This window comes from Eptesicus fuscus, chromosome 20, assembly GCF_027574615.1.
Source record: "Eptesicus fuscus isolate TK198812 chromosome 20, DD_ASM_mEF_20220401, whole genome shotgun sequence".
In the NCBI taxonomy this organism is placed as follows: Eukaryota; Metazoa; Chordata; class Mammalia; order Chiroptera; family Vespertilionidae; genus Eptesicus; species Eptesicus fuscus.
In genome coordinates, this window is record NC_072492.1 from 50,973,466 (window position 1) to 51,031,303 (window position 57,838).

Genomic DNA, 57,838 nt, shown 5'->3' on the forward strand with positions numbered 1-57,838 from the left:
CCGCAGACTATGGACCCACACGGCGGCCGCCGGCTCGGCGCACGGCCGCCCGCCGAGGAGCCCAGCCCGCCGGCCTGCTGACCGGCCCCGCCGCCGCCGCCGGTGACCCGAACGCCGCCTCCTGCGCGCCGCCCGCGCGCCGCCCGCGCACCGAGTCGCCCCCGGGCCCCGGCCGCGCTGCTCCCGGGAGGCGGCGGCGGGCCGGGGCCGGGGCCCGGCATGGATGGCCGCGACTTCGCGCCGCCGCCGCATCTGCTGTCGGAGCGCGGGAGCCTGGGCCACCGCAGCGCCGCGGCCGCCGCGCGCCTCGCCCCGGCCGGGCCCGCCGCGCAGCCCGCCGCGCACTTCCCGCCCGGAAAGTACTTCCCGTCGCCGCTGCCCATGGCCTCGCACACAGGTCAGTGCCGCCGGCGCGCGGAGAGGGCCCGCGGGGGGCACGGCCGGGGCGAAGGGCGCCCGCCCCTCTCTCCCGAGCCTCCGCCGAGGACCTTCGCTTTCACTTCCCGGCTCCGGCCACGGTGGCTGCCCGGGCGCGGAGCGAAGTCTCCGGCCCCCGCGGCCGTGGAGACGGATCCTCGCGGGTCAGCGTGGCCTTCCCGGGCGTCCTCTCCGCGGGGCCGCCCCGGGCAGCCTGGCCTCCTGCGCCTCCCCCACCCTCTCCGCAGAACGAAAGCCCGCGGAAACCTCCCTCACAGCCCGGGACCTCCCGGGCCGGACCACGAGGCGCTTTTCGCGGGAACCGAACGGCTGTTGTGACTGGGGCGGGGGAAGGGGGGCCGGGGCGGGGGGGGGGGGGCGCGGGGCGCGCGGCGGCCTCGGGTTAGGCGGTGGCGCGGGGCGCGCGCTCCTGGGGCCGAGGTGTGAGCCGAGCGCGCCCCGGTTCTATATAAAGCCGGGGAGTGTCGGGGCGAGAAGGGGCTGCAGGGATGCTTTTGCTTTAACAAGTGCCTCCGGGTCCTCCCGCTCCAGCCGGCGGCTCCGCGGGGGAGGCGCGGCGCGGCCGCCGGGATTTCGGTGCAGGCGAGTTCCGAGGCGCTTTGCTCCAAGAGGAGAGAGGAGGGAGCGGGCGCCCCTCGCGCAGGAGGGAACCCCTCCCGCGGGGCCGGGCCGGGCCGGAGCTGACCCGGGCCTCCGGAGCGGTCCCTCCCTGGGGGTGGGGAGTGGATTTCCCGGCGGAGCTCGGGGGTCCCGGAGGCCCCCGGCCGGCCCGAGTTGGCAGTGAGCGCCTGGGGACGCCGTGGTCACCCTGGAAGGCTGGCTTGGTTTTGGTGACAGTTTGTTGTAAACATCAGCGACGTTGGCCTCTTCGGGTTGTTGTTAATTTGGCAGGAACAGTCCTTCTTGCTAGCTTGATGAACTGTGAATACTAATAAAATTATATCAGCCTTAATGGGATTACAATTAGTGTGTGGATTAAAACGGAGAGCGGCGGCGGCGGCGAGAAGGAACCGCCAACAGGGAGAAAAACGTCCATTTCCTAAAAAGAGAAAAAGACGGGCCGTGGCTTCATGACCGGCGGCGGGCTGTCAGCATCGACAGCGTGAGGAGGTTCAAAAAGTTCGGGGGGAGCCGAGGGCCGGCCTCCGGGCTCGGGGAACCAGCGACAGGCGGAGGCCCGGCCCCGGATCCTGCCAGCGAGCCTCCGGCCCCGATGCCCTTTCTTCTGTCTCGCTCTTCCCCCTCCGGCTCCCTTCCTTTTCCTCCCCTGGATGTGTAACTCGAAAGGGAGAAAGCGCTCGCCTGCGCCACTGGTGATTGAAAACCTCTGCCCGGCTGCCTCTGTGGTGGGGCAGACTCTCCTGCCCCTGCCCCTGCCCCTGCCCAGAGATGCTGCTCGCCCTGCCGGCCCAGACCCCGCTGGGGTCCGAGGGGGGGGGGCTCACGTGGCTGCAGGGACAGTGGCCAGCTTCCCCCTCAGCCCCTTCTGCTGGAGGCAGGCATGGAGGCTGAGCCTGCAGGTTGGGGGATGGGGAGGCAATGACTGCCTCTCCCCCTCCCCCTACCCCCCTAGCCCTGCCCTCTAGCCTGGCAGGGACCAGCACCTTGAAAACAAGGGTCCGAAAAGCCCTCAGCACGTAGGCTTTCTGGGTAGTGCACGGGCAAGCCAGGGCCATCCCCTGGGGTGGCGTGGCGTGGCGTGGCGTGGCGTGGCGTGGCTGGATTCCCCTCCCTATTCCCAGCCCCTGCCGCCTGGCCCGGTCCTGCTTGGCCGCCATTTCTCCTTGGGGGCCCTTGTCTGCACGTGCAGGCACCACTGAGTCAGGGGGGAATGTGGTCGTGCGGCCCAAACCATTGTCTCGCTCGTGGCACGTTGGACCACGTGGTCCTTGGAGCCTAGGCCGTGGAGGGTTTGGAGAAACGGGGTGGGTGCTGGCCTGGTCTGTGTCCCTGACCTTACGGCCTTCCCCGTAGGCAGGGTGCTCCAGAGGGCGCTGGAGGTCCCCAGGTCACCCTGGGGGGGAGGGCCACGTGGCCCCTGCTCTGGGAGGCCGGTCCCACCCCCCGGGGACCGAAGAGTCCTATTGTGCTCGGCGACAGACAGCCAGCCCGTGTGTGCCGGGACGGGTCTCCACCGAGGAGCATCTGCCGCTGAAAAGGCCTTTCGAACCCCGTGAAAGCGGAAGGTTGTGTCGGCTTCTGAAATTGAGCGACATCGTTGTTTTAAAAAAAGAATTTTACCCTCAGCCCCTTGGCGATGGTCCGTATTTATCTGTGAGCTGGTGTAGAGAGAAGCAAGTATCACTAAGTTAAAAGTGAGGTTTTTTTTTACATCTCGTGTCCGGATTTCCAAATGGCCAGTGAGGGTCCTTCCTGCCCCTCTCGGTGGCCGGTGGCCGTGGCCGCTGCCCCTCCCTCCGCCGGCCGCTCCCTGCCCGGATCGCTCCGAGCTTCCTCCCCTTTGCTGGGCCGGAGCTGGGGAGTGGGCTGCAGCCGGGAGACAGAGCCCCGGCTTCCGAGGACCCCTCCTCCCGCGGGGCCTGGGCTGGGCCGAGGGTCTCCCCCCGCCCGCCGCCGCTCCGCTCTCCCTGGTCCCACCCGGTGCTCTCAGCACGGCAGCCTGAGGGACCCGGCGGCCGTGGGGCTCGTGTCTCTAAAAATGAAAGTGCCCGTGGCTTTCTCATCGGACGCAGGGCTTTGCGGGGAAGAGCTGTTCAGTCGCCGCGTCGCCAAGAGGTGCGATTCAAGTGCTTGGAGCCCCGTTTCCAGCGCCGTGTCGGCGTCTGCGTCAGATACAGATGGTCTGGAGGCAAAGCTGTGAAACCTAAGGGGGAAGGAGCATCCGCGAGGCCCCAGCCCCGGGTTCCATCCGCGCTGCTGCCTGGAGCGGTGGGGGATCACCAAGCCTCTCGCTGGGTCCTGGGGGGAGCGGCAGCCTGGCCTGGGGAGAAGCCGCACCCCCTCTCCCCGGGGTCCGCTCCCACCCCCCACCCTCCTCTGCGCTCCGAGGGGGCCAGCCTTGGAGAATCGCCGCGTCTCCCGGAGAGGAAGGCGCCGGGAGGTGGGGGGCCATCCAGCAGGACGCTGGAGTCTGGCTGAAGGTGGGTCCTCCCCGTCTCTCCTGCCCCCTTTGGGGTGTGAATGGCCGGGCCTGAAGCCAGGCGCCCTGGGCCGGGGTGTCGGCGTAAACAGGGGGCTCGTCCCCCCGAGGGTGACTGCAGGCTTCCCGCTCAGAAGGAAAAACGCGGCGGAGGGGAAAAAAGACCATTTCCTGGTGTGAAGAGACCCTATCAAAGGGTTCCCCTCCCCCCTTCGGTATTTTTTGTGAAGGAAAAAGGTACATTTTCGTAAATACCTCATTAGCTCGGCGAGTGTTTCTGCCACAGTTACCCACGCTAAGAGGTGTGAAAAGAGTGACTTTCCCAAGACCCGGCCCGTCCTGCTCGTAAGTGACAGAACCAGACTTCAAAGCGGCCGCGCGCCCCGCGCCCCGCGCCCCGCGCCCCGCCCGGGAATCCGGCGCGGCTCCCGGACCTGCCAGGCTGCGGCTGGCTCGCCCGCCCGCCCCCCCAAAGCCACTTTGGGAATGTGGGGTGTTTCTCCTCCGTGGGGCGTGTGCTGCCCCCATGTCTGATGGTCCCTTTAAGGGTTTTCCTATAGGAACATCCAGGTCACGTGAGGAACAAGGCTCCTTCGCGGCGAGGCAGGGAGTGGCCGGGCCGCGCTCGCTCCTCGCCCCTGGAAGCACCGCACCCCCACGGGCTCCCGGTTATTCTTAGAAATCTCCCGCTCCGGCTGCGAGACAGGGTTCAGCAGCCGCACAGACAGGACACAACACATAGGAGGCTGTTAGCATAACATGGATGAGGCTAAAAATACCCCTCAGAAACACACATAAAACAGCCAAACCCAACGACAGAACGAGCTAAAAATATTCCGGGCTTTGGCAAAGCGCGCCGAGTTAAATAAATTATACAAGAGCCATTCATGGGAGCGAGCTGACTTTCTCTCTTACGGGAACTTGGTTCAAGCTAATAAAAATAATAATTTACTAGCCACTGAGCTTTGCATGCGTTTAAATTTAATTGGTGGGGCTTCTGGCATTTGTCACTTCTTGGCAATTAGTGGGCTTGCCCTGGCCTGGGGCGGGGTGGGGAGGTGGCACCTGAGCTGTGGGCCCCTAGAAGCAGGGACCGTGTACCCACCCCCCCCCCGCACCCCGGGTTCCAGGGCCTAGGTGCCAGGGCAGGGTGCCCAGGAGGCGGAGGAGGAGAGAGGCTGGGCAAGGACGGGCAAGGCGCGGCGATGTTAATTTGATAAATGATGCTACACCTTTAAGAGTGTGTTTGAACCATCAAGATACACTCCAGCAAGTTGATAGGATGTTCACTGTCAACTTACATATGTCATCGGAGCGGGCTGTGAGCAGCCGTCACGTGCGGGCCGGTGTGCGCGGCCTCGCTGGGCCCCGGGTCGAACCTCTGTCCCCGGCGGGTGCTTCTCTGCCCTGGTGTCTGGGGGCAGCAGGTCGAGGAGGACGAGGAGGACGGGGCTCAGGGCACTGTGTTTCCTGCATCTTTCCTCTCGGGGAGTCCCCGGGTCTCCCCACCAAAATAAGAGCGCCGGATGGCCGGCTCAGAAAAACCGCTGGCGCTCGGAGGCTGCAGCCCGGTGCTGGCCGGCTGGGTCCTCTGGGGCGGCACATGCCCAAGTCCGGCCACTCCCCAGGAACGGCCCGCTTCCTCCCTGGGACTGGGGGCAGGGTGAGCGGCCCCGGCTGCTCCTACAAAGGCCCGGGAAATCCCTGCAGGCCCTCCCAACTCCCAAAGGACTACACTTCCCAGAATGCCCCTGGTCCACCTCCAGAGTCTGAGCCTGGGAATTCCCAAGCCCAGATAGAGGTCAGCCAGTGCCACTGGGAATGAGTGCTTTGGGGGGGGGGGGGGGGCGGGGGGAGACCCTCTCCCTCCTGGAAGAGGCCCCGAGCCCCGCCTGGCTTCCTCCCTACCATACATATCTGAATAGAGGCCCCAGCAGATGGGAGCTGCCCCCCACAAAAAAAAACACACCCCCTGTGTGGCAGCTGCCCTGGTTGCTGTGGCCAGGGTCCCAGGGGTTCCCCGCCAGACCCCTGACCTCAGCCCACTGCAGTGCCTGCCCTCCTGCGGCGGCACCTCCTCAGGGGCTGCCACCCTGTCATGGAGCCGGCCTGGGGGAGGCGGGGACTCTGCCTGGGTGGCAGGACCCGTGTCTGCCCAGGGAGTCCCACGAGAAAGTCCGGCTCGGCCTTGGGGTGCCCCTGCGCAGCCTCACACCCTCGGGGGGCAGTGGCTCCCTCTTGGTGGATGCGTGGTGACCAGCAGTGCCCGTCCTGGTGCCTCGGGCCCCAAAAGACCCGACACCTCAGGACAGGGCCCCTCTGCAGGCAGCCGGGCTCACCCCCTCCCGCCGCCGCCGCCGCATCCTGCCCGTGGGGGCCGCCGCGTGGAGGGCCCTCCTGGGAGCCTCGGTCGTGCTGCCTCCGCCGCGCTGTCACCTCAGGGCTCCTGGGTGCGGGGCGCCCCCCCCCCCGGCTCCCTGGTCTCCCCGGCCCCCGGCCCCCGGGGCTGCCCTGCTCCCACCGGGCACCGTGTTACGAGTAAACAGCAGGCCCAGGCAGCCGCCGTGTCCGGGAGAGGCCGCAGCCGGCTGCCGCGGAAGGTCCGGGCCGGGGAGCCGGCGGCGTGGGGCGGCTCTGGCTCGGGGCTGCCCGCTGACGGTTTTATGGCTAATACACCGTTCAGATCACACGGCCTGTTTGTCAGCGGCCGCCCTGTTGGTTGTGATGTATAACGTTACCGCCTCCCCGGCCCCAGCAGCTGCCTCTGAGGGTGGGGATGGGTGCGGCCGGGCGTGGGCCCGGGTCGGGGTGTGGGCTCCGGGTCGGGGTGTGGGCCCGGCCCGACAGTGGGGTCAGCTGGTTTGCGGCGGGTGGGCCGGTGGGGAGCCCGGCCGCGGCCTCGAAGCCGCCACCGCTGTCCGGACACGCAGGTTGCAGAGGGGACCCGCCGGGGAGCCCTGTGCTGTTTTGTTTTCATCCTGACGGGGGGGGGGGGGGCTGTGGGGGAGGAGAGGGACAAACAGGTGGGTTGGGTTCCCTGCCCCCAGCCCCCCCAGTCCCCCCAACAAAGGGTCCAGTGTCTTTAGATGCAAAGACCTTGGGTGCTGGGAAGGGGCCGTGTGTGCGCCGGGAGCCAGAGCCACGGGGAGGCAGCCCCTCCGGGTGTAGGTCTTGGTTTTCCACCGGAAGTTTCCGGAAATGGTGGCGAGGGGACAGTGGAGGACTGGTGTGTGCTGCCCCAGAGGCCTCCCAGCTGCTGTCCCCCCCGGAGGCCGGGCTCGGGGCTCCCACTGCCTGTCCTGCAGGGGCTCCCTCTCCTGGGACCTCCACAGGCAGCGGGGGGGGGGGGGGGGGGGGGGGAGAAGGAAGGTTGGGGAGGGCCGGGCCGGGCCGGGATGCGGCGCGGTGGGCAGAGGTCCGCCCTGCAGCCTCGCCTCCAGGGCCAGAGGCCGTGCACCCTCCACCCGCTCGCTCACCCGGCCTTGGAGCCCCTGCAGCCACTGGCCGCCTGCTGGAGTGGAGCCCCAGGTCCCAGGGACCCTCGGGGCCCAGCCAGGGTCCCTGCTCTGTCCCTTAGGGGCTCTGGGACTGGCTCTCTGGGTCTCGGCTCCCATCTCTAAAGGGCCACGCTCAGGCCCTGCTGCAGGGGCTGCGGGGACCCCGTGCAGCCTTCTGGGCGGTGCCGCCCCCACGTCCCCAGGCAGCGTGTCCCGCTGCACGGGGGCCAGGCTGTGCCCGGGGCCTGTGTGTGTGTGTGGGGGGGGAGGGGTGTGGGCTGCGCCTCAGGGGTCACGGTCCCTCGGCCCCTCTCTGCTTTCTGTCTTGGGGTCCTAAGGTCGAGGGTGACCACAGAATTAGGAGCCGGGGCCCGGCTCCTGCCCCCTGGCCCACTGTCTCTCCCCGCCTGTGGGGCTGGGCTTCCGGGGGCCTTAGGCATGAGGTGGGGGTTCAGCAGGGGTGTCTAGGGATTCTGGGGGGTTGACACCATGGGGATGGGTGGGACCAGCCCTGCCCGGAGGCTCTGGGGACCTGGGGGAGTCTCCCCGTCAGAGGCAGGACCCGAACACAGAGCCGCACGGCTGCTCCCGCCCGAGGTGGGGAGGCTCCTGGTCCCCCCGATCCTCACACGGGCGCCACTGAGTCCTGGCGGGGGGGGCGCCGAAATGCACAGGGACCAGGGTGCCCCCCCCCAGAGGGGGCTCTGCCAGCCGCCCCTTCACCTTCAGGTCACCTCCGAGTGGGAGCACCCAGCTCTGAGCCCAGTGCCCGGGGTCTCCCTCCGCCCTCTGCAGGGCTCACCCCTCTCCTCAGCCCAGCCCACCCCCGCGGCGTGCCCTACAGAACCCTCCCTGCTCCCCCTTCCATACCCCAAACCCTGATCCCAGGCAGGCACCAGCACCCAGGCCTGCGGTCAGTGCAGCCAATGAGAGTGAGGATCAGAGAGGACGGCGGGCAGGGGAGATCCTGGGAGAAGGCGGGGGGGGGGTCACTGTGACACCCCCATGCTGGCTCTGCCCTCTGCCCTCTGCCCTCTGCCCTCTGCCACGCAGATCCCGACGGAGCGGGGGCAGCAGGGACTGCGAGGCCAGCGCTGGCCTCCCTCCCCTCCCCCCACCCGCAGCCCTGGAGTGCGCTGTCTGCTGACCTGGCCCCCCCCCCCCCCCCCGGTCTGCTGGGAGGCCTGCGTGGGGTGCGGCGGCCACAGCTGTGTGTCCTCTGCAGGCGGCTCAGATTTCAGGGCCTGCCGCCCGCCCGCCCCGGGGGCCGCACCGGCCCCAGAGCTGTGGGACTCCTGGGCCCTCCCCGCCTGCGTGGCTCACCGAGGTCCTTCCCGCTGGCCCCGGCCCCGCCCCGGCCTCCCAGCCGTCACTCCTCTCCCCGCACAGCTCACGCCCTGCCCTGCCCTGCCCTGCCCCTCGGGGTGGGTGCTTGGCACTCAGGGTGGCACGGGCCCCGTCACTCCCCATGGGGCCTGGCAGGGGGTGGAGCCAGAACCCGGGTGTGGACGAGGTCAAGGCAAGACCTGGGCTCCTGCTGCGTCCTGGCCTCGGCGGGAGGGTGATGCGGACCCAGTGCCCTGGCCTGTGGCAGGGCCCTCTGTGGCCTCCGCGGGATGGAGGAGCCGGACTCCAGCGGCCCCCGTGGGGCACCTCCCCTGTCCCGTGGCCTGCCACGTGCCACGGCCACGGCCGCCCGGACCGCGGGTCACCCAGGGCAGTCTGCCTGAAGCGGCCCCTTTCGGAGACTTTCTGCCTCCCTTTGGGTCTCCTAAAAATAAGCCGTTAATTTACTTTAAATTAATATTAAAATTAAACCCAAATTAAATGGAATGCGTCTGTACGCCGACTCTGACAGCCCTCACGTGTGAGGGTGCGGGAGAACCAGAAAGGCTCGGGAGGGGCACGTGAGGCCCTCGGCCGTGGGAGCCGGGGCCGCCGGGTGAGTGGACAGCCCTTAGGATCCAGCCGACGGCGCGGGCAGAGCGCAGGGACCGCACGCCCGCTGGCCCCGCAGTGGTCACGGCTGAGGCGGCCGGCTGGCAGGGGAAGCTGGTTTCGGGGCGTGGGGAGCGGGGTGCACTGTGTCCGGCCGCTCCAGGCGGAGGACTGCGCGCTCACGCCCGGTACCTGACTCGTCTGCAAAAGCAGCTCTGCTCCCTGCCTTGCTGACGCCCCCCTGGCCCTCCCTTTACCTTCTGGAAGGTTCCTCGTCTGCTCTGGGCTCCATGTCAGTGCTGCATACCCCTCCCCCGCCCTTCGGTGTGCGCCCGTGAGCTCGTGCTGCGTGACAGATCGTCCAAGCTCAGCCGCGGGGCGGGCGGGCGGGCGTTTATTACCTCCGTTTCCCTGGGCGGGAGTCGGGGTCACGGTGTCCCTGGGGCCGCCCGCCCCTCAGGCTGGCTGCAGGGGACCCCCTCCAAGCTCTCTCTCGACCCCCGGCCTCGCTGGCTAGAGACAAAGGCTGTCCCCCTCAAAGCCTGGCCGCCCTCTGCTGGGGGGGCCCTGGGCCTGCCCCCCGCCCAGCCGGGACTGGGCCGCTGGGGGGCGGTCACCTCACACCTGCGGATGTCCACTCGGGTGTGCCCCCAGCGGCCAGGGAGTGGGCCCCAAAGCGCGAGGCCAGGGGGCCACCGAGATCCAAGGGCCACGGGCTCCGGCTGCGCCAGGCGAGGGCGGCGGCCCGCGCGGCGGACACTCAGCGCCCGTGTGTCTGGTGAGCGAGCCGGTTAGAGTTTCCGTCTCTGGACGGCGCTCAGGCTCCGCCCGCGGCTTGGGTGTCAGGGATGTCGGTGCCGTCCGGCTGGAGCGCCCTCTCCTCTGTTCCCTCGCCAGCCGCCTGTCCGGCGAGGTCAGCAGGTGCCGGCCGCACCTGGGCTTCCCTGGCGCCTGGCTCACGCCGGTCCTGCGGCCCCTGGGAGCCTGCGGGCCCTGGTCCCCGGGGAGGGGGCCGTGGGGCGTGGCCCTGGGCCTGGCCCCCAAACCAAGGGGCCGGCGGGTCACGGCACATCTTCCCGTCTCTAGGCGCCCCGAGGCCGAGTGTGGGTGCCCCCAAGTGCCCCGCACAGAGCACCCCCGCCTTCAGCAGTAGGGGAGGATGCTCCCCGAGCTGGGGCGCGTAGAGGGCTGAGGCTGACTGCCCGTCCCCCCCCCCGCCCCTCCCGCCCTCAGGAAGGTGTGAGAACAGGAGCGGCATGGGGGGCCCTGCCCCCTCCGAGTGCTCCCCCCACGTCTGGCCCAGGGCCTCTGAGTCACTCCCTTAGGCCTGAGCCAGAGTCCGAGGAGGCCCCCCCGGGAGCCGCCCGCCCGCCCGCCGCCGCGGCCGAGTTTACCGTCTTCACAAGCACCAGGCCCAGGCCGAGCTCCTTCTCTTCTGTTAGTTCCGGGCCGTCCCGTCACTGCCTCCCGGTTCCAGGGTCGGTGGCTCAGCAACCACAGGGTTTTCCTATTATGGCCTGAGAGGCGCTGCCCTGGGCCAGCCAGGGCTTCTGGAAAGTTCTCCGGGCTGGCCGGGAGGCGCTTCCGGTGAGACTTGCTCATGTTTCTGGGCGGACATCCCCACGCCACCCCCAGGCTGGGCTGGCGGGCTCACCCACCACCGCCCCCACGTCAGGTTCCGATCCCGCCTCCCCCTCTTCCCCTGCCGTCCTCCCCCCGGGCCGGTCCCAGTCCCCTCCTGTCCAGCCACCCTCACGGAGCCGCGGGCCGCAGGGGCTCGGCGCACCCTGGAGGGCGGGTCCCCTTCCACATGGGGGAGCCTGGATGTGCCACCCTTAGAGGGGCAGGCAGGCCCCGGGACAGCCCAGGCCGGAGCCTCTCCCGGGCTCAGAGCCGCCTGTGCACTCGTACCTGAGGGCACACTCAGACCCGCGTCCCAGACGTGTGTGCGTGTCGACCTGCGTGCAAGCCCAGGGACACCCACATCCGTGCACGCACCCCGGGCACACCCGTGAGCGCCCACACAGCCCCTCAGTGCCTGCGCCCCATGCACCTGCCAGCGCACACACACCCCGACACCCTCGCCGCGTGGCTCCAGCCCCGGGGGGACCTCCTGGGCGGTGTCTGGGCACTGAGCCCGCAGACATGCTCACCCCCAGGGGCTGCAGCCGCTCTGGGTCTCCCGGTGGGGCTCTCAGAGCGGCCCCTCCCTCCAGGGCTCGGTCCCAAACCCTCCTGGGCAGGCAGACAGCTGGGGGCCCACCTGCCTCCGGGCGGGCTGGCCCGAGGCCTGTCGCCTTCATCCACGCCGGGCGTCGGCCCGGACGCTTTCTCCCTGCCCGTCGTGCAGGTGGGGACGCGGGCCAGGTCACCGCTGGGCTCAGTCCTGCCTCCTCCCCCCTCAGCTCCCTGGGGCCTGGCTCAGGGGCCACCTGCCCCTCCCGCGTCTCAGCTGCCCCTCGTGTTCTGGGGGAGACCCAGGGCTGGCTCGGGGGCCGCAGGTGTCCCCAGGCCCAGGCAGGCTGTGCAGGGGCTGTGGGAGTGGGGAGCCTGAGCAGGTGTGAGCGGGAGGTGGGAGCCGGCACGGCGGCCGCAGCCGCCAGACACCGAGGCGGAGCGGGCCAGCAGCCCGTCCGGGGCTCCGGGAAGCAGCGAGCGGCGGAGCGCGGCTGGAAGGGGCTGCCTCTCCTGGTGGCCGCCCGCCGTCTCCGAGAGGCCTTTTTCCAACCCTTTCCCAGTGTCCAGGACAGGAGGGCGCCGGCCGGGGGCTCCCTGCAGCCTGAGCACTGCTCGCTCTGCTGCCGCTCCCCGTCTGTCCGTCCCTCCGTCTGTCCATCCCCCCGTCTGTCCTCCCCCCGTCTGTCCGTCCCTCCGTCAGTCCGTCCCTCCGTCTGTCCGTCCCTCCGTCTGTCCGTCCCTCCGTCTGTCCGTCCCCCCGTCTGTCCGTCCCCCCGTCTGTCCGTCCCTCCGTCAGTCCGTCCCTCCGTCTGTCCGTCCCCCCGTCTGTCCGTCCCCGCGTCTGTCCGTCCCCCCGTCTGTCCATCCCCCCGTCTGTCCTCCCCCTGTCTGTCCGTCCCTCCGTCTGTCCTCCCCCCCGTCTGTCCGTCCCTCCGTCTGTCTGTCCCCCCGTCTGTCCGTCCCTCCGTCTGTCTGTCCCTCCGTCTGTCCTCCCCCCCGTCTGTCCGTCCCTCCGTCTGTCCGTCCCCCCGTCTGTCCGTCCCTCCGTCAGTTTGTCCCTCCGTCTGTCCGTCCCCCCGTTTGTCCGTCCCTCCGTCTGTCTGTCCCTCCGTCTGTCCTCCCCCCCGTCTGTCCGTCCCTCCGTCCACTCCTCCTCCTCCCTCTGCCCCCAGCCTGGGGCGTGGCGAAGGGGGGAGGAGGCCCACCCCCTGGGCTGTGCCTGACCACACAGGCCACCCCACCCCCACGCAGTGCGCAGCGGCCCTGTGGGCAGAGGCGGGGCTCCGTGGCCACTTGAGATTCTCGGGGCGTCAGGGCACTCCTGCCGGCTCCCCCAGCTGGGCTGGCCAGGAGGGAAGTGGCTGCCACGCCAGGGCCTGTCTCCCGGTCTGGGTTGTGGGCTGTCCGGGCCTCGGGCGTGGGACAGGCAGGCCTCAGGGTGCGGCCGGGCCGCCGGGGTGTCAGGCAGGCCTCCCGGCGGGCTGGCTTCCGGAGCGGTTTTCTCAGCCAGCCCGGGGCCCGGGCCAGGCCTCCGCGGTGCTGGGCAGAGCCAGGCGGTGCTGGGCCTGGGCCGGCCAGGCGGCAGCGGGGGGCCGAGGCTCAGCACAGGATGGCCCGCCTCGCGGCGGCCAGCACCTCCCACGGCGCTCAGGCCCTTTCCTAGATCACCCTGAGGGGCGCCGTGCCCCCGGGAGGCGGGCGGATGGACAGCTGTGGGGTGTGCCGCGCTGGAGGGGCCCAGGCCCGCACCGGGGCCGTGGAGCAGGCGGGCCTCGCTCAAACCCCAGCCTGGCGCTTGGGCCTGGGGGCCCAGGCGAGCGATGCCCCTTTCCGTCAGCCGATGGCGCCCACCCCCTGGGATGATGGTGTCACAGGTTGGCACGAGGTGTGTGCACCCCCCGGTGCAGACAGAGCCAGGGTCAGGGTCCGACCAGCGAGCCCGTCCCACCCGCCGCGCAGCTCCCACCGCCCGGCTGGTGACCCGGCGCTCCGCGGGCACGGACCGTGCCAGAAGGAAGCAGCCTGCAGCCCAGTTCCCAGCCAGACTTGGCCACGCGGCCCCGGCCCTGGCCCCGGCCCAGGCCGCCTCTGCTCAGGCTCTGTCTGGGGCTGGCTACTGGTCGGCGGGCAGCGCTGGGGAGGTGGCAGCCAGGTCTGCGGTGGCTCTGCTGGCTCCTCCGAGAGGGAGGTGACAGCGGGAACAGCTCGCTCTGTCGGGGGTCAGGAGCCAGCGGCCCCCTCCCTGACATGGCCCCACCCCCACCCCCCAAGCAGTGCCTGCCTGGCGAAGCCTGCAGGGCCTTCCCTGCTCCCCAACGCCCAGCCCAGCACGGCGGAAAGCAGAGAACCCTTCTGAGCAAGGGCGTTGGGCCCCTGTGCGGGCGTTGGGCCTGTGCAGACCTAGGCTGGGGGGGGGGGGGGCTCGGAGCGCTGGCATCCTGCCAGGCCAGCGTGGGCACCGCACAGCCTCCCACGGTGGGCTTTCGGAGCCGCTCGTGAGCGTGCTGTGATGAACACGTGGAGACGGAGTGCTTGCGTGACAAGGGTCTAGTGCAGGGGTCCTCAAACTTTTTAAACGGGGCCAGTTCACTGTCCCTCAGACCGTGGGAGGGCCGGACTATAGTTTAAAAAAAACTATGAACAAATTCCTATGCACACTGCACGTACTTATTTTGAAGTAAAAAAACAAAACGGCAAAAACACCCGCATGTGGCCCGCGGGCCGTAGCGTGAGGACGCCTGGTCTAGTGTTTCCGTGTAGAAAGAGGAGCCGGGACCCCCGGGGATGGCCCAGCCAGAGGCGGGACTTGGGGACCCCTGCAGGTCGCCCACATGGTCAGGAGAGCCCAGCGGCGGCAGGCGGGGCTGGGCCAGGTCAGGTGGGAGGGGGCAGGGCCTGGGAGCCCAGGGGGGGCTGGGCCAGGTCAGGTGGGAGGGGGCAGGGCCTGGGAGCCCAGGGGGGGCAGGGCCTGGGAGCCCAGGGGGGGCTGGGCCAGGTCAGGTGGGAGGGGGCAGGGCCTGGGAGCCCAGGGGGGGCTGGGCCAGGTCAGGTGGGAGGGGGCAGGGCCTGGGAGCCCAGGACGGAGGCCGGAGGGCGGGAGGGGCGGGGCCGGGACCCTGTCCTCCCCCCTCCTTCCCCACACTCGGGCAGGGGTCCCTTCCTTATGGACTCTGAGAAGCTCGCTCTAAGGAGGCACCCTAAGAGGGTCCCCTAAGAAGGGAACAGGCCCGTGTGGGGTCTCTGGCCATTGGTGTGTCCCCCATTTCACGGAGCCAGGACCGAGGCTCCCGCCCACCTGGCCCCAAAGCCCCATGCAGTGGGGACCCCCTCCCCGGATGGTGTCCGAACAGGGTACCCCTGAGAGTCCCTGCCCATGGCCAGGATCAGTCTCCATGTCCCAGTTCAGGGGTCCAGTCGGGTCGGGCCGCCCCCTCGGCCTCAGGCCTGCCCCCCAACTGCCCTCGCCCCTGGGGGAGGGGTGACCCTGGGAGCTGGGAGCTGGGTCCTCGGGGCTGGCTGTGCGGGACCCTCCGTGAGCGGCCTCCCAGCCGCGGTTTTCCTGGATCCAGGACCGGAGGGCCTGTGGGACCAGCTGGGCCCGGCCCGCCCGCCGCCCGCCCGCGGTGTGGGAGCGCCCGCGGTGCGGGGTTCTCAGGCTGAGCGGCGGGAGAAATCCTCATCCAGACCCGGCTGCTTCCCACTGTCCCCGGAGGAGCCGAGGGTGAGGGACTTTCCTCGGAGGGTGAGGGGGCGGGAAGCCTGGGGGACCGGGGCCGGGCAGGGCGAGGCAGGAAGGGCCTGGCTCACCCCACAGGCATGCCCCCCCAGCGTCCCCGGAGCCCAGTGGGCCGCCTCCTGCCCTCCCACCCCGCCCACCGCCTGGGAGGCCAGCACTTCCCTTCCCAGCCCGGCACCCCTCCCCTGGACGTGCCTGTGGTCTGGCCTCGGCCCAGGGAGCCGAGCCCTGCGGTCCGGGAAGTCCCTGGCTCCCGGGCCCTTCGCCCCCTGCCCCGGGGTCCCCTCAAGGATTGCCTGCGGCCTGACCCCACCACAGGGGCCAGCTCGCACCCCGTCCCGTCCGCTCCGGCAGCACTGACAGACCCTTCCTCCGTGCGTGCCCAGGAGGGGCCCCTGACGTCCACACGGCCCGTCCACACGGCACAGAGCCGGGCACGGCTCGGAGGGGAGGGAAGCTGCGGGGTTCCCAGCGGGGCAGCCCCTCCCTCTCCCCGACTCTGGCCTCCCGCCTCTCTGCTGAGTCACCTCGAGTCTGGGAAGCTCCCAGGGCCGGGCCAGGCCGGATGAGGCATCACAAATCCACGGATTCCCTGCCTCCCGGGCTGGGAAACAGCTGCCCTGACTCACCTTGGCCGGGCCTGCAGCCTCCCGGCCCCCGAGCCCCACACACCCTGACAGGCCCTCCCCGCAGCCCAGCAGGCCCCAGGCCCCAGGCCCCGGCTCCCCATCCCCTGGGCTGGTCCCGAGCCGGGCTGGCTGTCCTGGGGAGGTGACAGGGACCCTGCCTCTGAGGGCCCAGCACAGCCCAGGACCACCCCCAGGCACGCGGCTGCACGGGGGTGTGTGGGGGGGTGTGGGGGTGCTTTCTGTGCAAGTCGCCTGTCTCCATGGAAACCAGGCAGGCTCGCTCAGCTTGGCCTGGGACACTGGCCCTGGTGCAGGGTGAGGGGGGGGGGGGCTGTCTGCTGGGGAAGCGAGTGAGCAGGGCCAGTGCTGGTCTGCGGCTCCGTGCCCGTCTCCTCAGGACTGGACCCTGACAAAGGGGGGCTGTGAAGGCAAATCCGTACACCTCCACCCTTGGTCCCTCCCACCCCTGGCTCCTCCCACCCCAGCTCCTCCCACCTGCAGGCTCCTCCCATCCTGTCCCCTGCCTCAGTTTCCCCTCTTGCTCACCTGGAACCAGGCACCCCAGTCTGATGAGTCAGTTAACTGAAGCTGTGCAGCAGGTTGAGGGCCCCGCTGTGGGGACTGGCCAGACCCCGGTGCCCGCAGAGCAGGGTGGGGCCTCGGGGTGCTGCTGACCTGCCCTTTCCGGGAGTCGTGGGCAAAGCACCGGCAGGTGTGCCGGGCAAGAGGCCTGGGAGTCGGGGGCTCTGCGCCCAGACACCTGCCCGGGACAGTCTGTCTCCCTGGGCCCCGAGCAGCGCCTGGCACCTGGCTGGTGGGAGTGGGTGGGCTGGGTGTCGGGTGGTGCCATTCTGGAGGTTTCTGCAGTAACGGGGGCACGGGGGCCTCCAGACCCTGCGCCTGAGTGTCCGGGGTCCGAGGGGGCAGCTTCTCCGTCCCGGCTGCTTGGCCGATTGAAGATAAATCCCGGGAGCTGGGGGCCGGGAGCCACCGCTGAGGGCTCCTGGAGGCCCGGTCCCTGCCAGCCTGACCCTCGCCCCTGTGTCCACAGCCAGCAGCCGCCTGATGGGCACCTCCCCGGCCTCCTCGTTCATGGGCAGCTTCCTCACCGGCAGCCTGGGCTCCGCGGCCTCCACGCACCCCAGCGGCCCCGCCCCCGCGCCCTCGGAGCAGGCCTACCGCGGCTCGCACCCCGCCCCCTCCCAGATCTGGTTCTCCCACTCCCACGAAGGTAAGTCCCGGCAGCCAGAGGGCCCCCTCGGGGTGCCCAGGCCTGGGAAGCCAAGGGCTCTGGCGAGGGGCTGCCTCCTGCCCGGAAGCCCCCACGGGAGACGCCGTGGTCGGTGGGCCATGAGGTGGGCCCACCAGGCAGGTCCCGGCCAGCTGTGCAGCACAGATGTGCAGGGAGGGAGGGGGGTGGGCCAGGAGGGGCCGGGAGCTGAGGCAATGTGGGCACAGCTGGCCGGCCAGCCTGGCTGCCCTCGCCCCCCAGGCCTCCGGAGGCATGGGCCCCAGATGTGGCGGCCGGGAGGGAGGCCGGGGAGGAGGGAGGCGGAGCAGAGAGGCTCCCGGTGGGACACGGCCCGTGCGCGCAGTAGGTGGCTGGTGAGCACACGTGGCTGGAGGCCATCCCGGGACTCCGGGGCACCCCCAGCTCCCGCTGTCTGCTCGGCCCCGTGGCCCTGTGCCGTGGGCGGTGGCCCTGGGCCCGCGGTGGCTGCTGTCCGCCGGCCGCTCGGTCCCGCGGCGAGGGAAGGGTTAAGCCCGGCGGCGGCTGGCACGCGGAGGGGTAATTGCAGTTGGCAGCGGGCACAGAGGGCTCTCCGCTCCTGGCACCGGCACCTCTGTAACTCAATGACGGCCGAGCGGCGGGCGCCGTGTTTGCCGAGTGCGGACCTGCGCGCCGTGGCCGCCGTGTTCCCGGCGGGAGATTAGCGCCCAGCGCCCGGAGCGAGAGAAACCGCTCTTTGTGCGACAAGAAAGGCTGTTTGGCGAGCGGGACAGGTGCCGCAGGGACAGTTGTTAAAATGACCCGGCTTTGAGCCCCGCGGGCGATAAGGAGCAGCACTTCCCGCCGGGGGGGGGGGGGGGCCCTGGCCGAGGACCCAGCGGGCAGCGGGGGCCGGCCCACACCCACCCGCACTGCCCGCCCTGCCCACTGCCCGAGCTGCACCCCCAAGGGGAGCCGGCGACGCGGCGATTCGGGAGTTGGGTCTGGGCCCTGCTTCTTCCGCCCCCGCCCGCCCGCAGCGCCTCTGGCTCCCAAGGCGTCCGCGGAGGGCGAGGGGGGGGGGCGGGGGGGGGGCGGGGGGCGGCTGAGTGTCGGGCGCTGGCAGGGAGGCCTGCGGCAGCCTTGGGGCCACCTCAACGGAAATAACGGCCACCGCCCGTCCCCGGCCCAGCGCAGGCACACGGGCTGGCTGCCTCGGTTTCCCCTCCTTGCACAGTGCTCCCCGCAGGGGCCTGGGCGTGGAGCAGCTCCGTCCCCCCCGGGGACCTCGGGCAAGGATGGCGGTTTGTGGGCAGCACCACCTGCCCTGGAGGCGGGTCCTGCCCTCCGTGGCGCTGGGAGGGTGGGAGGCATCTGCAGACGGCGCCCTCACCGCCTCCCGCCATCACTTCCCCCGAGCAACGGCCGTGGCAGCCCGAAGGCAGTCCGCCCGCCCGGCTGGGGGAGGCCGGTATGGGGGTGCCCCCCGCCCGGCCAGTGCCCTGCCCTCCCCCCTCCCCACCCCCGGCCCAGGTCCTGGAGACGCAGCTCCTTCAGGCCAGGCCGCCTGAGCAGAAAGGCCTGCAGCTGGGCCCCCAGAGCCCCCTACACCAGCCCCAGGGCGAGGGGTCATCTGTCCATCACCCGGCGCCCCTGGGTGACGCACCCACAGTCGGGGGGGGGTGTCAGGTGGGCGCAGGATAGGGAGCTGCCTCCCAGGCTCCAGAAAGGGACTTGGGGGTGAGCGTGGGTCGCCCCTGAGGTCAGCGTGCGTGCGTGTGTGTGCATGTGTGTGTGTGCGTGTGTGTGTGCATGTGTGTGTGTGCATGTGTGCGTGTGCGCGCACGCGTGTGCACCGTCCTGGGCCACGCAACCACACGCACCTTCGGCCTGGCCTCGCCGGGTCTCCCTTCAGTAAAGCTGCCCCGCCCGGGACTCCTGCCCACGGGGGTCCCCGCCCTGCACCCCGCCGCCCGGCCCGCCTGCCGCAGCTCTGACAGGCCACGTGGTGCGGCTGCGAGCGGGGCGTGCAGGCCGGGCGTGCGGCCGGGCGGGCGGCGGGCGGCGGGTGGCAGTGCTGGCTGGCTGCCCTGGCGCCGTGCCTGGCTGCTCCTTTGACGGTGCCAGCTGGATCCCCGCGTGCCGGGGCCCGTTTCTCTGCCGTGTGTGTTGGGGGGAGGGGGCACGCGGCACGGCGGGAGAGTGGGGGCCGCGGCGCGGGGGGCTGCCCGGGAGGCTGCCGCGTCTGGCTCACCCTCAGCCTCCTTTCCTCGCTCCAGCCCGGGGGGGGGGGGGGGGGGCAGGTGCCCACACGGCCTGGCCAGGACGGGGCCTCTGAGGGGGTTCTTATCTCTGGGGCCAGGAGGCCAGGATGGGGCAACGAGTGAGGGCAAGTGGGGGGATGGGCCCTGTGTCCCCCACTCCAGGCCGGCCCGTTGGAGGGTGGACTCTGCCTTCCCTGGGCGGGTTGGGGGCAGGGGAGCAGCTGGAGTGCGGGGCGCGGCCTGGAGCTGGGGGCCTCCCCGAACATCTGGCTGAGCCTGGGTGTCCCTGGCCGCCTGCCCCCCGGCTTCCCCACGGGACGTCCTGCCGGGCTGACGCTCCCCTCGGGGCTCAGGGAGGGGAGGCGGAGCTGGCCGGGGTTGGGGTGAGCCCGTGTCCGGCCAGCCTGCCCCGTGGTTGGACCGGGGGCGGGGGGCACAGCACAGCCGGTCCGATTGTCAGGAGCCTGCCCCTCCCGCCCCACCGCACCCCCAGCTGCCGGGCTGGGCCACCCACGGCGCTGATGAGAGGGGCTCTGCTCCTGGGGGCTCAGCTGGGCGGGGGCAGCCGCTGAGCTGCACAGCCCGGCTGCTCCGGCCTCTTGTGCCACCTGGAGGGGGAGCCGTGGGCGGCATGGGCACGCGTGCCAGCCCTGGCCCTCGGCTGCCGGGCTCGGTGGGAGCCACGCCCTCCCCCCGCCACTTGTCCATCAGGGCTGGGCTCCGGGGGACCCTGCTGTGCCCAGCCCCCCGGCTGCCCCTCTGTCTCCCTGTCTCCTCGGAGACCTCGGGGCCGCCGGGGCAGCTGGGAGCGGGCAGGTGCAGGCCACGTCCGTGTGAGGGGTGGACGTCGCCCGGCGGCTGCCGCCTCTGTGTGACCCTGGAGGCCCCCTCGGCAGCCCTGACCCTGGCCCAGGCCCTCCCCCAGCCCCGCCGTCACAGCCGAGCCCCCAGCTTCGAAAGGCCACGCTGGGGACCCTGAGGGACCGAGCTTCTCCGCCCACTCGAACCAGAGAAGGGGCCCCCTCGGCGCCCCCACACTTTGAAAACACAGCTGGAGGCCCGGGGTCCAGCACCGAGGGCTGGAATTGGGGTGTTTGGCCCAGAGCAGGGAGAACACGGGAGGGGCTGTGGCAAGGCTGCTCCCTTCAGACCTGAGGGCGGGGATGGCGGGCGTCCTGCGCGGCCCCTCCTGCGCCCTGCAGACCTCCCTGGCCGATCCCCGCACTTCCTGAGCTGTGGGTGCGCCTCGGGACCCTCCCCACCCGCGTCGGGGCGTCCCTGTCCCCCCAGGCTGTGCACCCGAGGGAAAGGGGTGGCGCGTGGAGACACCTCGTCAGTGTCGGCGTTGGCCCCGGGGCTGTGCCCAGGCCGGGTGTCTCCTCGGTGTCTCTTCGGGGGTCGTGGTGGGTGGGGGAAGGGCAGGAGGAGGGGGGCCGGCCCAGCCAGCTCAGAGCAGCTGGGACCTCAGACGGGAAGGTCCGTCCTGGAGCTGTGAGCGGGGCAGCGGCCGTGTGGGAAGGACAGGTGCGCGGCCTCGGCGGCCACGGCTCAGCCAGGCGTGTGTGGGAGCCGCCCTCACGACCTGGCGATGGGGGTGTGAGGCCGACAGTGGGGAGAACTTTCTAGCAATCTGAGCCTCGGTATCTGTGTGGGCGTCACCCCCAGGGAGGGGCCCGCGCTGTTTGTCCAGCCCGTGAACCTCGGGGTGCCGGTCCTCACTTCTCCGCCCCCCACCGGGCGCTGAGAGCGCCGAGACTTGTCAGTTATGCCAGGGGAGAGGGCTGGTGTCCTGGCAGCTCACGGGGCGGATGGGGGCCTCAGAGCCACCACGCGGCCTGGAGCCCCCTTAGAGCTTGGGGGGTCTCTGGGGGGGGGCTGCAGGCTGTAGCCTCCCTGCCCGGGCCCCCTGCTCCCCGAGCCTCCCCAGATGTGCTCCCCACTTTCCTCCAAAACGGCCGCTTTAAAGACCCAGCGGCCCTGACTGCTCCGGCTTCTGGTCTGCGAACAGCTGCTCCGATTCATAAAAATCACTTATTTTCTTCCGGACTCAGGGGGTGCGTCTCGTTGGGCAAAGAAAGGGCCTTTCTGTGGCCAGGCGGGTGGGGGGGGCTTCTCTCCTCTCTGCCCGCCCCCAAGTCCCGCCCCGCCACACCCCCACCCACTCCCCTCTGGGGTCCCGGGGCGGGCCCTGCAGCCGCAGATGGGGGCCCCCGGCTGTCCCCCCCGCTCCTGGGGGACGTCCAGCTCGGGGTCAGGAGTGGAAGCAGAGGCAGGGCCAGCGCCCTGTCTGCCCCCTGAGATCCGGCAGGAAGGAGCCCCCCTCCCGGGCCAGCTGAAGCCCGGCTCCCCCCCGAGGGCGGGTGGGCGGCCGGACCTCCCGGGGGTCACAGGGGGCCGCCCGGGAAAGGGAGTCTGGGAAGGAGGGATTTACAGACTTCTGTTTACCAAACGAGGCCCGTAAAGCGTTTAACAGTCGCCCATTAAAGGGGCAGCTGCTTGGTCTGCCCACGCCCCGTGCAGCTCACAGGCCGCGCCCCCCCCCCCCCCGCCCCCTCCCCCCGCCCCAGCCACTCCTGTCAGGTCTTCCGGGAGCCGAGTTTGATCGAGGAAACATCTGCTCCAGATGTGTCTCCGCACACTAACCAGGCCAGGGGGCCCTGCTCTGCGGACTCGGCCCCAGCCCGGCAGGAACGGGCTGCGAGGGGACAGGCCAGGCGGCACCCGGCGCCTTCCCGGGCCTCAGACGGGCCTCGCAGCTCCTCACGGTCTCACGGGTGGTGTCCTCGCGCCGCTGGGACCCAGGACGCTTGGGGGTGGCGGGTGGGGACGGCCACACCTCGGACCCCGCGGCCTCGGGCTGAACGGCGGCCTGTCACTGCTGGGGGGCCGGCCGGGGTCCAGGTGGACGGTGGGACCCCGAGCAGCCCCGTTAGACGTCTGACCATTTCCTACTCGGAGCTCTGCCCCCGAGGCTCCCCTCCCTCCCTACCCCGGAGCCGATCCCACAGCCCCACCCTGCCCGGGGGCCTCTGGGCTGCTGGCTCACAGTGCACTCCAGGGTGCCCCCGTGCCCCCCGCCGCCCCTGCATCGAGAGGGTCCAGCCACAGCAGCCCCCACCCCCCAGGGCGGCCTCAGGCCATTGCGGTGCCCGGCCCCTGAGGACGTGCAGGCCTGGAGGCCTGTGCCCGTGGGGAAGTGTTTCTCAGACTGAGTTCCGTGGAGGGGGAGCCACGAGGTGTCACAGGGCGAAGGGTTCTGTCAGCTCACGAGCCGGACGACAGCTCTGCTCGGGACTTGTCAGCGGCTGCTGAGACGCTCGGAGGGCGTGCTGGCGCCCTTGCTCCCGGGCGTGAGGCTCATGGCTCCCTCTTTTCAAGGCGTGGCCCTCCCCCCCACCCCCCGGCCCCTGGGACGGCCCCCGGGGAAGTCCCGGGATTCCTACTCCCTGGTCACGGCAGAGGCGGCCCCCGTAGCCGGGACCAGATGGGTCCTGGGACAGGCATGAGGTCCCAGGAGAAACGCCTCCGGCCCGTTTTCCACAGGAAAATGCTCAGAGCAGGAGCTCTGGAGTAAGTCAGGGGGTCCTGCCTGCCCCAATCCAGTGGTGAGTCGGCCACCCCCACCTTCTGGGCCTGCTGGGGAGGGGCCAGCAGTGGGGGGCCAAGATCCAGGTGGCCGGGGGCTCTGGGCTCCAGCAGGTAGTCACCCTCCCCAGCCTGGCCGCCCAGGCCGGCGCTGGTTCTGTCTGTCCTCGTCCCTTCCGGGCGCAGGGCCTGTGTCCAGGTGGCCAGAGCCCACCAAGGCCCAAGGCCAACGAGGGGGGCCGATCCCAGGGTGCGGCTGGCATTCCCGTGCTGGGCAGAGGGGCGGGCAGACTATCGGAGGGACAGAGACGGGCCTGCTGGCTGGACTCGAAGGTGCAGGGAGCGTCTCGGGGTGGACAGTGTAGGCCCGGCGGTGCTCTGGCTGGGAGTGTGGCCGGGGCTGGGAGGGCCTCTGTGCAGGCCGGCGTCCCCTCCTCCCAGACGCACCGCCCGGTCTGCACTGCTGAGAGAAAGGGGAGCCCTGCGCCCCCCTCCCTCCCTACCCTCCCCCGTCAGCAGTTCCAGGGGAGCTGCACGGAGGGCTCGCATGGCGTCGGAGTTAATGTGATGTACTGATGGGCCATTGCCCTCGGGCGGCTGCTCTCGGCCTCCACGTGGTGCCCGTCGGGGCTTCTCCCCTCCCTGGGTCAGGGCGGGGGGGCCGAGGCCTGGAGGTGCCTCTGCAGCCGTCCCCTTGCTTCTCTAGCTCCAGGGTACCCCAGATTTTCGGGGAGCCTGGCATCCACCTTCCTACCCATGAGCCACTTGGATCACCATGGAAACAGCAACGTTCTCTATGGACAACACCGTTTCTATGGAGCCCAGAAAGGCAAGTGCTGGCGCGGGGGCTCAGGCGCTGCGTGGGAACTGGGGCGCAGGCCTCCTGGGGGAGGGGGGCTGGCCAGCCTGGTGGACCCGCCCCCCTGGGTCTGGAGATGGGGGGTGGGCCTGAGAAGCATTTAAACTTGAGGCCCCAGGACCCAGCCAAAAGCAGGTTCTGCTGGCCTGGCAGGGCACACGGCTGTGTGGTCTGAGCCTCTCACCTCCCTCGCTCTGAGGGGTGGCGCCCAGCTCCCTCAGCACCCAGCTTGCCCTGCAGCCCAGCCCAGGGGCCCCAGGGGTGCCAGGGACAGTGGGGGAGGGTGTTCAGGTGGGGACGGCGGGGAAGCCTGCACGTCCTGCCTCAATGGGTGGTGCAAGGCCCCATCCCACAGCAGGGCCTGCGGTCAGACAGGCTGCAAAGGTGTGCATGTGTGTGCGCACGTGCACATGTGTGTGTCTGTGTGCGCATGTTGTGCACATGCTCGCACATGTGTGTGCATGTATGTGCGTGTGTATTGGGGTGCATTGTTGCCCCAGCAGACAGAGGAGGACTCTCTCACCCTATTGGCAGGAGGGTCTCCCGGAGGGGCCCTGGAGAGGGGATGCTGAGGGTGGGGCCTTGCTGGTAAGAAGTCGGGGCTGGGAGGGGACTCGCTCACACGTGAAAATACCTCGAGGGCCGTACCCCATCTAGGAGTCTGAAGTTGGGACGGGGTGGGAGTGGGATGCTAGCTCATTTGCATTTTAGAAAGCTTTCCGGATGCCATGGGCTAGTTACTGCGTTTCAGGTGAGATGACAAGTGTTAGATGGACTTGAAGAGGGACACGGGGCCTCCTGGGGGGCCTGGAGGGGCCGGGGAGAGGGGCTCCTAGGTACCCCCATTCACGGCGGGCTGTCCGGGGCACGCCGCAGAGAAGCGGGTCAGAGAGGAGGGTGCGTCGGCTTCCATGCAGGGGGGCGGGGCCTTCCCGGAGGCATCCTGCCACCTCCGGGCCGGCCGGGCAGCAAAAGGCCTTGGCCTCGCCCAGCCCAGGGCCGGCCGGGCCGGTGCAGAGGGCCCTGCCAGCAGGCGGGGCCAGGAAGCTCCTGCCCGCCCCCCGCCCCCGGCCGCCCTGCCCCGGGGATGGACAGATGCAGACTCTCGCCGCCCAGACCACAGTCCCACCGCCGGCGCTGGGCCCCCACACTCACACCCGCCGGTACTGGGCCCCCATACTCACACACCCGCCGGTACTGGGCCCCCATACTCACACACCCGCCGGCGCTGGGCCCCCACATCCCGCACCCACCGGCTGTGCTGCTGTGTCCGCAGCGTTTGTCGGGGCCGCAGAGCAGCAGCTGGTCGCCGGCCTGGCCCCTGGGCCGTGGGCCCGCAGCCCCCCAGGGACGCTGTGGTTGTGGAATCAGCGCGGCGGGTCTGGCCGCGGCCGCCCTCCTTTCACTCAGCAGGAAATTGACAAGGAGTGGACACAGCCGAGGCCAGCTCGACCGGCTCCTCATGTGCCTGTGGTTCCCCCAGCTGCTCGCTCCCGGGGCTCCAGGCCGTCCACGCTGCCCGTCCGCCACCCCAGCTGGGCATGGAGGGGCCCGGCCCCCCCAGGTCCCCAAGACAGGAGGCTGGCCCCAGCGTGGGGAGGCACTGGGTGTCCCACAGAGAGAGCAAGCCGGGCAGGAAGGCTTTGCCCAGGCGGAGGGTCCGGCCATGGCCCAGCACGGGGAGCCCAGGGCACACCCGCCGGCCACCAGAGTGGATGGTCCCGGTGCTGCGGGGGCTGGAAGCCAAGGGTGGGCCAGGAGGGACCATTTTCCTGTTTCCCTTCTTTAAAACGACCGCCCTGTCCAGTGGCGTGGCGCCGTGGCTGAGCGTCAGCGTCGACATAGGAACCAGGAGGTCAGGGTTCGATTCCCGGTCAGGGCACAGGCCCGGGTTTCGGGCTCGATCCCGTGTGGGGCGTGCGGGAGGCAGTCGGTCCAGGATTCTCTCTCATCGTGGGTGTTTCTCTCTCTCCCTCTCCCTTCCTCTCTGAAATCCATAAAAATAGGTGTAAAAAATTTTTTTAAATAATAAAAGTGGTCACCCCAGCCCCCCAGCCTGAGGTACCCCCAGTCGTGATGAAGGGGGTGGGGCCTCGGGGGGGGTACTCAGGAGGTCGGCGAGTGGGTCTCCTGACCCTGTCTCCCCCGGGCCTTCGCCCTCACAGGGGCCACAGGACACGGTCCCGCCTCCCTGGGCCTCCCCCGCCGGCTGGGCCCCTGGCTCAGGGCACTGGGCCCTGGTCACACGGCACCACCTGCACGGGCACAGCCACCCACTCGCCTCAGCGTAGGGTTCTGACGGGCTTGTGAAGACTGGACCGGTTTACCTGCCCCCCCCACCCCTCCCGCCACATCACGGGGCTCCGGGGAGATGCCCCAGGCCCCACCTGCTCCTGCCCCCTTCCCCGAGCCCCTGGGCCCTGAGCCGGACAGGGGCCTGGGCATTTTCAGCGCACGCCTCCTGGGGGGCTGGACACACGTCAGAACCTTGGGGGGGGGTTCATGGGGACAGAGCTTTGGTTGGTGAACAAGTGAAGGTGCTTCGTGCCACTGAGCTGCCCACGGAAACACCTGAAGGTGATAAATACCAGGTTCCCTCTGTTCCCATTTGAAGGCTGGGTCCCTGCCAGCCGCCACGGGGAGGCCCCTGGGGCACCGCTGGGGGTCCCCCACCCCGGCTTCCCGTGACCTGGGTCCTCTCTCACGCAGATAACTTCTACCTGCGCAACCTGCCCCCGCAGCCCACACTGCTGCCCACCAACCACAACTTCCCCGCCGTGGCCCGCGCCGCCCCCGCCCACCCCCTCGGCTCCTGCAGCCGCGACCGGGGCGAGGCCACCGCCCTCCAGAAGGGCGCCAAGGAGTTCGACCGCTTCCTCCTGGGCAAGGAGCCGGGCAAGGAGAAGGCGGGCAAGGCGCCGGAGGCCAAGGAGCGGGGGGCCGAGGAGGACGGCGGCGCGGAGCGGCACCGGCTGGCGCTGCCCCTGCCGGCCGACGGCCCCTGCAGGGAGAGCGCCGCGCCCAGGGGCCCCTGCGAGGGCCGCCCCAAGCCCCTCGCCTCCTGCCTCCTCAACACCAAGGTGCTCAATGGCGAGGGGGGCAAGGCCACGCTGGCCAGCTGTGCGGGCGGCGGGCCCGGCGGGGTGCTGGTGCGCCCCGGCCTGGCCTCCGGACGCTGCCCCAAGGAGGCGGCGGGGCCCGTGGAGCCGGGGCCGGCCTTCAGCGAGTGCCTGGAGCGGCGGCAGGCGCTGCACCACGCGGCCTACACGGTGCCCTCCGGCCTGCCCGCCGGGCCGCCCCCGCCCCTCAGCACGGCCGCCGGCTCCTTCCCCTGCCTGCAGCTGCACGCCGGCCCCGACGGGCTCTGCCCGCTGCAGGACCAAGTCCCCCGGGACCTGAAGGCCAGCGGGCCCACCTTCGTGCCTTCCGTGGGACACCCGGCCGACAAGAGCCGCGCCTTCCCTGCGGCCGAGGCCTGCGCGGTGGCGGGCGAGGGCAGAGACCGGCACCTGGACGGGGCCCTGGCGCCCGACCACGCTGCGCACTACGGGGTCTCCTATGCCCACCTGAAGGCCGAGGCCAAGGTCGAGCGGCGGCCCGCGGGCTTCGAGGCGGCCCCGAACCCCCGGCGGAAGGGCCTGGAGTACCTCCGCGGCGCGGGCCCCGAGGCCCCCTTCCCCGGGCTCCCCGCGGGCGCGCTGGACAAAGGCAGCTACTTCGAGCTGGCCGCCCCCTCCCAGGACTGCGTGCGGCCGGCTCACCAGGACCCTGTGGGTGGGAAGGCCGCCCAGGCCTGCTGCACTTTGGACAAGACGGCCGGCAAGGAGGGCCCCCCCGCACCCCCCGCGGCCCAGAAGGTGGCCCGGGTCCGGCACCAGCAGCACCTGGCGGCCCCCGAGATGGAGCTGGGGGGCAGCGGGGCCGAGGCCAAGCGCCAGTCCCTGGAGCTGGCACCTCTGGGCTACGGGGGGCCCCAGCTGTCCCCGTGGGGCGTCCAGTCGGGCCAGGGCGCCCCCATGGCCATCGGCGAGGAGCGCAAGGGCGGCGGCTACCTGGACCCCTTCGGGGGCCTCCAGCAGGCGGCCCTCCGGCCCCAGGACCTGCCCGCCCCGCCCGACGAGGTCTCGGCCATGAAGAACCTGCTCAAGTACAGCAACCAGGCGCTGGTCGCCGGCCAGAAGCCGCCCTTTGTGGGCCTGGGCGGCCTCAAGGCCAGCTGCGCCCAGCAGGACGTGAAGTTCCCGGCCTCCAAGGGCCCGGGCCAGGCCGCCGGCGAGGTGGAGAGGCCCGACTGTGCCCGCAGCCGGGAGCACGAGGCCCCGCACGGCGACGGGGAGGTGCGGCAGCCCCCCGTGGGCATCGCCGTGGCCTTGGCCCGGCAGAAGGACACGGGGAGCCGGCCGGAGACGGCCTACGGCGCCAACCCCGGGCGGCAGAGCCGGGCGGCTCCCGCCCTCAAAGGTATGGCCGTCCGCGGAGGAGGTGGGGGCACGATGCTGACCTCCCTGCCCACCCTCCCCGGGCTCCGGGACCCCTCGGCCACCCTGGTGGGCCCCCCACCCTCATCCCTTCTGCCCTCTCGGCCCCTGCAGCTGGTGGCGGGCCCCGCTCCGCCCACGCGCTGGACCTGGAGGCCGAGGAGGAGCGGCGCCTGTGCGAGGACCGCCTGGGGCTGGCCGGCCGCGAGCTGCTGCTGCAGTAAGCCCCGCCCCCGGGGGCCGGCCACGCCCCGGGCTAACGTGGCCAGGGGTCTGGTCTGGTGGCCACGGGGGTGCCCATTCACATGGGGGGTGCTCTGCTAACCCCCCTCCACCGATGGCAACTTCTGGGATGGAGGCCTCGGCCCTGAGCCGGGCTCCCCGAGACCCCTCCCCACTCCCTCCGACGCTGATGGCCACGGGCTGGGGTGGGGGGGGTGGGGGGCGGGGTGGGGTGGGGTGGGGCGGGGCAGGCTGGGGCGGGACCACAGCCGCTCTGAGCCCTCGCCCGCCTCCTGCTGTGCAGGGACAAGGACCTCATGGAGTTCGGCCGGATGCACCCGTCCAGCTGCCCCCGGGACCTGGCCCCTCACCTCATGCTGGCCGGAGGCTCCTCCCTGCAGAGCAGCCAGCTGGGCGGGGACCCGGCCGCCCACCCCCACCCCGCCCACCCCCCGTGGCTGCCCCGCACCCGCAGCCCCTCCTTGTGGATGGGGGGCCATTCCTACGGTCAGTGTCCCAGGGCAGCCAGGAGGCCCGGGGGTGCGGGGGGCAAGGCTGGCCTGGGCTCGTGCCCATGTCCTGGTGTGGGAGGCGGCGGGCAGCGTGCCCGTCCCGCACCGTCTGACCGCTGCACCTGTCTCCCCAGGCCTGGGGCACCCGGCCCTGCACCAGAACCTGCCCCCCGGCTTCCCCGCCTCAGTGCCCGGCTCCATGCCCTCGGTCTTCCCCCTCCCCCAGGACACCCCCGCCCAGCTGGTCCTCCTGCCCTCGGAGCCCACACCCCACAGCGCCCCCCACGCGCTCGGTAAGGGCACCCTGGGCGAGGCTGCTGCGTGCGGGGTGTGGGGAGCAGGTCTGAGGAAGGGAATAGCCCCGGGGAGGGGGGGGTGGCTAGACAGGGAAGTGGGGGTGCAGTGGGGGGGCTGGGGGCGAGGAGTGGAAAGGCTACTCGGGAGGCAGGGGACGCAGCCCGGCGCCCATCCCTGCGGCTGACGGCCGCCCCCGCCCTGCCCGCAGCGGACGTCATGGACCAGGCCTCGCTGTGGCCCCCCATGTACGGGGGCCGGGGCCCCGCCTCCCACATGCAGCACCCGGGCCAGCTCCCCATGTACTCTCGGTCCCAGTTCCTGCGGCAACAGGAGCTGTACGCCCTGCAGCACCCGCCTCAGCACCCGCCTCAGCACCAACAGCCCCCGCCGCCGCCCCAGCCCCCGCCGCGGGCCGCCCAGTTCCAGGTACCACCCGAGGCACCTCGGGGCTCCGGGCTCCGCCCCCTCTCGCTGCAGCCGGGCCTGCCTGGGAGCCCCCCCGCCCCCGCCCTCATGCCCTGAGCTCTCCCCTCCCCGCAGCGGAAGCCTGAGGACCACTCCCTGGAGCTGGAGGAGCCGGCCCCGGACAAGGCCCTGAAGTCCACCCACAAGCCAGTTGCCTTAACCCCCACGGCCAAGGGCGCCCCCTCGCCCGCCACCGCAGGCTCCGCCAAGCTGCCCCCCTGCTGCCACTCTCCCACCTTGAAGCCCCCCGCCAGCTGCCCCCCGCCGCTGCCACCCCCTGGCGCCCCCTGCACTTTATCCGCCTGCCCTGGCGGCAGCCCCCGGCCTGGCTCCCGGCTGCCCAGCATGGAGGACAGGAGTGGGGAGGGCCGGCAGGCAGGAACCAACCTCAGCACCTCGGAGCCAGGTGAGACCCCGCGCTCCGCTCCGGGGGCCTCTCACCGCCCCCCCCCCCCCTGGGTGGGCGGAGATGAATGGGCAGCTCCTGGCGTGGCAACCACAGAAGTGCCCTCACCGACCCAGCCCCCCCCCCCCCCCCCGCTCTCTCTTGCTTCCTTTCCACAATCCTCCTGGGGGGGAGGGTTGTGGAAGGAGCAGGGGGTCCCCGCCATCTCCTGAAAGCCCCAGGCAGAGGGGGCGGGACAGGGTCAGGCCTCGCTGGCCAGCCCCAGGACCCCAGGAACCAGAAGGCCTGGTCTGTGGGGACAGGGCAGCCATGGGACCTGGCCCAGCCTCGGACCGGCCAGGAGCTCACGCTCAGGCCACCGAGGCCAGCGCTTGGCCTGCGAGGAGGGTCCTGGCCCAGCCGAGGCCTCGCCGCCCGCCCGCCCGCCGCCACCGCCTGCCAGCGCCCCACGGCTGTTTCATTCTCTCTGAATTGGCTGCGAGTTTACACTGGAAACTCGTGCGGCGAACATAAAAGCGTCCCAATTCCACAATAAGGAGACGGAGCCAACAGAGGTTGTCGGTTTTTTTAGGCTTTTTTCCCTTTTTTTTTTTTTTTTTTTTGCAGTTAATGGGGCGTGAGGCCTCTGACAGGCCGCCGCGCTCTGCTTCAGGGGAGGCCCTGATGCGAGCATCCTGTTCCAGACCGCCCCCCTTTCTCCGTTAGCCACACCGCACCGTGCACCCCCTGCTGACCCCCCACATAACGTGGCCCCGTTTCTGCTCACCTGTTGTGCAGGCAGAGGCTGGCTGAGGGCCCCTCCCTCCCAGGTGGGGTCTGAGGCCCCTGGCCCCAGCGGCCCCCCTGAAGACACCCCTCTTTTGCAGACCTGCCTCCTGGACACACGTGCCCTGCAGCCAGCTCGGGCTTCTCCCTGCCCCGCCGCGTGCACTCATCGGACCTCTCAGACCCCAAAACTATGCAAAGCCCTGCCCCCCGGGCCCCGCCGGAGCCCTTGAGGATGCCTGCGCCCGGGGAGCCGTCCTGCCGACGCCCCCAGAGCCCCGAGGAGCCTGGGCTGCCCTTGGGGGCCAGGGAGGACCCCCAGGACCTTGCTGCCGTCCCCCACCCTGCCGAGCGGGGCCCCCCAGGGAAGGCAGTGGACCCCAGCCCGCTGGAGGGGCTGCAGGAACTGCGATGCGTGGCCCTCCTCCAGGGAGGGGGCCCCGAAGCCACTGGCCCGGCTAATTCTCAGGGAGGGGCCCACGGGGAGGGGACTACAGGGGAGGGGAGCGAGGAGGGGGCGCCAGGGCCCTCACGGGGGGCTGGCCCCCCGGCTCCGGAGCGACAGGCGGGGAGCCCCCGAGCCCCGGACCAGGACGAGCGGGACGCATGGCAGGCGCCCGGGGAGGCAGGCCCAGAGGAGGCCCTGTTTGAGGAGGACAGACTGGAGGAAGGAGAGGAAGAGGGGGACTGGGGGGCGACCCCCGACCACAGCCGCCTGCCCCGGGTGCTGCTGGGCCTGGACGCCCTGGTGGCAGCCACCATCGAGCTCGGGGACTTGCCTGGCACAGGCCCTCAGCCCCCCGCGGCCCCCGCGCCCCCCAGCCCCGCCCCCCCTGCCCCCCAGCTCAGGGATCCCCGGCCTCGCCCTGCTCGGCGAGCTGGCCGACCTGGACCTCCAGCCTCCGCGGAGCGAGCCCGCCCTGCCAGGTGAGCACCGCCCGATGCCCGTCCCTCAGGGCCCCGGAGCCACCCTGCAGGCCTGGGCTCCAGTCAGCGGCCAGACGGCAGCCCAGTGTGGCCACAGCTGCCCCCTGCCCACTGGACCCCAGAGCGGGTGCCCCCCCCCCGTGTCACCCCCAGCCCTGCAGCCGCCTGGGCCAGGGGCGCTGGGACTGGCGTCCGAGGAAGGGCCTCGGGGCAGCACCTGTGCTGGGGGGTGGGGGGCGTGCAGGGCCGAAGTGGCTGAACTGGGGCCCCACAGCCAGGGGAGGGGAGAGCCCGGTCTCCTGCAGGCTCCCCCCAGCCTTTGCCCCCCGTGGGCTCCGCCGTCCCTCCCAGGCCCAGGGAGGGGCCCGGGACAGAGCAGAGGGTCCTAGGCCCCGGGGCTGGGGGGCGTGCTCCCGGCCAGACCTGCCCTGCAGGATGAGGTGCCCCTGGGCTCCCGGGACCCCGGGGTGCAGGCAGGGGCTGGTCCCTTCAGTGGGGTGTGGAGCTGAGGGCCCGGTCCCTGCTTAGTGCGAGGGGATCCCAGGTGGCCCCCTGCTGCCGGGTGCCTCACCAGGGAAACCCCCAGAGGGAGGCCCCGCGCTGCGTTATTTATGGGAAGAGCCCACCAGGCCTCGGCTCGGCCTGTCCTGCCGTGTAAGGACCCTCCCCGGCGCGTGCGAGACAGTGAGCGTTCCTGTGAAGCAGTAACCCCGAGGGCAGCGGGGTCACGCCCCGTCCCCGCCCGGGACCCCCCACCGTGCCGGAGGGGGGCAAACCGGGGAGCCGTGCCGGAGGGGGGCAAACCGGGGAGCCGTGCCGGAGGGGCCCCGGGAGGGCCTGGCGTGGGGCTTGGAGCCAGAGGAGAGGCAGGTGCCCGGCCGGGCCACAGCCGCCCGCTGGACCCACTGAGGGAGGCTGAGGGCGAGCCGGGCGGATGCTGGGTGCCGTGCGTGGCCCTCGGTCTGTGCGTGGGCGCCTGCTGGGCCCGCGCCCCCTCCCCGAAGGAACGCCCACTGCAGACACGTGTCCTGGGGGGCGGGGGGCAGGCCGAGTGGCCACCAGGGTGTTTGGACCGAGTGAACTGCCACCACTGGGCATCCACCCCACCCTCCCCCCTGGACCCCCAGGCCCCCACCTCCCCCCTCGACCCCCCAGGCCCCCACCCTCCCCGTCCCAGCTCAGCGCTGTCACCCACCTGGCCGCCCGCTGTTCCCTAAGTGCAGTGGCCGCTTTGCCGGGAATAATCGAGCTGAGCTGCATCCTCCCCGGGAGCAGCAGGGCTCGCAGAGAGAAAGCGGGAGAAACGAGGTGGGCGGCGGGGACGAGGAGTAGAGGCTGAGGGGACCCCTGGCCAGAGCAGTGGGGAAAGGCCAGATGGGGGCCCTGGGACGTGGGGGTCACCAGTCTGGAAAGGTGAGGTGGCCCTGCCCCGGCTGAGCCAGCCCCCCTCACTGCCCCACCCCCACCGGCAGGACCCTGGCGTGCCCGCACCTGGCTCCCGGCCAGGGAGCTCCGTGCCCCTGCGACGTGCCCGCCCCGCCCTGCAGACGAGCCCCCGCCTCCCCGGCCCCCCAGCCGCTGCTGCCTTCCCTGCCCTTCACGTCTGTGCAGCCCGCACAGCCCCGCGCGGCGCCTCCTGTGGGAGGTCCCCGGCAGGCTTGGGGTGCGGCTCTCCTGGTCTCCCCACCCCGAGATCGGAGAGCCCTGCAGGGTGGTGTCTGGAGTCCACAGGACCCCAGGCTCACCACGGAGCGGCGGGGGTGCTCAGGGAGGACTGAGCGAGGGGCGGCAGAGGGGCCTCCTGGGACAGTGACCCCAAGAGAAGGGGAGACCCTGTGGAACTTCCAGCCCAAATGCGGCTTGCAGAGCCCGGCCCGGCCGCTGGGGGCGCCCCCTCCCCACCCCCCTCTCAGCGCCTCGGCCCAGACTGGCGTCCAGGGGTTTGGGGTCAGGCTGTGCTCCGTAGCCGGGGGGTCGTCCTCGGGGCGCCAGCACGGTGGCCGGGCCGCGCCCCCCGAGGTTTTGAAAGGCTGTGCTGGCCGGCCCCTCGGTCACGCGTTCGTGTCCACGCGACACGGGATCCTTCTTCACCCGTGACGGTGCCTCTGACCCTGTTCGATTTCATGATCCAAGTGTCAGATCTGGGGGGCTGGCCCGCATGCGCCCTCGTGCTCAGGGCTGCCTGTGTCCCTGCCCCGCTGCCCCCCGCCCCCCGCCCCACCCCTGTCCCTGGAACCAGCCGGCCCGAGGAGCCAGTCCTCCGAGGGGGGCACCAGAAGCACCGTTTGGGGTGCTGGGGTGCTCACTGCTGCTGGGGTGTCCTGTTCCCGGGCTCTCGGAGGGCGGAGCCGGCGTATGTTCTGGAAGTCACCGCTGCCTGCTGACCCCTGTGTGACCCTCAGGGCCCCTTCCGGCCGTAGCTCCTCGTGGCTTGGCCTGCCCGTGCGTGCGGACCTCCACCTCGGCTGCCAGGCTCTGACCCTGTGCTGGGCCACCCCTCCACCCCCGAGGGCTGTGGCACCCAGGTTTTCAAAATTCTGGGGGTGGCACAAACGCACAGCAGTGTCTGTTCAGAGGGGGACTTCCTAAACGGTCTGGGCCTCACCCCAAGGGGTATGCCTGACCCCCCTCATCCTTGGTCCTCACATCTCGGGGAGCCGGGCAGCCGTGGGGTTCTGGGCCGTGCCGAGAAGCAGGCTGCTCTGAGGGGCGGTGTGTGCCCGCCGCCCACGCACACGCTCCCCCTCTCGACTCCACAGAGGAGGAGGCCGTGCTGACCTTCAACCTGCAGCGCCTGGCCACGCTGGCCTCCGCCTGGTCCCTGCTGGAGGCCGCCAGCCGGGGCAGCCCTCGCCCCTCAGCCCCGCCCCCTGCCACCAACCCCCGCGGGGTCCCCACGCTCACCCCCCGAATGCAGATCCTCCAGCGCAAGGACACCTGGACCCCTAAGACCAAGCCTGTGAGTGGGGGGCCCTGTTCACCGGGTGGCCCACTGCCCTGAGCACCCGGCCTGGCCGCCCACCGGCCCCACCTGGGGTCCTGGCAGCTCACAGCCCCTGTGCCCTGCCCACCAGGTGTGCCCCCTGAAGGCCGCCATCGACCGGCTGGACACGCAGGAGGTGGAGCTGCGCGTGCAGCTGGCGGAGCTGCAGAGGCGGTACAAGGAGAAGCAGCGGGAGCTGGCCCGCCTGCAGCGCCGGCGCGACCACGAGTATGGGCGGGGGGCGGGGGGGGCGGGAGTGGGGGGGCTGGGACCACGAGTATGGGCCGGGGGGGGGGGGCGCCGGGACCACGAGCATGGGCCGGGGGGGGGGGGGGGCCGGGACCACGAGCATGGCCTGGGCCGGGGGGGCGGGGGGCGGGGGGCGCGGCCCAGGGCCACTGCCTCGTGGACGGGTCGGCCGGGTGTGCAGGCTGCCCTGGGAGGTGGGAGGTGGGGGCCGTGGGGACCTGGCCCAGCCTTGCCTCCGTGCGAGGACCAGGCTCCGAGGCCACGTCTCAGGAGGGCCTGTGACCTCCCTGGGCCCCCTCGGGGCACAGCCTGGGTGTGCGCCTCTGACCGCCCTCCTGTGGCCGCCAGGAGGGACGAGAGCTCACGGAGCCCAGCGCGGCGAGGGCCCGGCCGACCGAGGAAGCGAAAATACTCCAGCTTGCTGCCCGCCCTGCGTCCTGGGGGCCAGCTCCCCAGAGCCGACGTCAAGAAAGTCAAGTGAGTCCTGGGTGCGTGGGGCACCGTGGGCACCTCGTCAGGGGCACACGCCGAGTCCGGGCTCTCGGAGTCTCCAGGCTGCCGGCGCCCCGCTCTAGCTCCTGACCCAGCACGTCCCTCCCAGAACTCAGGGCCAGCGGCCGGGCCAGCAGAGTCCCCTCCCTCTGCCTTCGGCAGCCTCGGCCCACCTGGGCTTCTCCTGCAGGAGCCATGTGGGCCCGGGGCCCCAGCACGGCGGCCCCGCACCCCGGCCCCGCGGCCCCCCAGCGCGAGGCGGCCTTGGCTAAGAGCCTCTATCGGCTGCATAAAGCCGTTGGTCACGCTGCGGCGCGGCTCACGGCCGCCGCGATGTTATTATCCATTACCCGCCCGACGCGCACTCCCGGCCGGTATAATTGTCCTTCTCGGCTACAAATTGCCGCTCCCGGCAGGCCCATTTGCATAAATCCTCCAGCTCCTCCAAACGCGATTGGCGCACGCGTGCGCGCACGGCATCAATCCTGATGATTTGGTAATAATAGTTAAATCGGCACTAAATGGTTCCTTCAATTAAGACAGAGGCAAAAAATTAATCTCCGGGCTTTATGTCACAAAACATTAGCAAACACAGAGGCTGCAGGGTGGGCGCTCGCCCGCGGCCGGCGGCGGAGAGGACGCGCCATGGGGCCGCCCGGCCGTCTCCGCCCCGCCCGCCCAGGTGTCCCCTGCGGGGGCTCCCGGGGGCTCCCTCTGAGAATCAGCCGGTGCCGTGGGGCTGCCGGCCAGGGGTCCTGTCGGGGTGGGCGTCCTGGCGAGGCTGCCCTCGAGCCCGCCTGGCACCAAGCCCCCGGCCCTGGCAGCCGTCTGCACCGTCTCCCCTGACCAGAAGCCAGACCGGCTGGAGGACGGGCCTCGGGGCGGAGGGAACCGAGTCCAGGGCACACCCTCCCCAAGAAGCAGGGCTCCCTCCGGCCCACTCTCCACCCCACGATCGGGCCCTGCCGGGTGGCTGCCGCAGCTGGGCTGAGGTAGGAAGTGGGGGGCTGGGGTCCCAGGGCCAAGCGTGGCTGCGGGCCGGCTTCCTATCTGGCCTACCCTCTGGGCCGAAAGGTCTGGCCACACGAGGCCAGGGCCCCCGCCAGGCCCCTCAGGCCCCATCTGTGACTCATTACAATTGCCACCATGTGGACGGGGGAGGGGACAGGCGAATGACCCAGCCCCAGCCCCATCTGGCAAAGGACAGGCAGCCAAGCTCCCAGCCTCTCACCTGTGGGGTTCAGGGAAACAGGCTTGGCGTCGGCAGCTTCCCAGGCGGTGAGGTGCGGGTCCCCTCCCTCAAGACCCAGGACTGAGCGCAGAGGACAAAGCTCTCCCGCGGAGCCCAGCAGGGCCTGGGGGCTGGAAGGCGGAGTCTGGGCACGATTGCCCGCCGCTGCCCACCATGCTCACGGCAGCAGATGTGGGGAGCGGGTCGTTTCAGGAGCCTCGCCCGGTGCCTCTGGTTCCAGCAGCTGGACGGGGCGCTCACGGGCCTCAGCCTTGCCAAGAGGCCGTTATCACAGCCCCATTGTCCAGGCAGAAAGACTAAGGCACGACCCACCTACACAGTGGCCCGGCGGACAGGGCCCTGGCGCCTGAGCATGGAGCTGCCCCTCCCTGGCCAGGGGCAGAGGGGACTGCTGGGGAGGCTGGTGCCGGGGCTCAGCACAGCCCCCCCCCCATCCCCCGCAACGCCCCTGGCAGTCCCATCTGCCCTGAGGAGTCTTGGCCGAGAAAGAAGGGGGACCCTCCCGGACCCACCATGGCGCCCCGGATGCCACCACGGGTCTGTGAGGGGGCAAGGCCAGACGGCCAGGTATGCCTGCCTCCGGCCTGCGCCCACCTGCTCCCCATGCCCCCAGGGCGGTGCGGCCCAGCCTGAGCCTGCTGTGCGCCGAGCTTCGGGGCGACGAGGAGCCCGCAAAGAAGCGGAGCCGCCTGGAGAAGGGCGTCTACCTGGGCCTGCAGCCCGGCTCCGCGGTGAGTCCCCGGCAGCGCACTGGGGCTGGGGGAGGGGGTGGGCGTCAGGGGACAGGCAGCCGGGGACAGCCTGGCCCCCAGCCAAACCCCAGCTGGGGCCCCAGTGCTGAGCTGAGCGCACCAGGCGGCCCCTGGGCATGTGGTGACTCGGGCCAGTTCCTCCACGACACACACTCACACACACACACACACACACACACACATGCACACACACTACACACACACACACACACACACTCATGCATGCACACTACACTCACACACACACATGCACACTACACTCACGCACACTCATACACTACATTCATACACACACCACACACACATGCACGCACACTCACACACGCACACTACACCCATACACACACTCACACGCACACACACACTACACTCACGCACGCGCACACACGCACACACATTCACACACACGCACACACACTACACACACTCACGCACGCACACTCACGCACGCACACACACTCACACACACGCACACACGCAGGAGAGGAGCCGGGGCAGCGTGGGTGCCGTTTCTGGGAGGGAGAGGCCAGAGGCCACAGTGTCAGGGGCATGCACGGAGTGGGGGTTCTCTCTGCCCCCCAATTCCAGGTGAGAGGTGCATCTGAGTAGGTGCCACTGTGCACATCCCTGCACCCAGGGCGCCCCGACTCCTGAGCAGGGTGGGCCGTCGGCGGGGAGGGGTGCAGTGGGGTGGGAGAGGGCACAGGCGCTGTGGCCCCTCAGGAGGGCATGGCCGGGATGTGCCACCTTCTGAGCCAAGAACGTGGGGAGGCCGGGCTGTGGGGGGCACTGAGGGGCTGCCGCCTGCCGTTCCAGGACAAGGTCCGGTGCGCGAAGAGCCGCGGGCAGGGGGAGCTGGCGGCCACCGTGGCCCGCAAGGCGGCCCAGCTGAAGCCCAAGGTGAAGAGCAAGGGGCTGCCCGCGGGCCTCGGCCCGTTCCCCGGGGGGCGCGTCCGGAAGAAGCTGTCCCGGGCCCAGAGCACCAAGGCGTCCGCGGCGGCCAGACACCCCGCTCCGGGCGGCCCCGAGGGCGCCGGGGAGACGCCCAGGTTCCCGGCCCTGCCCGCAGGGGCCACGGAGCACGAGGCAGGCAAGTCCCCGTCCGGTCGCCACCCCAGGACCTCCGGCTCAGTCCCTGGTCACTCAGAAGAGGGTGGGCAGTGGCTGGGACCGGACCCCCCACCCCGGGGCAGAGCCAGCAGCTCCTGGTGCCCACCCCCCACCCCCACGGAGAGCCACGGGAGGAAGAGTGTCCGGTGCATCCTGGAAAGGGGCTAAAATTAGCCCTCTGGGCTCCAGCCCCTCCCAGCGGCCCCGCCCCCAGGCTGACCTGGGGTTATCTGACCCCCAGCACCAGGAGCCCGGAAAACAGACGCTTCCTCCGCGGCCCCGCCCCTGCCCCAGGCCCCGCCCCGAGAGAACAAAGAGAGAGGAAGCAGGAAATCGGCCAGGGCAGGAGGAGCAAGAGGAAAAGGGATGCCCCGGGCAGGGGACCCCCCACTCGCAAGGCATGCGCCCCACTGCCCAAGCGTGAGAAAGGGAACCGGCCCTGGCCGGTGTGGCTCAGTGGACAGAGCGTCGACCTGCGGACTGAGGAGTCCTGGGTTCGGTTCCAATCAAGGGCACGCACCTCAGTTGCAGGCTCCATCGCTGGCCCGGTCAGGGCGCGTGCAGAAGGCAACCAGTTGATGTGTCTCTCTCACATCAGTGTTTCTCTCTGTCTCTCCCCCACCTGCCACCCCCCCCCAAAAAAAAAGTGTTGGCTGTCACCATCCAATTTCAGTTTTAAAAAAAGGGAAACCGAGGCAGGGAAAGGAAGGTCAGGGAGGCATCGCCCTCCCACCCCTGTCCACACACCTCACCTCCCAGAGCAACCCCAGGGATGGCAGTGCCAGGCCTGCACTCACCGCCCCCAGGGCGCGCGCACACACTCACACACACACACACACACACACTCACACACGCACACACACACTCACACACACACACACACACACACGCACACACACTCACACACACACTCACACACACACACACACTCACACACACTCACACACACACACTCACACACACACGCACACACACTCACACACACACACACACACTCACTCACACACACACACACTCACACACACACTCACACACACACACTCGCACACACACACACGCACACACACTCACACACACACTCACACACACACACTCACACACACACTCACACACACTCACACACGCACACACACTCACACACACACACACTCACACACACACACACTCACACACACACTCACACACACTCACACACACACACACACACACTCACACACACACACACGAGTGATCAGCCCCCACCACACCCCAATGGTGCTGCTCGGACGCCCTCACCCGGACCCTCCCCCGCAGGCAGTGGCTCCGACATTGAGAGCTGCGAGGGCTTCCTGGGGACAGAAGTGCCCCCCAAAGAGCCGGGGCCGGCCCTGCACGCGGGGGCCACCGTGGCGGTGCTGGGGCCCTCGCCCTCCTCCGTGGTGAAGATGGAGGCCAACCAGAAGGCCAAGAAGAAGAAGGAGCGGCAGGGCTTGCTGGGTAACCGGGCGGGCAGGGCGGGCGTGGGGAGCCTGGCGGTGGGGGCCCCGCAGCCGGGCCCCTGGCAACAGCCCCCCTCCCTCCCGCAGGGGCCTGCCGCCTGTCCAGCCCCGAGAGCGAGGTCAAGATCAAGAGGCGGACGGCGAAGGCCGCGGTGGGCCCCGCGCTGGAGCGGGCGCCGGGCCGCAGGCCCCCGGGAGCCCCCGGCAAGAAGAAAGCCAGGGGCAAGGCCAGAGGCGGCCTGCGGGCCGAGCCCAGGGCCACGCCAAGCAGGGACGCCCTCTTCGGCCCCACCCGGGCCTTCCCCTGCCCGGAGGGCGGCCCGCTGGCCAGCGAGCGCCTCAAGAGGGCCACACGCAAGAGTACCATGCTCCAGCCAGGGCTGCGGGTGAGCACGTGGGCACCCCCACAGCCAGCGGGCACCCCCACAGCCAGCGTGCACCCCCACAGTCAGCGGGCACCCCCACAGCCAGCGGGGACCCCCACAGCCAGCGGGCACCCCCACAGCGGGGACCCGCACAGCCAGCGGGCACCCCCACAGCCAGCGGGCACCCCCATAGCGGGGACCCCCACAGCCAGCGGGGACCCCCACAGCCAGCGGGCACCCCCACAGCCAGCGGGCGCCCCCACAGCCAGCGGGGACCCCCACAGCCAGCGGGCACCCCCACAGCCAGCGGGGACCCCCACAGCCAGCGGGCACCCCCACAGCCAGCGGGCACCCCACAGCCAGCGGGGACCCCCACAGCCAGCGGGGACCCCCACAGCCAGCGGGGACCCCCACAGCCAGCGGGGACCCCCACAGCCAGCGGGCACCCCACAGCCAGCGGGCACCCCCACAGCCAGCGGGGACCCCCACAGCCAGCGGGGACCCCCACAGCCAGCGGGGACCCCCACAGCCAGCGGGGACCCCCACAGCCAGCGGGCACCCCACAGCCAGCGGGGACCCCCACAGCCAGCGGGGACCCCCACAGCCAGCGGGCACCCCACAGCCAGCGGGCACCCCCACAGCCAGCGTGCACCCCCACAGTCAGCGGGCACCCGCACAGCCAGCGGGGACCCCCACAGCCAGCGGGCACCCCCACAGCCAGCGGGCGCCCCCACAGCCAGCGGGCGCCCCCACAGTCAGCGGGCGCCCCCACAGTCAGCGGGCACCCCCACAGCCAGCGGGCACCCCCATAGCGGGGACCCCCACAGTCAGCGGGCACCCCCACAGCGGGGACCCCCACAGCCAGCGGGCACCCCCACAGCCAGCGGGCGCCCCCACAGCCAGCGGGCACCCCCACAGCAGGGACCCCCACAGCCAGCGGGCGCCCCCACAGCCAGCGGGCACCCCCACAGCCAGCGGGGACCCCCACAGCCAGCGGGCACCCCCACAGCCAGCGGGCACCCCCACAGCGGGGACCCCCACAGCCAGCGGGCACCCGCACAGCCAGCGGGGACCCCACAGTCAGCGGGCACCCCCACAGCGGGGACCCGCACAGCCAGCGGGCACCCCCACAGCCAGCGGGCACCCCCATAGCGGGGACCCCCACAGTCAGCGGGCACCCCCACAGCGGGGACCCCCACAGCCAGCGGGCACCCCCACAGCCAGCGGGCGCCCCCACAGCCAGCGGGCACCCCCACAGCGGGGACCCCCACAGCCAGCGGGCACCCGCACAGCCAGCGGGGACCCCACAGTCAGCGGGCACCCCCACAGCCAGCGGGGACCCCCACAGCCAGCGGGCGCCCCCACAGCCAGCGGGCACCCCCACAGCCAGCGGGCACCCCCACAGCCAGCGGGCGCCCCCACAGCCAGCGGGTGCCCCCACAGCGGGGACCCCCACAGCCAGCGGGCACCCGCACAGCCAGCGGGGACCCCACAGTCAGCGGGCACCCCCACAGCCAGCGGGGACCCCCACAGCCAGCGGGCGCCCCCATAGCCAGCGGGCACCCCCACAGCCAGCGGGGACCCCCACAGCCAGCGGGCACCCCCACAGCCAGCGGGGACCCCACAGCCAGCGGGCACCCCCACAGCCAGCGGGCGCCCCCACAGCCAGCGGGCGCCCCCACAGTCAGCGGGCGCCCCCACAGTCAGCGGGCACCCGCACAGCCAGCGGGCACCCCCACAGCCAGCGGGCACCCCCACAGCCAGCGGGCGCCCCCACAGCCAGCGGGGACCCCCACAGCCAGCGGGCACCCCCACAGCCAGCGGGCGCCCCCACAGCCAGCGGGGACCCCCACAGCCAGCGGGCGCCCCCACAGCCAGCGGGCGCCCCCACAGCCAGCGGGCGCCCCCACAGCCAGCGGGCGCCCCCACAGCCAGCGGGCGCCCCCACAGCCAGCGGGGACCCCCACAGCCAGCGGGCACCCCCACAGCCAGCGGGCGCCCCAGCGTCCTGGGCCAGTGGGCTCAGCGCCGGGTGGGAAAGGCTCCCGGGCCCGTACTCTGTCCCTGCTCATGGGACCCTGTGCGGGTCAGGCAGGTCACCCCCTGGGCAGCTTCGGGCGGGAGGCGGGGCCACGGTCACCAGTCCCCTCCCCCCCCAGCAGCGCAGGAACGGGGCCCTGCCCCTGGCCCTGTCGCCCCGCAACGCCAAGGCCGTCCTGGGGAAGGGCAGGAAGGCCGGCAGGAGGACCAGCAAGGCCGTCGGCAAACAGGTAGGTTCCCAGCCGGCGCCCAGAGCGGGTGCCCGGACCCCACCTTCCCCGGGAGCTGACTTCTCCGCCCGCAGGGCAAGGGCCACGCGGTGAGCCGGCTGCTGCACAGCTTCTCCGTGGACGAGGACTTCGAGTTCGCCAACAGCAGCAGCTTCTCGGAGGACGAGGACGAGGACGAGGCCAGTGGGCCCCTGAGCGCCGAGCAGAGTGCAGCCCTGGGTGAGGGCGGGCGGGGTCTGGGCCTCTGGGTGAGGGCGGGCGGGGTCTGGGTGAGGGGTGGGGAGGGGTCTGGGCCTCTGGGTGAGGGTGGGCGGGGGTCTGGGCCTCTGGGTGAGGGTGGGCGGGGGTCTGGGCCTCTGGGTGAGGGGTGGGGAGGGGTCTGGGCCTCTGGGTGAGGGGTGGGGAGGGGTCTGGGCCTCTGGGTGAGGGCGGGCGGGGTCTGGGTGAGGGGTGGGGAGGGGTCTGGGCCTCTGGGTGAGGGGTGGGGAGGGGTCTGGGACTCTGGGTGAGGGGTGGGGAGGGGTCTGGGCCTCTGGGTGAGGGGTGGGGAGGGGTCTGGGCCTCTGGGTGAGGGCGGGCGGGGTCTGGGTGAGGGGTGGGGAGGGGTCTGGGCCTCTGGGTGAGGGTGGGCGGGGGTCTGGGCCTCTGGGTGAGGGCGGGCGGGGGTCTGGGCCTCTGGGTGAGGGTGGGCGGGGGTCTGGGCCTCTGGGTGAGGGCGGGCGGGGTCTGGGCCTCTGGGTGAGGGTGGGGAGGGGTCTGGGCCTCTGGGTGAGGGTGGGCGGGGGTCTGGGACTCTGGGTGAGCGGTGGGGAGGGGTCTGGGCCTCTGGGTGAGGGTGGGCGGGGGTCTGGGCCTCTGGGTGAGGGCGGGCGGGGTCTGGGCCTCTGGGTGAGGGTGGGGAGGGGTCTGGGCCTCTGGGTGAGGGCGGGTGGGGGTCTGGGCCTCTGGGTGAGGGCAGGCGGGGTCTGGGTGAGGGGTGGGGAGGGGTCTGGGCCTCTGGGTGAGGGCGGGCGGGGTCTGGGTGAGGGGTGGGGAGGGGTCTGGGGCTCTGGGTGAGGGGTGGGGAGGGGTCTGGGCCTCTGGGTGAGGGCGGGCGGGGTCTGGGCCTCTGGGTGAGGGCGGGCGGGGGCGGGGCCGGCTCTGACCCCTGACCCTGCCCCCAGCGCGCTCCTGCACCATCCACAAGGAGGACCTGCAGGACGGGCTTCCCGTGCTCATCCCCAAGGAGGACAGCCTGCTGTACGCCGGCAGCGTGCGGAGCCTGCAGCCGCCCGACATGTGAGGCCGGGTGCGGGCCGGGGGGACCCCGGGGCCCGGATGGTGGCCGTGGCCCGCAGGCCTGCCTAACGCCCCCGCCCCCTCAGCTACAGCATCGTCATCGAGGGCGAGAGAGGCAACCGGCAGAGGATCTACTCGCTGGAGCAGCTGCTGCAGGAGGCGGTGAGGGGACACCCGCCGGGAGCGGGGAGGGGGGCCTGGCTGCTCCCCGCACCTCCCGGGCACCCCGAAGCCCACCCACCACTCACGCGCCCGGCCCCGGCTGTACCCCCAGGTTCTCGATGTCCGGCCGCAGTCCAGCCGGTTCCTCCCGCCCGGCACGAGGGTCTGCGCCTACTGGAGCCAGAAGTCACGCTGCTTGTACCCAGGCAACGTGGTCCGAGGTGAGCCCAGCCGAGGCCCCGCCAGGCTGCCAGCCCCTCCCCTCGGGCAGAGCTGCAGGCAGGAGGCCTCCGGAGTGCCGGGGAGGGGACCCCACTTCCCAGGCCCACATGGGCCCGAAGAGCAGGCAATGGGACCAGGCGAGGGGAGTTCTGGGGGACCAAGGCCTGCAGAGGGTAGGAGTGAGTCCTGGTCCCAGAGATCGTAACCTGGCCACGTGGGCACAGCTCCCGGAGTGAACCCTGACCCCCCAGGTAGGGGATGTGGAGCCCAGGGCCTGAGGGTAGACGGCAGGTGGGCAGGTGCAGCAGGTCTGGGCCAGACGTGAATGTGCACACGGCGTGGGGAGGGGCTGGCCGGCACGGGTGACGGATGGAGGCAATATTGCTGCTCGGGCTGCACCGCGGAGGCGGAGGTGCTGCCAGCCGTCCTGGCCGCTCCAAGGTCGAGTGTGTTCAGGGAGCAGAATGGCCCCAGTGTCGTCGGTCAGGCGCCCGCCCGGGAGCCCACCCCTGCTCCTCCGCCCCGGGCTGCCGCTCAGCCAGGCCTCGCCCCCAGGCAACTCCAGCGCCGAGGAGGAGGAGGACCGGGACTCCGTGGTGGTGGAGTTTGACGACGGGGACACGGGCCACATCGCCGTCTCCAACATCAGGCTGCTGCCCCCGGACTTCAAGATCCAGTGTGAGCCGGCCTGGCCTCCCCCGGGTCCGGACAGGCTCCCCAGGTGGGGGAGGGGACGGTCACCCGGCGGCACGGCCCTGAGGCCACGCGTCCGCTCCGCAGGCACGGAGCCCTCGCCGGCCCTGCTGGTGTCCAGTAGCTGCCGCAGGACCAAGAAGGCGTCCTGTGAGGCCCCCCCGCCCAGCGAGCCCGCCGCCCCCAGCCTGTCCCCCAAGGCGCATGAGGGCCCCGAAGCCTCGAAGGCCCCCGGGAGGAAATCCGTCAGCAAAGACAGAGCTGGTATTTGGGGGGCTGCCCAGAACCCGGGGGGGGGGGACGCCCACGGGGGTGTGGGGACCCGACGGTGCCCCTGACTCCCCCTGCCCCCCACCGCCCCCCGCAGGCAAAGCGGAGCTCCTCACCTCGGGTGCCAAGGCCCCCACCGGCCCCCCGGACCACTTCCTGGGCCGCCGGGCCAGCCCGCTGCTGAGCTGGTCCACGGTGGCGCAGACCAAGCGGAAGGCGGTGGCCACGGCCGGGGGCAAGGGCCCGGGGCTGCTGCAGAACCTCTTCCAGATCAGCGGCGGCGCCAAGCGGCTGCGGGCCCGCGAGGCGCTGTTCCCGGTGCACAGCGTGGCCGCGCCCGTGTTCGGCAACGGCTTCCGCGCCGACTCCTTCAGCAGCCTGGCCAGCTCCTACGCGCCCTTTGTGGGCGGGGCCGGGCCGGGCCTGCCGGGGGGCGCCCACCGGCTGCTGCGGGCCAAGAGGGCCGAGCGGGGGGAGGCCGAGAAGGGCGGGCGGCGGCGGGCGGGCGGCGAGTTCCTGGTCAAGCTGGACCACGAGGGCGTGACCTCCCCCAAGAACAAGAACTGCAGAGCGGTGCTCGTGGGCGACAAGGACCTGGGCCCCAAGCTGGGGCGGCCCCTGCCCGGCGCCGGCTACGCGCACCCCGCCCTCGCGGGCAAGGACCGGAAGGGCCGGGCGCCCGTGCCCCCGCTGCCCATGGGGCTGGCGCTGCGCAAGTTCGCGGGCCAGACCGAGTACCCGCTGCCCTGCGACAGCGACTGCCACAGCTCCTACTCGGACGAGGACGAGGACGGGCCCGGGCTGGCGCCCAGCGTGCCCTCCCGCTTCCTGGCCCGCCTGTCCGTGTCCTCCTCGTCCTCCGGCTCGTCCACCTCCTCCTCCTCCGGCTCCCTGTCCACCTCCAGCCTCTGCTCCTCCGACGACGAGGGCTCCTCCTTCAGCTCGGACGACGGGGACCCAGCCCTGCTGCTGCAGACCTGCCTCGCCCACCCGGCGCCCGCCCTCCTGGCCCAGCCCGAGGCCCTGCGCCCCAAGGCGGGCGGCCCGCACGCCCACGCCCAGCGCTGCTTCCTGTCCAGGGCCGCCGTGGCGGGCGGGGGGCGCGGGGCCCAGCGGCGGCAAATCCAAGCTCAAGCGCAAGGAGCCCCTGAGCTTCTCCAAAGCCAAAGAGGGATCGCGGCGGCAGCGGCTGCCGTCCGTGGAAAACCGGCCAAAGATCTCCGCCTTCCTGCCGGCCCGGCAGCTCTGGAAGTGGTCGGGGAGCCCCACGCAGGTAGGTGGGCCCTGGGCTCGTCGGCACCCCCTCGTCCTGCCCTTCCTCCTTCTTCAGTTCCCACCGTGAACCCCGAGGCGAGGCCTGCTGAGGCCACCCCCTCCCGGCCTCGCCTTGGCCGGTTTAACCGTGGACGGGGCTGGCGGACGCCCCGTGTTCTGCCATGGGGGTGGCCTTGAGCGCCTCTGCGCCCACGAGTTCTTTCGCACGAGCGGCGGCGGCCCCTGCGCTCAGACCCGTGTCCCTTTGGCGGCCGTAACCCCGGCGTGGACCCCGGGCCCGGCTCCGGCTGCTGGCTGCCCTGGCTTGGCCGGGAAGGTGCCCACACCCACACGCCTGCACACAAGACGGGCCTCGTCCCCCCGACTCTCGCCTCTGTCTGTCTGTCCCGCCGCCTGCCTGGCCGGCCCTCACCGCGGCCTCCGTGCCCGCAGCGCCGCGGCATGAAGGGCAAGGCCCGGAAGCTGTTCTACAAGGCCATCGTGCGCGGCAAGGAGACGCTGCGGGTGGGGGACTGCGCCGTGTTCCTGTCGGCCGGCCGCCCCAACCTGCCCTACATCGGCCGCATCGAGAGCCTGTGGGAGTCCTGGGGCAGCAACATGGTGGTCAAGGTCAAGTGGTTCTACCACCCCGAGGAGACCAAGCTGGGCAAGCGGCACCGCGACGGGAAGGTGGGCTGGGTGCTGGGCCTGGGGGGCCCTGCGTGGGGGGGTGCGCTGGTGGGGGGCCCTGGCAGGTGGGATGGGGGCCTGCGTGGGGTGGGGCCCTGCCGGGTGGGGTGGGGCCCTGCCGGGTGGGGTGGGGCCCTGCCAGGTGGGGGAGTCCCTGCCAGGTGGAGGGGGGCCCTGCGTGGGGGGGCCCTGCCGGGTGGGGGGCCCAGGCCGGCCCTGACGCAGGTGCCCCCCCAGAACGCGCTGTACCAGTCCTGCCACGAGGACGAGAACGACGTGCAGACCATCTCCCACAAGTGCCAGGTCGTGGGGCGCGAGCAGTACGAGCAGATGACGCGGAGCCGCAAGTGCCAGGACCGGCGGGACCTCTACTACCTGGCGGGCACCTACGACCCCGCCACGGGGCGCCTGGTGACGGCCGACGGCGTGCCCATCCTGTGCTGAGCCTGCGCCCGCCGGGGTGCCGCGTTCGGAGCCGGGGGGACTCGGACAGACGCCGCCGGCCGCCCCGCCGAGCGGGAGGTGGGGCGAGTGAACAAATATGCAAACCAGCGAGGCAGGATCCAGGCCTTTTGTTGCCCTGGAGAGAGTGCCGCCTCGGCACCCAGCCCCCCCCGCCCGCGGGCGCCGTGCCCGCCGGGACCCCGTGCCCGCCGGCCCGCCTGGCCCTCTGCCGCCCCCGCCCCTCCCCGCGGCTCACGAGAGAGTAGAATCCAAGCCATATCTTCCCTAGTACCTCCGACTGTCCCACCAGGGAGAGAGAATCAGGTGTCTGTCTATTTATTTCTCTGTACATAGTGTGTTTCTGCGGGAAGTTTTATGAAAAAACACGCGGGACAGGACTTGTTTTCCCGCGTGCGTGACGAGGATGTGCGTATGCGTGCGTGTGTGCGGGTCTGTTCTGGGGTTTTCTTTGAAATGCACTGTCTCCTCAGCCTGGCTGCGTCCCGGCTGGGCGTCTGTGACCACGGGGGCGGGGGCCGGGCCGAGCTCGGGGGGGGCCGTGTCAATGGAGGCCACACGCGAGTTTATTTCACGTGACTCCATCTCCTGGGCAGAACGTGTTGGGGGGGCCCCTCGGGAGGGGGTTCCTGGAGCGGAAGTACAGCCAAGCCCCCCCCCCCCCGCCGCCGCCCCCGTGTGGCCACAGACACGTGTATCTTACCTCTGTTTCAACGAAACAAAAATGAACAAATGTTTTCAAGTGTTGGATGAGACAGCGATGTTTTGATTTCAGTTCCTGAATATTCCAGTCATTTCTGATTCCCGCTGGCCGGCCGCTGCCTGGAGGAGGGAGACCAGCCCACAGCCCTCGGGGTTCCGGGCCTTTCCGGAGCCGCTGGGCGGGGCCGATGGTGTGTGTGTGGGGGGGCTGGGCGCGCACTCCAGGCCACACCGGTGGGCACCCCAGGCCTCAGCAACAGGCCAGCGCCCCTGGAACGGGTCACCCTGTCCCTGCTCCTGAGGCCGGCCTTGGCCCCAGGGCCTTGCCCTTGAAGTGCTCTGAGGGCCACGTGTCCCCACCAAGAGCCCCAGGAAAGCCCCCCAAGTTCGCCCTGGCTCCTCAGGAGGCACTCGTGTGTGACCCACAGACACAGCCCAGGTTCCCGGGAAACGGGGTGTTGGCGGGTGCCCGGCACCCCAACCCGGCCCCTCTGTCTTTCTGACCAGGAAACCCTGTGGCGGCCTGCAAGGCCCTCCTCCCCCTCCTGGCGGCTCTGTGGGAAGCGCAGGGACCAGGAGGGGGTCCCCGCACCCCAGCTTACCTCCTGCACCCCGTTCCCCCTCGCCTCCCCACGAGTGCAATATTTCATTCCTGGTGGCCGTCTGCGTGGGTAGACGGCAGCCCAGAGTCCGAGCCCGCAGCGCAGGGCCAGACACCCTGTCCTTGCTGACCGCCCCCTGCGGATGCCTGCCCCCCGCGCGCTCTCCGTCCCCCCGCCCCCCCTCCCCCCGTCTGCGTGCGTGTGACGCCCCGCCCGGCGGAAGCCCGGCTCTTGTAAATGTGTAAACTAAGAGGGGTGGGTTTTTCAATGTAAACACTAAAAACAAACAAAAACAGAGGTTTTATGAGCAGCAGACTCTATGTAAATGCATTTTAGTATTGAATTTTTTATCGATAACTTGCTTAAGAATAAATATATGAACTATTGTTCCGGAATGGTCCGGAATCCTAACCGTGCCTCAGTGTCCCTGTGTGTCGCACGGGGATCCCCGGAGGCCCCAGAGGGCGGGGTCTCTGCAGACATGTCCCCGCCGTGCCAGGCCGGCTCCGGGTTAGCCGCTGGCCGGCACCAAGCCCCTCCGACGTGTGACCAGAACGGGCTTGCGGCGGCCTCGGCCTTCGAGACCCCCAGGACGAGGTCCCGCGCCTTGTAGGTCTCACCTGAGTGAGACAGGTGTGCGGCCTGGCCTGTCCCATGTGGGCGGCGGGCGCCCTGGAGTGGAGGAGGGAGGTCAGCCCACAGGGGAGGGGAGGTCCCCAGCGTGCTGTGGCCTCAGGGACAGGTCGGGTGACACAGGTCGGGGCCAGCGGGGAACCGCTCCTGCTGCCAGGTCTGGAGTTGAGTCCCCGCCCCCCGTTCAGCCAGCACGGCAGCCACGGCCTCCGACACCGCAGCGCCCGGAGAGGCCGAGGGCAAGGGCGGGGACGGCCCCACCACCGAGACCTGGTGGCTCTGGCGCGGGGCTGGGCAGACTAACAGGGACAGCCAAGGGGCCCACGTACAACGGCCCCAGGTGGTCCAGGAGGGCTCCCTGGAGGAGGTGGCACCTGGCTGTCCTGGAGGAAATGGTGCAAGGAGGCGGAGGGCCGGCGAGGAACACCAGGCAGCCGGGGAGTACGGGGCCGACGCTGCAGCGGAGTGTGGCCAGGCCCGGTCGGAACCCATGGGCAGGGTGGGGTCGTGGGGCTGGCCTGCCTGCGGGACAGCAGGACGCACGGAGACTCGGGCGGGGTCGGCAGTCAGACTGAGACCCCTCGTTCTGCAGCCCCCGGGGGAGGAACGGGCACCCAGAGAAAGGTCCTAAGCCCAAGGGCGGAGGCTGGGGGGCGGGGAGCAGCCGACAGGCCCGGGAAGGTGGGCAGGAAGGAGAACCGGAGGCAGGACAGCAGGTGGGGCGAGAGCAGGGTTAGGTGCGTCCCCAGGATCCATTCCCACCAGCCCGGCCTCCTCCTCCCGGCCCCTCCCTCCATCCAGCCCCTCCCTGCCCCCTTCCCAGCTCTCATCTTAACCCAGGTGACCCTTGCCCTCCGGAGTAGGGCCTGGGTGGGGCGGGTGGGCACGGAAGGCTGTGAGCCCACGGGGGAGGTGTCCACACTTTGATCAAGACGAACGAGCCGTTCTGGGAAACGCTGAAGCAGGACCAGCGGGCCGGGAGATCGATCGAGTGATGTTTCATCAGGTAGAGATGACAGCCCGCCGATCGCAATTCGCTTTTAATGCCACAAACCAATTGGGGCCGCGGGCCGGCGTGGTCCAGGCCCCTGGCTGGGCGGATGGGGAGCGGACTCAGGCCCCGGGGGGGGGCACTCTGGTCCAGCCGGCGAAAGGTCATCTGGGCACTCAGTGGCCCATCTGGCCCCTGGAGGCCGCCTGCGCTGTGCGGCACGAGGAGACCGGGAGGGAGGGACCGCCTCTGAGGCCCGGTGCCAGCTGGGGAAGTGGGCGCCGCGGACGGGACCCTGGGAGCTCCCTCCCCTGCTGCCAGGAACCTGGGGTCCCCGCCTCCCCACGGCATAGCCTGCCGCCGCCCGCCCCCCGGGCTCTGGGAAAGCAGCGCCTCCCAAGCTGCTCGTCCCCTAGAAGCCCGGCTGCCTGGCCGGCGGCTCGGTGGCTGAGCGTCCACCTAGGAACCAGGAGGTCAGGGTGCCATTCCCGGTCAGGGCACAGGCCCTGCTTGTGGGCTCCGTCCCCAGAGGGGGGCGTGCAGGAGGCAGCCGGTCCATGATTCTCTCTCACCTGGATGTTTCTCTCTCCCCCTCTCCCTTCCTCTCTGACATCAATAAGCATATTTTTTTAAAAACAGTGACAAAAAGCAGCTTGTGGGCCTGTCCACCCGCACCCTGGGCGTGGCCCCCGGCGGCAGGCGCTGTGGCTGAATCAGGAAAGGCCTCCAGGTGGGGGGTGGGGGCGGGGGCGGGGGGTACACCGAGAGCCTCCCCGGCGGCCACGGGACGGAGGCTCCTCAGCCGGCTGCTGCGAGGGGAGCTAAACCCCCCTTTCTGGGTGGAGCCTTCGCCACATCTGAGACCTGCCCCCCCCCGCCCCGCCCCCGGGTCAGGAAATCTGTTTTCACTTACGAGACGCAGGCTCAGCCTCGGAGCCCGAGTGTCAGGGACGCCGCACTGACAGGGTGATTACGTGTCTCACCACCGGCCGTCCAGCCCCTCTGACCCTGCGCTGGCACCCGAGCCGGGGGCTCCCCTCCTGGGATGCCTGTTGGGTGCGGCCACGCCCAGGCACAGAGAGGGACCGAGAGACAGACAGACACACACACACACACACACACACACACTACGGTCACCTGACCCTGGCAGGGCCAAGCAGGGTCCTCTGCCGTCTCCTTCCCGGTGACGGGCTTTGGGGCGTGCACGTGGCCCCCAGGAGGCTGAGTGAGCACAGCCCCCCGAGTAGCCAGGTGAGGGTCTAGCGCCCACGCCACGGCCACGGGGCCGCCTCCCGCAGCGGCGCCTGGGACCCGGGGGGGCTGCCTCTGCCGGCTCCGTGCGGAGCTCCGAGGACCCGTCCTGCCCCCGGAGGCGCAGGTAGGAGCGGGCGCCCGGTCGGCTGCCTCGGCGTCAGTGTGCGCTGTGCCCGGCGCGTTAGGGACACGCTCGCACACCAGCTCCCTGTTCACCTGAAATGCATGTCGAAGCCGACGTCCCGTTTACCGGGGGACAAGGCGTCGATCTTGCAACCCAACCGTCCGACTGAATCGGCACCCCTCGCCGCCTGTCTGTAAGCAGCTGTCTGTCCGTCACGCGGCAGGAGGAGGCACCCCACCCGAGAGGCCCGGCAGGCCCCCCCTCCCCCCCCCCCGCCGGCACAAACCGGGGACCTGCCGAGGGAGAGGCAGCAGGGTTCTGGACGGCTCTGTGCAGGCCCCGCCCCCAGGGGACCCAGGGCAGCTACGGACGGAGGCCTGGGTGTCCGAGCCCGAGGTCCACAGCGCCCTGGGCAGGGCCGGCCATCTGGCCAGACACGAGGGACTTGGAAGGAGCAGCGACAGATGCGTCGGGCGGGGCTGGAGCAGGCAGAGCGCGGACAGACGGCGTGGACTGTGCCCGGAGGCTGAGCACCTGCCGGCCGTGCGGTGCCACGGGAGCTCCCCGCACAGGGCTCCTCATCGCCAAGGGCCCGCGACCCACCCCGGGCGCCGCCATCTCCCCTCCCCCACCGGCCGTGGGCGCAGGCACAGAGCAGGGGAGGCAGAGGGTGCGCCCAGGACCCACGGGGAACCTTAATGCGCGCTGCCGGCCGCGCTGGTGAATGCTCCCTCGTCAGCAGCAACCGCAGGTGTCCTGTCGGCTGGACTCCGTGCCCCGGGCCCGCCCGTCCTGGCGCGGCAGCCTTTGCCCTCGCCCGGAGCAGACGCCCTTGCGTTGGGTCGTGCCACGGCCCGGAGCAGCCCTATCTGCTCTGGGAACCCCACCGGCCCCTGCAGCCCAGGGATGCGCGTCTGAGCTCGGGGACAGCCGGGAGCCACGTGACGCCTTCCTGCACCCACAGCCCAGGGGCCACACAGCCTGGGGGGGGGCGGGGGCACGGACCCCATCGGGCTGCCCTCCCTCCGCCCAGGCCCGGAGCCAGCAGCCTCTCGGTGCCACCAGGGACCTGGGCTCTGCCTTCTGTGCTCCCCCGGGGGGCTCCCAGGAGCGGGCACTGCCCCCCCCCGCCCCCGGCCAGGACAAGAGGGTGTGGGGCGGCCCATCTGGCTGGGGGACGGGTGGGACTGGGGATGTCAGGAGCGTCCCTCTGTGGCAAGCGGACGTGCTCACGGGGACCTTTTCGGCCGCAGGAGCACGAAGCTCCATCTGCCCCCAGGGAGGGAACCCGCCCGTGGGAGGCGGCTGGAGGGCAGCGTGGGCAGAGGGAGGGGCCGGGGCTGAGCCATGGGGAGGGAGAGTCTCTCGCCAGGCCCGCCACGCACTTGCCGTCCCCTCCTTCCTCCCTGGGGTCCATGTGCCTCTGGCCTCCACTCAGGAGCAGACACGGGCCCAACCTCACCCGGACTGGGAAGCGGACGTGCCCCACGACTGGGGTTCTGGTGGGTTTTTTGTTTATTTTTAATATATGTTTATTGATTATTGACGTCAGAGAGGAAGGGAGAGGGAGAGACAGAAGCATCAAGATGAGAGGATCATGGATGGGCTGCCTCCTGCATGCCCCCTATTGGAGGTCGAGCCTGCAACCCAGGCACGTGCCCTGACCAGGAATCAAACCCTGACCTCCTGGGTCATAGGTCGATGCTCAACTCCTGAGCCATGCTGGTCAGGCAGAGAAATAGGTGTTTTTATTGACCCTCAGGCAGCGGCCCTGTGCCAGGCAGGGATCCTGGGGTCGGGCGGGGCAGGGAGGGCAGGTGTGTGCATAGAGAGAATGTCTGGACACAAACCCCCAGGTGGGCTCTGGGGAGGGGGAGGGGTGTGGCCACCCCTCTGTCCCCCACAAGAGGCAGCAGCAACAGCTCTGGTCAGCGAGGAACCAGGAGACAAGGAGCGTCTCTGGGAGGGAGGGAGGAAGGAGGGGGGAAGGAGGGAGGAGAGAAGGAGGGAGGGAGGGGCCTCGTGGCCCTGAGCACCCCACCAGGCGGGTGGACGTTCTGAAAGGTTCTCAGCGAGACCTGCTCCCCGTGGTCTGTGTCCCGCCAGGGCCCTGGGCAGCGCCTGCCTCCCCACCTGCCTCCAGTCCCGAGTGCACCCGCCTCGGTGGCTCTCCTTGATCGCTGGGCCTCCCACCTCTCCCCACCCCACGCTCCCGGGACCTCCCGTCAGGTTCTGGGCAGCCCTGGCCGGGTGGCTCCGCAGGTGGGAGCCGTGTCCTGAGCACCAAAAGGTGGGGGTTCACTTGCATTTAGTGTGGATTCCCTTGTGCGCTTCCCAGAACACCCCTGCCCTCTGCTCCCCCAGCCCCTGCCCCCTCCCTCCCGCTGTCCTGCTCCCCTGCCCGAGTCCCTCCCAGCCCCTCTGCTGCCTTCCTCACTCTTCAGCTCCGGGCCCAGGCCCCAGGCCCTCCCAGCTCTCAGCACCCGCCACCTCCCAGCTCTGAGCTCTGGCTCAGTCCCAGGGAAGGGTCAGGACTGGAGCCCCCGCGGCTGCTCCGGCGCCGGCTGGCCCAGCGGCTTCGCTCCGGGGATGCTCCCTTTCCGCCGTGAAAATGGTGATGACACCCCACACGTGAGCATTCTACCCACAAGCCTCAAGGGTGGCGCAGGGTCCCCAACCCCAAATGGCTGACAGGGAAGGACAGGAGGGCGGCGGTCACGTCTACCGAAGCTCAGGCTCTGCCTCCCAGCAGCCCCGGCGGCACAGACCCGCGTGCGCCTGGGGAGCACTCGGGTGCTCCTTAGCGAGAGGCGGGCAAATAGTCCGTGTGCACCCAGCCTTCAGCTCGGCTCGCGGGACAGGAGCAGACAGCGCCACGCCACGGACTGCAGACCTTATGTTTATTGGTTTTGGGGTGTTTTTTTTTTAAATAATTTTTTTTTCCAGAGAGGAAGAGAGAAGGGGAGAGAGAAACATCCACGATGAGAGAGAATCATGGATCGGCTGCCTCCTGCACGCACCACACTGGGGACGGAGCCCGGAGCCCAGGCCTGTGCCCTGACGGGGAGTGGACCGGTGACCCCAAGCCGCATCCGCCTCCAGGACGGGCCCCGCCCACTGGCTCCCCTGGCCTTGGGTGGTGGCTGCTCCAGCAGAGCCGAGGGTACCCCCCAACCCACCCCCACGCCCTCCCCGCTCCTAAACACCATCGCCTCCACCTTCCCGTGGGAAATGGGTCCAGTGGGGGGTGCTCTGGGCTCAGAGAGGCGGGTCTGGAGCTGGCACTTCCGATTCCAGGCCGTCAGGTCCCAGCTCCTGAGCCGGCCGAGTCGGGGTGGCACACAGGGGGGTGCGCGTGCCAGCGGCAGCGGAGGAGGCCGCCCCGCGGGGAAGAGCGGCTGGTGGTCAGTGACAACTGCCCGCGCGATGGAGGAGGAGGGGCAGCCTTTGTCCCCGAGAGCCCCCTCACTCGCCCCCTCCCCCCACCAGGCTCCTCAAACCCCGCCAAACCCCCACTACCCCCCTGAATGTTATGACCACAGCTCCCGTGTATGCACTGAGCCCGGAATTACCCGGCGCGAGACCGGGCCAAGCAGGTCACTCCACCCTCTTCCACCCGCCCGGCTCGACAGGAGGGGACGGGGTGCTCAGACCCGACTCCCCAGGGCCGCAGCCTCGAATCGGGGCTCTTGCCTTCCTTCGCCGTTTCCACGGCTCCAACTCCTACCCGCCCTCCAGAGCCACCACGTGCCCCCTTCCCGGTCCCCCTCCAGGAGCCGCTCCCTCCGGAGCCTCCAACGGCCGAGCCGCGGGACCGGGAGCCTCACCCTGGAGCACACCCCTTCCTCCTCGGGGCTCCCTGGGCTGAGCCCCCCAGAGAGGAAGCCCAACACGCCCCCCGAGGGGAGAACTGCCGCCGCCTCAGCGGGAGGCGCTGCCTCGCCCAGGCCGACACCCCGTCCACCCTCCGCCAGGGGTGCCTGCGTCTGCCAGGCTGTGCCCTGGGACAAGGCTGATGAAAATGGAGCATTCGGGAGGGCCTCCTGGAGGCGGCGGCGCCTGAACTTGGTCAGCCAGGTGCACCGACAGGCAAGCGGTTGACCCTCTGCTCTGCCTCATGCTGACCCTTCACGGACAGGACATCTGTGGTTCTGGGCGGGGGGGGGGGGGCTCTGCAGAAGTGAGGGCCCAGCCAGCCCTGCCCCACCTGCAGGCGGCCTCTGCATGGGATGCACATGGCTTCGCTCACATTGTATGTCACCGCCCGCAAAGCAGCCAGGTCTCCGCGATGCTTTTATTCACACGTCAGGACAGGTGCTGCTGCCCGGCCGCCCTGCCCGGCTGCGGCTGACCCGTAAGCACAGGATCAACGGAACTCCTTTGCCCTCAGCCCGCAGACGAGATGAGCGGCGAGGAAGGCGAGGTCACCGAATCAATCACCGGCCCCGCCTGCCAGGTCGCTGCGTCCCTCTCCCCAAGGTCACATCTCCTGCTGCTGGGCCTCTCCTGCAGCTGCCCTCCCCTCCAGGCCTGGGGTGGTCACAGCTCCCCTTTGCTGCTGGCCCTGCGTCCTGTCCCCTCCCTCCTTAATTCATTCACCTTCCACTTACCCAGCTCTCCTCAGACACCCTGTCTGAGGGCGCCATGACCTGTAAGGCCATGTCAATCACCACATCCAAGAACGTGCTTGTATGTTGCACTCAGAGCGGCTGGGGGAGACTCCTGGAACGCGGGGCAGGCTAACCCAGGCCTCCCCTGTGGCCCCGCTGTTTGGACCCCCAGGACACTGCAGTGGAAAATGTCAATAATCCAATCAATGAAGGACTGATCTCGCAGGAGATCCTTCCTGGTGCCCCGGGCCCAGCCCCCTAGGGATACAGAGAGGGCGGGGAAGCCCTGCACCCAAACCCCGGGGAGGCGAGACCGCGGCCCCCCGCGGCCTCCACCCGCACAGGCTGGGGGCTTTGCGGCTGTCACTTCACCTCCGCGTGTGCCGTGGAGGCAGCCACGACTCAGGCCCCAACACAGCCAAGACCGCGGTGACGCCGCACAGACCTTGGTGCGCAAGGGCACCCTCAGGGCCGGCTGGGTCCCCGGGGTGGGGGTCCCGGGAGCGCGCGGCCCTCCGGTCTCCGGGGCGCGCCGGGATGTGGGCGCCCCAGCCCCGCCGCCAGCGAACCGCCCCACGTGGGACCGCACAGGCTCGCGGCCCTGCTGCCCGATTGGCCTCCGCGCAGCCAATCAGAGGGCGTCGTGGGCGGCGGCAGCGCCGATTGGCCGCAGCCGGCCTCAGGAGGGGCGGGGCTCCCTTTTGTTCTTTGCTCCTCGACGCCGCGGGCGCCCCCACCCCGAGCCCTGAGCCGGTCTGGGCCGCCGGAGCCGGTGGGGGGCTGCGGGCTGCGGGCTGCGGCGGGCGCGCTCCTCGCCGGGGCCGCTCGGACCGGCCCTCCTCGCCCCCGCGCCCCACCTCGCTCTCACGCGGGAGAAGAACCGACCGGCGCAGGGCTGGCCTGTCCCCGGCCCTGACCCTTGCTGCCTCCCGCCTCCGGGTTGTGCGGGGAAGAGCCGTGAAGAACCGCGGGGCTCTGTCTACAGCAGCCAATCAGCGGCAGGAAGGCTCCGATTCTTCCGGAGCGGGCACGTGGGGGGTCGCCCGGGAGGGGCTGGGGCCCGGATTCTGCTAACCTGAGGCGGATGCGTAATGACTGCTTTTCTAATCACGGCCGGGGCTGGGGGCTGTGCCCAGATGGGGTGGGTGGAGGGTGGCTGAGCCCCTGCCTCGGCCTGGCCGCCTGTGCCACGCTCCTAACCCCCTCCCTCCTCAACCCCTCTTCTCGGGGCCCTCTGGGTGGACAGTGGTGGCCACAGGAACCAGGGCCCCTCAGGAAGACAGAGGGCTCAGGGCTGGACCAGGGGGTCAGGTCTGGTCTCCCTCCCGGCCCCCCACCTCCTGGAAGCACTGCCCAGTGAGCTGTGGCCGCACACACCCTCCGAGGGCAGACGGCTGCAGTGCTGCCCAGACGGTGACAGGCTGCGGCCTGGCG

At 70.8% G+C, this 57,838-nt stretch overlaps 1 protein-coding gene across 1 annotated transcript; it reads left to right on the top strand.

The window, feature by feature from the left end:
• Positions 1–219: 219 nt before the first annotated feature.
• Positions 220–48,133, top strand: BAHCC1 (BAH domain and coiled-coil containing 1). Its single transcript, XM_054708838.1, is given in 30 exon segments — positions 220–397; positions 16,568–16,747; positions 23,282–23,404; positions 26,144–27,895; positions 28,027–28,132; positions 28,439–28,641; positions 28,781–28,939; positions 29,152–29,369; positions 29,484–29,814; positions 30,681–31,408; positions 31,410–31,506; positions 31,886–31,888; positions 34,266–34,465; positions 34,581–34,717; positions 35,087–35,215; positions 37,096–37,213; positions 38,051–38,328; positions 39,642–39,820; positions 39,910–40,208; positions 42,350–42,457; positions 42,532–42,676; positions 43,621–43,735; positions 43,822–43,897; positions 44,010–44,118; positions 44,675–44,797; positions 44,900–45,076; positions 45,180–46,176; positions 46,178–46,355; positions 46,790–47,026; positions 47,264–48,133. Coding segments are annotated over 30 exon segments (7,890 nt in total). The 3' UTR covers positions 47,471–48,133.
• The last annotated feature ends 9,705 nt before the right edge of the window (positions 48,134–57,838 follow it).